At 48.6% G+C, this 71,005-nt stretch overlaps 3 protein-coding genes across 5 annotated transcripts in view; 1 reads left to right on the forward strand and 2 right to left on the reverse strand.

The window, feature by feature from the left end:
- Positions 1-635, forward strand: part of ULK3 (unc-51 like kinase 3) — a 63,026-nt gene extending 62,391 nt beyond the window's left edge. For all 3 annotated transcript variants that reach the window (XM_053272786.1, XM_053272784.1, XM_053272785.1), the window contains one exon: positions 1-635. This exon is cut by the window's left edge and continues 771 nt beyond it. The gene's annotated coding sequence lies outside the window, so the exon portion shown is untranslated.
- A 6,713-nt stretch (positions 636-7,348) lies between these two features.
- LOC128334932 (growth arrest-specific protein 1-like) lies at positions 7,349-22,172 on the reverse strand. The gene is made up of 4 exons (XM_053272508.1): positions 22,164-22,172; positions 21,089-21,170; positions 10,213-10,420; positions 7,349-9,916 (listed from the first exon to the last, which is right to left on the reverse strand). The coding sequence occupies exons 1-4, from the start codon at positions 22,170-22,172 to the stop codon at positions 9,037-9,039; spliced, it is 1,179 nt and encodes a 392-aa protein (XP_053128483.1). The 3' UTR covers positions 7,349-9,036.
- Positions 22,173-36,526: 14,354 nt separating this feature from the next.
- Positions 36,527-49,574, reverse strand: CPLX3 (complexin 3). Its single transcript, XM_053271676.1, has 3 exons — positions 48,898-49,574; positions 45,150-45,237; positions 36,527-38,179 (listed from the first exon to the last, which is right to left on the reverse strand). The coding sequence occupies exons 1-3, from the start codon at positions 49,059-49,061 to the stop codon at positions 37,955-37,957; spliced, it is 477 nt and encodes a 158-aa protein (XP_053127651.1). The 5' UTR covers positions 49,062-49,574; the 3' UTR covers positions 36,527-37,954.
- Positions 49,575-71,005: the final 21,431 nt, after the last annotated feature.

Raw genomic sequence — 71,005 nt, forward strand, 5'->3', positions numbered from 1 at the left:
TTCTATGTAATCCATGTTGGAGACTTTGTTGAAAAGCGAAATATCGATAGTATTAGTGGTACAGTAGTATACTTGGAAAGATAAATAAGATGGTTCCCTGTCCCCAAAGGACTCACAGTCTAAAAAGAAACAGCGTGGACAGCCACAGGTACTGGGAGAGGTGCTGGGCTGGGCTAGGGACAGTCGCTTTGCCCTGCTAAACAGAAAAGAGAACTCCCACTTAAAATTCAGTGAGAATTTTAAGGGAATGGGGAATTAAAACCCCATTCAGCCATGAAAACTCACTGGGTGACTCTGGGCCAGTCATGTATCTCTCAGCCTGACCTACCTCACAGGGTGGTTGTGAGGATAAAAAGAACCATAAATAGAACTCTGAGCTCCTCGGAGGACGAGCGGGATAGAAGTGTAAAAATAAATAAATAAATAAATAAAGTGCCTAGTTAGCAGGAGTTAGTCATGACTAACTTGTCCCATTCATTTCAGTGGGACTACTCATGAGTAATTTAGTCTAGCTGTCAACTCACTTCTCCAGTCACTATTTTAAAACTGCTTTCTGGCTTTACACTTGCAAGGGAAATGCTACTATTCCATGCCCCTCTGGCAAACTCTTGGGAATAAAAGGAAAGGTGACGCCACGATGCCCGCTTATTGTGATCTGGAAGCACAGAGGGAGAGAGTCCTGCAGCGTTCAGTCCCCGACACCCTTTTAAAAAGGAGGAAAGCGCTGCAGTCCCAGCATCGACTCACCGGATCATCGCTTTGTATCGACTGTGTCAGTACAAATAATTTGGGGAGACAAATGGGGGAGGAGAGCTGATCTTGTGGTAGCCCATGTGACTTGCCCCCTTTGCTAAGCAGAGCCCCCCCTGGTTTGCATTTGGATGGGAGACATGTTTGAGCACTAGGAGAAATTCCTTGGAGGGATCGGGGCCACTCTAAGGAGAGCACTTGCATTCAAAAGGTTCCAAGTTCCCTCCCTCCCTGGCGGCATCGCCTAGATAGGGCTGGGAGAGATTCCCGCCTGCAACCTTGGAGAAGCCGCTGCCAATCTGTGTAGCCAGTTCTGAGTTAGAGGGACCACTGGTCTGACTCAGTATAAGGCAGCTTCCTACGTTCCTGATGTTTATGGAGTCAAAGCAGACTCTGATAGCACAGCTGTGGTTGTGTCCTGGCTTGGCTGTGCCCCAAATGTTCATCCCCTACCCTGGACCCACAGAGCAGGGAGTCGGAAAAGACTGCCTGTGCCATCTGCCTTATCTGTTCCCTGGGCAAATGGGATGCTATTAATAGATCTCTGTATAATCCCTCCCAAGACTTGTCTTCCCACTGAAGCAGGAGTCCCCGTGGCGGCCTGTGGCCACAATTGGGGCCAGGTTTTAAATGTGCCATTTTTCTCCTCTCCCTCCCCGTGAAAGGCAAGGGCGGAGACTTTTCTCAGCATCTCGTTTGTCTCTGCAAGACGTCCATCTCTGCCGAATGCTGATCTTGCTCACATTCCATCACTCTTCCGAGGGTTCCTGGTCAGCGAAGCTTTTCTGCGATAAATTCCTCTTTGCTGCATGCTTCACTCTGGGGGGTGGGGGCGGGCAGGGGAAAAGGAGGATAGAAGAAGACTCCAGATCCTACACACTCAAAGAGGTACATACCACTCTAATGGAACCCGTTTGTCCTTTTCAGGCATGGTTGTTCAAGGGTACAGGCATCTGCACACCTGTACATGCGTTTTGTGTGAATGGCTGTACCTCTGTTCATTCTAAAAGTGAAACTGGGTGGAGGTCCTTCAAGTTCATGGTATAGTGTACTGCTGTACCTGTGTTCAACATGATGTGTGAATAACAAAACCAGTGTATACAGGCAAATCTTGTTATATGCGGATTCGGTATCCGTGTCGGGGAAAAGCACCGGACCTCAGCATACGCGAGAAGGGGGAATACACACCGACTTCATGTATCCACAGGTCGGAGGTGGCCAGAAATGACCACGGAGGACATTTCCAGCCTCCATTTTGTTTGTCGGAGTCACAAAATGGCTCTCGTCTTTTTCTTTAAAAAAACCAAAACGGTGATTTTCGAGCATTCTGAGGGCCCAGTATGACGCAGGGCAAGCAGCAGAGCATGGTAAGGAGCTTTCCCACCCCCCATTGATTGATTAAGTGCCATCAAGTCGGTGTCGACTCTTAGCGACCACTCTTTCGATTTTGTCTATCCATATGGGTTTTTTTGGTAAAATACAGGAGTGGTTTACCATTGCCTCCTCCCACGCTGTATGAAATGATGCCTTTGTTGTTGTCACTGAAGTGACCGTCTGCCTCCAGCACCTTCCTATATCACTGCTGCCCAATATAGGTGCCTGCTTGCTTAAGCTGGGATGACCTTTGCACTTTGGGTGACCCTACTGGGAGTATATCTGCCGGCGAATACTCCCCTCCCCGCCATGATGAGGCAGCATAGCAGGACTTGGGGGGCACCTCCTCAAAAATCTGGCCAAATCCCACCCCCCATTTGGCTGAAAATCAGCATTTTTTCCTCATTTCCCCAGCGACTGGGAACCTGGCCGCCAATTCCCCATTCACTCAATGCCTCAATATCTGCAGTTTCTTTATCCGCTGTACAACTGCGGAACGGAATCCCCACAAATCTCGAGGTCCTCTAGTACCATGCACTTGTATGACTGTTGAACAGAACATGTGAAGAGGGCATTCCGTCCAGCACCACTCCCTTGGGCTGTGTTTTTCCCTTGAAGCAGGGGTTCTCAAAACCTGGGTCCCCAGATGTTGTTGGACTACAACTCCCATCATCTGCAGCCACTGGGGATGATGGAAGTTGTCGTTCAACAAAATCTGGGGACCCAGGTTTTGAGAACCCCCCCCCCTCTTTAAGTATTTACCTGAATAAAAGTAAAGGTAAAGTGTGCCCTCACTCGGTGTTGACTCATGGCGACCACAGAGCACTGTGGTTGTCTTTGGTAGAATACAGGAGGGATTGACCATTGCCATCTCCTGTGCAGCATGTGATGATGCCTTTTAGCATCTTCCTATAGCGCTGCTGCCCAATATAGGTGTTTCCCATAGTCTGGGAAACATACCAGCGGGGATTCAAACCAGCAACCTCTGGCTTGCTAGTCATTAGGTGGCAGGATTTACCCGAAGAAGTCTCTGAATTTAAGATGAGACCCTTAAAAAATAGAGGTTTAAATACATGAGAACCTTGTTAATCACGGGTCCAGCAGCCATGGTTTCACATATGCACAGTTAGGTCATGGACACCTAGGTATAAACGGGGGTGTGGGGGGGCAGCACAAAAGGGTTACATCTGTGGGTCAGAGGTGGCCAGAAATTACCTCGGAGGTCATTCCCATCCATTTTGACTTTGGGAGCCATTTTATGGCTCATTTCTTCCAAAAAACAAAACGGGAAAAAGCTGGTTTGGAGCCAATTTTTTACTGTTGGAAGGCATCTTCAGACTAATGCAGGCAGTGAAGCACAGCAGGGCACTTTATTTGACCCTTTTTGTCCATGGGGGGGGGGCGATTTGGGGCGGTGCAGGAACCTAACCTGTCAATATGCATTCACTTTAATGCTCTGTTGTTCACGGATTTGCTATCTGCGGGAGGCCCTTGGAACGGAACCCCCTGCAAATAACAGGGCTCTCCTGTACATGCTATGCCTTTATTATACCCCAAAGGAGGAGGACTCTGAATTTAAGGTGGCCCCCGGATTTCTAACATGAAAGAACTTGGGGGAAACCTCATCTTGGATTAAGGTAAATACAGTAGCAATGTAAGGAGATGAGGCACAGGTTTGGATCGCCTGAGGACAGCTTGTGTGGCCCGTAGGACACCCGTTTGAGGTGCAAGATGATAAAACCTGGGTGGGGGGGGAGCATGTACAACTAGATTAGGGATTGCCCAACCTGTGATCCTCCAGATCTTGCTGAACTACAACTCCCATCATCCCCAGCAAAAGGCCACTGTGGAACCCACGCTTGAGAACCCCGTCTAAGGAATCAACAGGTGAGCAAGACAGAGCTAAGCCTGGAAATCTCTTAAGCTGTTTTCGACTCACTCGGATCTTGCAGACAGACAACCACTGCAACTGCGGCTCGAGAGGAGAGCTGGTCTTGTGGCTGCAAGCTTGTCCCCTTAGCTAAGCAGGGTCTGCCCTGGTTGCATATGAATGGGAGACTTGATGTGTGAGCACTGGAAAATATTCCCCTCAGGGGATGGAGCCGCTCTGGGAAGAGCATCAGAAGGTTCCAAGTTCCCTCCCTGGCAGCATCTCCAAGAAAGGGCCAAGAGAGATTCCTGCCTGCAACCTTGGAGAAGCCGCTGCCAGTCTGTGAAGAGCATACTGAGCTAGATGGACCATATGGTAGCTTCCTATGTTCTGAAAGTATTGCTCTGCAAGTGCTACGGGTCTCCAAAGCATCCTCTACTTGAGGAATCCTCCTTGGTTTTGCACTTGGGTGTGTGGATCCTGACTGCTGAGGTTGGGAGTCCGTTGGAAGGCTGTAGAAAGAAGACTGACATGATGACATGAATTTTCAAGCTTTGGAGTCTTGCCTTTCACGGCAAAGCTCAGAAGGCTTAATGGACATGCACTCAAGATCCATGCCAACTGTACATATTTTGTACATAGAATCTGGTGGGCTTAAACACATTGATGCATTCAAAGGTAAAGTGTGCCATCGCGTTGGTGTTGACTCCTGGCCCCCACAGAGCCCTGTGTTTTTTCTTTGGTAGAAAACAGGAGGGGTTTGCCATTACCATCTCCCATGCAGTCTGAGATGATGCCTTTCAGCATCTCCCTCTATCGCTGCTGCCTGACATAAGTGTTTCCCATAGTCTGGGAAACACACCAGCAAGGATTCAAACCGGCAGCCTCTGGCTTGATAATCAAGTCATTTCCCCGCAGTGCCAGTAGGTGGCTATCAATGCATTTATCATTCAGGGCTGTTGTGAGGAAACATAACTATGTACCCCGCTCTGGGCTCCTTAGAGAAAGAGCAGAATATCAATGTAAAAATAAAATAAATAAATAAAATAAAATATAGCTCGTGTTACCATAACATGCACTGTAATGTTATGGTGCAAACCACACATTCCCCACCTGTGGTCTTCCAGATGCTGCTCAACTACATCCAAGGGCGCACCTTGGTGATATGGACCTCCCAGCTGCATCCCCCACACACGTGAGGCCCCCCACCTAATTTGGGGGGGGCCTAACCGAAGCTCCGTTTCCCCCTCTCTTTTATTACAGCTTCCACGTGTCCGAGGGGTGACGACCAGGGGTGAGCGGAGTAGTCCTCCACTCTCCCCCCTCTGGCAGCAGTGGCTGGAGCGATGCTGGACCATCCGCTCAGGCCAGGGTCTTCTGCCCACTGCGAAGCGCACCTGCACAGTGGAGAGATCGTCACAAGCCCATGACATCACTGGCTTGACATGACATCACGGGCTTGCGACTGTCTCTCAACTGCGCAGGTGCCATGACATCACGGGCCATGACATCACGGGCCATGACATCATACCGTGCCATGACATCATGGGCTTGCGACGCCATGACATCACGGGCCATGACATCACATCATCATACTGTGCCATGACATCACGGGCTTGCGACTGTCACTCAACTGTGCAGGTGTACCTCATAGTTGGCACAAGACGCTGGCCCGAGCAGACGGGCCTGGCGTTGCTCCGGCTGCCACCACTGGAGGGGGGAGAGTGGAGAAGGGCTGCTATGCTCAGCCCCTGGCGGCCATCACTTGGCCACGCCGTGGCTGTATCTACAACAACAACAACAACAGAGGTTAGGCGGGCATGGGGTGGCTGCCGGAGGCCCCCCGGCCATTTGGAAGCCCCCTTGGACCTTGGAGGCCACGGACAAGGGCCCCGAGGTCCAGGGGTTAAAGCGCCTCTGACTACAACTCCTATCATCCCCAACCACAGGCTAGGGCTAAGATGATGTCATTCAGAAACATCTGGAGGACCACGGGTGGGGAACCCTTGGCATTGGGCAAGGGTTTTTCAACCTTGAGTCCCCAGATGTGGTTAGACCACAACTCCCCTCGCCCACCCACCCCGCCAGAACAGCCCTTGATCATTGTGTCTGGAGTGATGGGAGTTGTGATCCAACCACAGCTGGGGACCCAAGGTTGAGAACCAATAGGTAAATGTCAAAGCCTAGGCTTATAGCTACAGTTGGCATTCAGCAGTTGATGAGGGCCAGGGCAGCAGACCTAATTCAACAGGCCTGCCAAGAGGCCCCTACTCTGTGGACACGCGATCAGCCCCAGTCTTGGGGTCCTGGGTTTCTGTCTGCATTGGTTGCCCTTGTTAACACCACTTTGCATTTCTCATGCAATCCAGAGGCCCATTCACACATTATGTTCAACACTCGTACCGTGTGCAAAGGTACAATCATCCACATGTTACACTGAAAGCAGGTACGGTAGTCCCATGCACTTGAAGGGCTTGTATCCAGGTTCACTTTGAAAATGAACCCAGGTCCAGTCATTCGCAAGCCACCTAATGGCACAGCGGAGAAATGACTTGACTAGCAAGCCAGAGGTTGCCGGTTCGAATCCCCGCTGCTATGTTTCCCAGCCTATGGGAAACACCGATATCGGGCAGCAGCAATCTAGGAAGGTGCTGAAAGGCATCATCTCAGACTGTGTGGGAGGAGGCAATGGTCAACCCCTCCTGTATTCTACCAAAGACAACCACAGCACTCTGTGGTCACCAGGAGTCGACACCGACTCGACGGCACACTTTACCTTTACAGTCATTCATACAAACACATGTACAGACATCTGGGCACTTGTACAGCATAATGTCTGGATTGGGCTCCGGTCTCCCTGAGACCATGACAATGCCTAAAAGTACAAAGCACAATCAGCACCACTTAACTTCGCATGCTCCCCCTCAAGTTGCCTGAGCGCACACAACGTCCTCCCACCATGTCCCAGCATTGCTGCCTAACAGATGAATAGATCCATGCAGCAGTCACACAAAGGCACTCTGCCCATGCTCAGAGACTCAGTGGGCCTATGCTCTTCCCAACTGTCAGCCTGAGAGCTTTGAACTCACTTTATCAGGCATGAGCTCTTAACTCTAGTCGGCAAGACAGCACAGTGAACACAAAAGCATTAAAACGGTGCAGCGAAAAGGGCATGAAATGGAATACAGCTGCCTACAAGATCAGATGTGGAAGTGGGCCCTAATCCAGGAAGGTTTATGCCACAATAATCCGAGTCTAGGATGACGCAGGACTCTATCTTAAAATGTTGCCACATTGCCTTCTTTATCTCCCAGGTAGCTTTGCCCAGCCGCCAGAGACACTGCCACCAGCAAATTACCATCAAAAAAAGCTTTTATAAAAAGTTGACACACAAAGTTTGCTAGAGCTTGCCGTCACCTCCTGCCCCGTGGCATCTTCACTTTCTATATACAGCATGTGCAAGGGAGAAAGATGGCTGGGGTGAACAAAGAACAGCGAGCAACACCTAAGTAGCCGGTGGCCTAAGTAGCTCAGGGTTCCCCACCTCCGGTTCCCAGATGCTGCTAGACTACAACTCCCATCACCACCACCCTGCTGCAATGGCCATTGCGTCAGGGGATGATGGGAATGGTAGTCCAACATCCAAGGACCTGAGGTTGGGAACCCCTGCCTTAACTTGCAGAAGACCACTGTGATGGGGGATGGTGGGAATGGTAGTTCCAGCAACCAGAGGTGCACCTGGGTAATTTTGGAGCCTGGACCGAAAGGCCTTTGGAGTCACCCACCCCCGCTGCAAGTTAAGCATCATTTTTTAACATGTAGATTCTTGAGGGCACAAACCGCCTCACCCAGGACAGACTAGAGAGGATTTGTGGGACTCTAGGGGGTGTGGAGGCCCTGGACTTCAGCCCCAAAGTCCAGGGATGAGAGCACCTCTGTCAACATCTGGGGACCCAAGGTTAGGAAGAGGAGAGCTGATCTTGTAGCTAAGCAGGGTCCACTCTGGTTTGCATTCAAACGGGAGACTACATGTGTGAGCACTGTGAGATATTCCCCTTAGGGGGATGGAGCTGCTCTGGGAAGAGCATCTAGATTCCAAGTTCCCTCTCTGGCAGCTTCTCCAAGATAGGGCTGAGAGAGATTCCTGCCTGCAACCTTGGAGAAGCCGCTGCCAGTCTGGGTAGACAATACTGAGCGACATTGACCAATGGTCTGATCATCCTAAGGCAGCTTCCTATGTTCCTAACCCCTGTTAAAAGAAGATCATCCTTGGGAGGATTCTAACAAACCCCAACAGGCTTTTCCAGCTGCCTACTGCCCTGGAAATGGCCATTTCCCTGCCTTGGGCTGGAGCTGAAGGAGTCAGGAGGCTTCCCCTGGAACAAGAGCTCCCAGTAGTCCTCACAGAGAGAGTCCTCATCATTCGGGCCGACTAAGAGTCCAACTTTTTCATCAGCAACCTGAAACCCAATTTAAATCATCACCCAGGGCTCAGCTGGTTCGGTCAACGCCCACTCCAGTCGATTCATGGCACTTCTGTTTACATTGAGGAAAACCCTCCCCGTGGGGAGGCGGCGCTCTGCCCAACACACCCACCTCCCTCCCCTCCCTCTGGCCGCCTGGGAAGTCCTCAGCTCTGCCGTGGGAATGACGGAACAAGCTCAGTTAAGGTGCTGCAGGTAAGCGCACCTGCTCCCAGGGCGGCGACATCAAAAGGCGCGACGTTTGCGAGTAGGAGCCCTTAATCCGTTTCTAAACCGGATTGAAACCGTTCATACAGAAGCTGAAGGGCCGATCTCGAGCTTTCCTCCAGCCCTCAGAGACCCACCAAGGCACCCAGCCAGGGTGACCACGACGTCTTGGGGGCGACTTCTCATTCCACCCCGGAGAGCCGACGGAGAGGTCTTTTCGGGAGCGAGTTCCCGGCCTTCCCAACCAGATTCTCTTGCCCTTCTCCCAAGCGGGGAGCCATCAGCGGGTCCGGGCGTCTAGCTCGCCCTTGGGTGTGGGTCCGCCGGCGGGGACGGCTGCTCCGTCAGTCCTCATCCCCAGATCAGCCACAGAAGCGCCACAACCGGCAGGGCGCGCAGTGCCAAGGCGCGCCGCGTCTTGGGGCGCCAGGGAGGGCCGTCGGAGCGCAGCCAAGCGCCCCCGTCAGGCAGCGCCCCCTCCTCGTCGGCGTATTCGTCGGCTTCGTCGTCCTCCTCGGCCTCGACGGAAGGGCTCCCCGGCGCCGGCCCGAAGCACAGCCGGCCCATGTTGGCTTTGAGCACCTGGCAGAAGGGGCGCTCGGTGCCGTCGCAGACGCAGCGCTCCAGGGCCGGCCCGCCGGGCGCGGCCAGCAGGTGCCCGATGGCGGTCCGGCAGGCCCCCGTGCAGCGCCGCCCGTTGAAGAGCTGCCCGCAGCGGGCCAAGTAGGCGGCCAGGGGCGCTTGGCAGGCCGGCTCCTGCTGGCAGCGGAAGCGGGCGGCGGTGCAGCCCAGGCCGCTGCGGGAGGGCCGCGGCAGGCAGGGCTCGAGGGCCGCTTTCAGCCGGCGGCAGCGCGCGTCCTGCCCGCACTCGCAGCGCTCCAGAGCCGGCCCGCTCCGGCTGCGGTTCAGGCGCACCAGCGCTCCGATGCAGTGGCTGGGGCAGAGCGGCGGGGCGCCGCCGGCGGGAGACTCTTGCTGCTCCCCGCCCAGGACTGGCTGGCAGGCCGCCTGCGACTGGCTGTAGGCGGAGCCGCAGTCCGGCTCGTCCTGGCAGCGCAGCAACGCCTCCCAGCACGGCTCCCCGGCGGCCTGCTGCTGGGCCCGGGCCAGCAGCAGCGGGGAAAGCAGCAGCAGCAGCAGCCAACGCCACATGGCTCGGGCCAGGCCCCGGGTTCCATGCACTCCCAGCTCGGACTCCAGCCTCGGGGCAGCGGCTCGCTCTGGAAGCGGCCTGGGGGGGGCGGCCCTCGCGTCACCTCCAGCAGCGTCCCGAATCGATTTTTACGCACCGGCTGGGTTCAGAGCCGCCTTCGCCTCGCTCCTCCGCCCCTCCCTTCCCCTCCGTCCCGCCCGCCACCCCGCGGACGCTGCTCCCTGGTCTGCACGTGGCTGCAAGGCGGCGGCGAGCGCTTCATTGGCGAGGTCTCCTCGGGAAGAAAGTGCGGGCGCCTGGCAGCGGCAGCAGCTTCCCCAAAGCAACTTTGCGGTCCGCGTGTGCAACAATGGAGACGCGCCCCTGCTCCTCACGCGACGGCGTCCGTGTCTTCCTCATCGCCGCAGATCTCTGGATGGTTTTGCTGCCGGGCCGGGCCGCCCTCGGAGCCGTTGGGTAGCGCCAAGGCAGCGCCGCGCCCTTTGCCAACTCCTGGGTGGCCACTGGCTGTACGAGGCCGGCAGATCTCCAGCGCAAAACCGCCCGCGAGTTCGTCTGCCTCTTCACCTGCCTGGACGGACCCTGGAGAGAAGCCTTCGCTTGCAGCCAGGCTGCGCCAAAAAGGCACCCCCCCCCGCCCGCTCTCCTTCGGGCGTAAAGGAGGGAGGAACGCCGGAGGGGGTTCCCATTCATCTCCCAGGCATTTTCAGACGCATTGTTCCCTGAACTCCGCTCCGCGCGCCTCCCTCCCTTTCCCTGGCCTCTCCTCCGCCCTGAACAGCCGGTGTGGTCTGCAGGCCTTCCGCAGAGCTCTGAGTGGAGGGAGACCGCCACAAGCGTTGCTATCTATGCGCATCTATTTTACTTTAAAAATGCTTCGCTATACCGCCCTTCTGCCAAAGCGCTCGAGGCGGTATATATTTTCAAATGGCGTCTTACACTGCGCTCGAGTAAACCTCTCTAAGGAGGAAAAAAAAGCAGGTTTAAAAGCGGCCTGCTGGGCAAAAATTCAACAGGTAGAGCGACTGCCTCTCCGTGTGGAGAAAGCTGAAGTTCTTCCATTTGTCTCTGTTAACAACTTGAATGCACCCAGAAAAAGAAAGGGGGGAAATTAATGGCAATTGTATAACCATGAGCTGCAAGAGCCCTGATGGCCATGCTAGAAATCATGCAAGTTGGGGGTCTATCAACCATTTCTAAAATGAGGTACTGTACTGGGACAGAAATCCAGAAGAATAGTGTTAAACAGAGAGAAGTGGTGGACAAGATGCTGTTTCTATTTTCAGCAGAGAACCAATTTCATTAGATTCACAAACTTCTTGCCTCACTGAAGCATTGTACCTTTAACAGTATTGTGCCTTTAAGAGGAGAGCTGGTCTTGTAGCAAGCATGACTTGTCCCCTTAGCTAAGCAGGATCCACTATGGCTGCATAAGAATTGGGAGACTAGAAGTGTGAGCACTGTAAGAGATTCCCCTCAGGGGATGGAGCCGCTCTGGGAAGGGTAGGAGGTTATAGTTCCCTCCCTGGCTTCTCCAGTATAGGACAAGATTTTTTTATTGAACCAACAAACTACCAAAGCATACAGTACGTTGCCAAAGCACAATTTTCTCCAGTATAGGGCTGAGAGAGATTCCTGCCTGCAACCTTGGAGAAGCCGCTGCCAGTCTGTGAAGACAATACTGAGCTGGATAGATCAATGGTCTGACTCAGTATATGGCAGCTTCCTACAGGCTGATATAATTTAGAAAAATTCCATCATAGTTATGTCATTCTCATACCAAAGATGCACAAAACATACCCCTTTTTTCACCAGATCCATCCATTTATAAGCAATTGCGGCCTTTCACATGACATGATCAGGTGATTTAATCTTCTGGGCAATCCTGAACCACTGTTAAGGCAACTGTCCTTGGAGGAAGCGGGGAGGGCTCTGAATTTCTCCAGCTAACTCTACATTCATTCCAGCTGCTCACAACAGACGCAAGTGCAATGACTTTGGCAAGACTGCTAGAACCTAATAACTCTTTTACAAGGGAAAATGTTTCCAGGTACTTTTCTCCTATCACTATAGCACCCTGATGAGAAAACCAAGAAGAGTGAAACCCTGTCCAGAATTTCTTAAAGGAACAGGATCACTTTCAGGGTCAACAGAGTCAATATGAATCAATTCAATTCAAATCAGATCAGCCCCTTTTAGGCGGCACATTTTAAAACCAATCTGGGTGCCTGAATGGTTTTTAAAGGCACCAGAATTGTTGTCAAAATGAGTCAAATTGATTTGAATCTGAATCGAATTACCTTTTTAAGGGGTGATACGATTGGAATTCAAATTGACTGAATCGCCTAGATTTGAGTCGAATTGATTCGAATCCAAATCGATTAGCACATCCCTACAGCAGAGCATCTCCAATGGCTGTTGCTGGTGTCTCTTTGTAGGTCTGTTTGCTTTGTTTTGGTTTTTTAGATTGTGAGCCCTTTGGGGACAGGGCACCATTGGTCAAAGCTCCCATGTGAGCTTCTCGCTGAGTTAGGATCTAAATTATGTTTCCTGGATTTTCCCCATGCTAAATATCGCAGAGGCACGACTGTAAAGGTGCTTGTTTCCTGATAAGACAGATCCATAATTCAGCCTCAAAATGGTCCCCGAATCAATCCAGATTGAATTGGGGATGATTCTATTCTACCCCGAATCTGCCCCCTTTTTTCAGGGTGATACGATTCAGGGAAGAATAATCAAAGAGCCCTGATTCAACCCGGATCGATTTGTGGTTGATTCAGGTTCCACGTCCCTAACCTGGAGACACCAGAGATTGACCATGAGACCTTCTGCATAAAAAGCAGGTGCTGCTCTACCAGTAGAGCATCTGCTTTGCTTGTAGAAGGTCCCAGGTTCAATCCCCACCAGGTTGGGGATGGGATATTGCCCTGTCCACAGATATTAGAAATATAGGGAGCTGCCTTCTACCGAGGCAGACCCTTGGTCCATCTAGCTCAGTATTGTCAACACTGACTGGCAGCAGCTCTCCAAGGTTTCTGGCAGGAAACTTTCTCCGCCCTACCTGGAGATGCTGCTTAGGTGAGTGAACCTAGGAGAGGCGAGCTGGCCTTGTGGTAGCAAGCATGACTTGTCCCCTTAGTTAAGCAGGGTCCACCCTGGTTGCATATGAATGGGAGACTAGAAGTGTGAACACTCTAAGATCTGGGGATGGAGCTGCTCTGGGAAGAGCAGAAGGTTCTAAGTTCCCTCCCTGGCAGCATCTCCAAGATAGGGCTGAGAGAGATTCCTGTCTGCAACCTTGGAGAAGCCACTGCCAGTCTGTGTAGACCATCCTGAGCTAGATAGACCAATGGTCTGACTCAGTATATGGCAGCTTCCTATGTTCCTATGTAACCTGGCACCTTCTGCATGCAAAGCAGACGCTTCCATTGAGCTACAGTGCCTGGGGATAGCTGATGGCGGGATCAAGGTTTGGGGCCGGGAGTGGCTTTTAATCACCGCAACAGTGAAAGGGTGAATAGCGTTTTCTGGGCTGGTTCCTCTCCTTTGTCCCGGGAGGGCCATGTGGTAAGCTGGCGCCTTTATGGCCCAGTCGATTGTTCACGCCCTACAGCTTGCCAATGGCCTCTCTGAAATGGCCTCTGTCTGGCTGCCACCACCTCGACAAAGCGCACTTGAGAAGCTGCAAAGCAGCCCCCGTCCACTCCTTTCTTGCCCGCCCCCTCCGGCTATTGAGATGGAAACGAGTCCAATTTCCACCCCCTTTGGGGCTTTCAGAAAGCAGCCTTTCAGAAAGGGGGAGGACGCCCCGGAGAGTGGGATTCCTGGCAGCTGTACAAAGACACAAAAGCCACCAAGATACCGGGGCAGTGGGGTTGGCTGTAGCGAGCGGGGGGGGGGGGGAAGAGAAATTGAGGTAGAGCACCAGAAAATGAACTGCCCTCTCCCTTTTCAGAAAAGAGGAAAGGATGAAACAGAAAAAAATTGTCCTGCAAACAGCTGCAGGCATGCATTCATACTCTGGAACCTTGCTTGTTTGTTTTTACATTTATATCCTGCTCTTCCACCAAAGAGCCCAGAGAAGTGTACATGCTCTAACTTTATACCCACAACAACCCTGTGAGGTTGGTTAGGCTGAGAGAGAAGTGAGTTTCAGAGTGATTCGATTTGGGTTAGAATCATTAAAAGGACAGGAGAGCTGGTCTTGTGGTAGCAAGCATGACTTGTCCCCCTAGCTAAGCAGGGTCCACCCAGGTTGCATTTGAATGGGAGACCACATGTGAGCACTGTAAGATATTCCCCTTAGGGGATGGAGCCTCCGCTCTGGGAAGAGCATCCAGGTTCCCTCTCTGGCTTCTCCTAGATAGGGCTGAGAGAGATTCCTGCCTGTAACCTTGGAGAAGCCGCTGCATGTCTGGGTAGACAATACTGAGTTAGATAGACCAATAGTCTGACTCAGTATACGGTAGCTTCCCATGTTCCTATTGAATCACCCTCCATTTGACCCGAATCGATTCATGGTTGAATCAATTTGCATGCCCCTAACCTGGAGATGCCAGGGATTGAACCTGGGACCTTCTACATACAAAGCAGGTGCTCTACCAAGAGAAGCCCAGAGTCACCCAGTGAGTTTCATGGCTAGATTTGAACTCAGGTCTCCCTGGTCCAAGTCCAAATGCTCTAACCACCTTCAGAATGTCACTTGTGATCAGCAACGCATGCCTAAAGGCAACTCAAGGTATTGCCAAATGCTGGCTTGCTCTATGCCATCAGTGGGGGCCAGCCCCCTTTCCAAACCAGCCCTGCACGCTTTGATAGGGGAATGGGTGTGGGGCAGAGGAGAGGAGGTGGCCAGCAGGCCCTCGTCTCCCCTCGTGCTGCTTTTCTTGCAAGCTCTGTTAGGGGTGTGGGGAGTGGTGCTCATGGCAAACTTTCCAAGGCTCAGCTCAGTTCTAAAGAGCCAATTTGATGATGGCGGTTGGAAGGTGGTGTTTTGCCACCCCGGAGCCCCAACAATCGGCTGTCTGAGGCTACTGCCTTGCCTTGCCTCATGAAAGAGCCCTCCCTGCCTCAAGGTGTAAATGGCGTTTAGAGTTATTTCCACTGGAAGCCCTTATGCGCAGAGATGGATTTCCCAATAAGGCTCATAGACCCAGGACTACCCTGCGCAGGTGGGGAGGAAGGGCATCAGAAAGGTCAGTTTTCTCCAAAAGCAGATGTTCAGACTGAAAGGCAGGGCAGTGCTATGACTGGTGGACTCAGCAAACGTAAGAGGAGAGATGGCCTTGGGGTAGCGAGCACGAATTGTCCCCTTGGCTAAGCAGGGCCAGCCCTGCTTTGCATTTGGATGGGAGACTACACGTGAGCACTGTTAGATATCACCCTTAAGGCAAGGGTTCCCAAACCTGGGCCCCCAGATGTTGCTGGACTACAATTCCCACCATACCCTGCCACCATGGTACATGCTAGTGGATGATGGGAGTTGTAGTCCAACAACATCTGGGGACCCAGGTTTGAGAACTCCTGCCTTTAGGAGATGGGGCCGTAGTTCAGTGGTAAAGCATCTGCTTTGCATGCAGGAGGCTTAATCCAGGCTCAATCCCTGGTAGCATCTCCAAGTAGGGCTGGGGGAGACTCCTGCCTGAAACCTTGGAGAGCCACTGCCAGTCAGTGTAGACAATACTGAGCTAGATGGACCAAGGTTCTGACTCAGTATATGGCAGCGTCCAATGTTCCTATGCAATGCTATGTGTATAGTGGCTCCCAGCCAAACCGAATTGCTCATGAGCAGTGAATGGGAGAAGTTATTCCTGACTGACATTCACTGCAGTGGGACTACTCATGAGTAATTTAGATTGGCTGTCAGCCTGTGGGACTTCTTTGCGTCCCCTGCGTTAGATGGCATTTGAAGCCTATTGTCTTCCAGTTTGATTTTCTTTTTTAAATTGAGATGATTTGATTTGCTGACTGCTCTCTTCAAGGTGCGTGTTTTATAACAGTTAGTGTTACTTGTTGTGAGCCGCCTCAAGCATTTTAAACAGAGTGTTGGGATATTTTATCTATCTATCTATCTATCTATCTATCTATCTATCTATCTATCTATCACATTTATATACTGTCCAAAATGTAAATCTCTGGGTGGTTTACACCAAAAAAAACAAAAAGAACAAATAAAAAGGTTGGACCATTACAACAATTTAAAATTTAAAATGTTAAAACTATTAAAAACACAATTAAAACAGTATCTAATGAAAAGCCTGGGTGAACAAATGCGTCTTGACTGCCTTTTTAAAAGTTGTAAGAGATGGGGAGGCTCTTATTTCAGCAGGAAGTGTGTTCCAAAGCCTCGGGGCAGCAATGGAGAAGGCCCGTCCCTGAGTAGCCACCAGATGAGCCAGTGGCAACTGCAGAGGAACCTCTCCAGATGATCTCAATGGGCGGTGTGGCTCATATTGAAGAAGGTGTTCTCTTAAATACCCAGGGCCCAAGTTGTTTAGGGCTTTATAGGTTATAAACAAAACCTTGTACTTTGCCCAGAAACTTAGCAGCCGGGGTAGATCTTTCAACACAGGAGTAACATGGTCTCTCCAAGATGACCCAGAGACCAACCTGGCTGCCGCATTCTGGACTAACTGCAGTTTCTGGACTACATACAAATGCAGCCCCATATAGAGCGCATTGCAGTAATCAAGTCTGGAGGTGACCAGCAGATGTACTACTGTTCTGAGGTCATTTATCTCAAGAAATGGATGCAGCCGGCGTATCAGGCTGAGGAGAAACTTAAATATGTAGTACACCGCTCTAGGCTCCTTGGAGGAAGAGTGGGATATGAAATGCAAATAATAATAATAATAATAATAATAATCAGCTGAAGCTGATAGAAGGCACCTCTGGCCACTGCCTCACCTTGGGACAACAGGGAAAGGTCGGATCCAGAAGCAACCCCAGACTGCATTCCTGTTCTTTCTGGGGAAGTGTGACCCCATCCAGAACTGGCAGATCAAAATAGTCTCCTGAGTTTTGACCTTGCACAATAAGTACCTCCATCTTAGCTGGATTCAGCCTCAGCTTATTATCTCTCATCCAGCCCATCACCGCCTCCAGGCAGGCATTTAGGGAGGTTATACCCCTTCCCAATGATGTTGATGTGGAGAAAAAGATTTGGGTGTCATCAGATATACCGATAACACCCTGTAGCAAATCTCTTCCCAGTGGTTTCCTGTAGATGTTAAACAACATTGGAGAAAATACTGAGCCCTGAGGGACACCATACCAAAGTTCAAATTTTGAAGAGCAGTCCCTGAGGGACACCATCTGGAATCTGCCAGAGAGGTAAGAGTGGAGCCACTGCAGAGCAGGGCCTCCCACCCCCAAACCCCCCAGACACTCCAGAAGGATACTATGGTCGATAGTACTGAAATCTGCTGAGAGGTCCAAAAAGACCAACAGAATCACACTCCCTCTGTCAATTCCCAATTGGAGATGATCCATCAGGTCGACCAAGGCAGTCTCCACCCCATAGCCCACCCAAAAGCCAGTCTCAAATGGGTCTAGGTAATCAGTTTCACCCAGGACTGCCTGGAGTTGAGAGGCCACCACCCTCTCATTGACCTTGCCAAACCATGGAAGGTTGGAGACAGGCCTATAGTTGGTTAACTCTGAGGGATCCAATGCGGGCTTCTTCAAAAGAGGTCCAATAATTGCCTCCTTAAGGCAAGGAGGCATCCTGCCCTCTCTCAGAGAAGTATTAATGGGATAGAAGTATTTTCATCAATGAAACCAATCTCAAGGTAATAAGACATGTGGACAGCTTGAAATCTTGCAGTGCAAAAGGAATAAATCATCATCATGCACGAGAATATAAGAACATAACAACAGCCCTGCTGGATCACCTCCAAGGCCTTTCTAGTCCAGCATCCTGTTTCTCACAGTGGCCCACCAGATGCCTCAGAGAAGCCCACAAGCAAGAGCTGAGGGCATGCCCTCTCTCCTGCTGTAAGGAGTAGCACTGTTTAGAGTTCTAACCATTGCAACTACTTTACCATTCAAAGCTCTATAATGCATACTTGCACTCATTCTCTTGTATGGGAGAGACTGGCTGGCATACAGAGCAAAGTTGCAGAAGTGTAGCGAGAGGCACCTTTTAAAAGTGGTGATTCTCTTATATTGCTTATAAGATTCTGCTTATATTGCTCTACAGGGGCAGAGCACCTAGCTCTCTCCACCACCATCACAGCATCCCTCCAGTGGCTGTTGCTGGTATCTGCCTTATGTTTCTTTTTAGAATGTGAGCCCTTTGGGGACAGGAGACTATCTTATTTATGTATTATTTATTTTTCTATGTAAACGGCTTTGAGAACTTTGGTTGAAGAGCGGTATATCAATATTCGTAGTAGTAACAGAACTTCAACTAACTGCAGCAGGGAAGTAGCAATTTAGACACACACCCTTTCTCCCGGAAGCTCTCTGTGCAACCCAAATATATGTCTCTGAGGGCTGCACAGTCCTCGGGGACAGGGGTGTAGCAAGGTTGTAGTGGGCCCAGAGAGATTTTAAAATCCTCCCCCCCTCACTGAAGCTGAGCTCATGAAGTAAAGAAATATTAAATGAGGCTGAATAGTGGTAACAGAAAGCATAGTAAAATTTTATACACACACACACACACACACACACACACACACACACACACACACACACCCCTATGTGCCACAATAGAACATCATCCTAAATTATTTTTTAAAAGGTTTTGTAAATGGTGGATGATGCGAGTCCTTTAATGGTACTAGAGAGAGACATGCTGTTCTGGTAGCTCCAGGTCTTAACACTCACATCAATTTCGGAGGATGAATACAACGGAAGGAAGCCCGGGCGGGTGCACGGCTGGGGGAGTCAGTCATGTGACTTGCCTCTGGGGGGGGCTCCCAAGGCAGTGGGCCCCCAGACAACTGTCTCCCCTTGCCCTATTAGAGTTACGCCCCTGCTTGGTGACATATTTTTGTGTGGCACAGATAACTTCCTGGGGAAGGGGAGGATGTAAAAAATGGCCACTTCTGTACCACAGATAGTTTTCTTAGGCTGCTCTCTTGCTGCACCTCAGATCTGTCTGTCTGTCTATCGATCTAAGCATTTCTAAAGCTCCTTTCTTACATAAATTCAAGGCAGCATGTAAGACATGCATGAGCAACACGAAGGAGACCTCGTCATCTAATCCATGAAAAACTAATCTGATGAATTTGAAACCAAAGAGAACCAAACCCTGGTCTTTGCATATGAGGATTAAGCATGAAGGCCAAATGGTGCCCACTAAAGTGTCTATTTGGGGGATTGAACGGAACCTACAAAGAAGGAAAATCAAGGAAGCATTATTTATAGAGAAATTGAAACCTGACATTAATGCTCGGCCGGGAGGCACTGGCCGATGCCAGGAAGTTTATTAGACTCTGAGAAGAATTAGGCGTTCTCTCTCTCTCTTTCTCTCCTTGCTCATTATCTCTCCACTGTGTGTTATCACCTCGAAGGAATTTAACTGCCAGGGAACCCGAGGTCTTCATCTGTGCTCATTTGTTTTTACTTAACTGAGGATGGTGAGTCACACCGAAACATCTTATGGTTTTATGTTTACCAACTTTTAGTTTTTCTTTGCACAATAAAAGGTATTTTTGTTGAGAGTTGGAGTTAATATGCACATTGCATCGCCGACATATCGACTTACTCATCCGATGAATAGAACTGGGTCTTGGAAAATGTGTTACAGCCTCAAAGAAAGCAGCACCAGCTGTAGGATTATAATGAGGCTGGACAAGATGAGAAACCTCCATCAGCTCTGCTACCGAGGGACATAAGTTCCTGGTTTTGTGTGTGACATTGAGAGAGGGCTTCTTGTTGAAGGCGAAGACCTTTTTGTTCACTCAGGCGACCTTTGAAATGTTAACTTTTGATCTGATTTTAACTGGTTTCTTAAAATGTCTTTTAAATTGTTTTGTATTTTCTCCCCCCCCCCGCCCTTTTGGTCTGTTATGATTTAATCTGTTGTGTGTTTTTTTGTTTTAATGATGTGTTTTAATCCGCCCAGAGAACAATTTGTTATGGGGGTGATGAACAAAGTTTATTAATAATAATAATCTATATGTATATAATTTGCTAAGACGTACCTGTGGTTAATCCCATGTGTGGCAGCTATTGCGAGAGTTTGCGAGCAAGCTGCTGGGAAGGGGAGAGAAAGCAGTGGTGGCAGCAGCAGAGAGAGAAAGTGGCGGGAAGAGAGAAAGCGGCAACAGCCAGGGCGGGGGGAGAGAAAGCGGCAGTGGCTGGGCGGGGGGGAGGAGAGAGAAAGCGGCGGCAGCCGGGGGGGGGAAAGAAAGTGGTAGTGGCTGGGGGGGGGAGGAGAGAGAAAGCAGTGGTGGCTGGGGGGGAGGGAGGAGAGAGAAAGTGGCAGTGGCCAGGGGGAGAGCCAAGAACGGGAGTGGGGTGGAGATGAAAGGGACAACTAGAGGTGCAGCTGTTCTGTGCCCAGGCCAGCTAGTTATTATTATTTCTCTTGCTACAACCTGAGTGAGCTGGATTATCGTTATTTGAAGCTTTCTTAAAGTTTTAGATGATTGTTTGACATCTATTGCTGTTAATATTGTCTGGTCATTGACTGTAGTTTTTAAATAATCATATCTGGTGTATCTGCTCTTTGATTGTAATAAATAAGCAAATGATTATTTCTCCCCTTGTTGCCTCCAGCACTCAGCTCGGATCTGTGTAGCCAGATGGCGATGCCAGGCCTCCTGTGCAGGAGAAGAACAGCCTCTCAGACATGTGATGCTCCTTGGCTAATAGAGAAAGGACGGGTTGAAATTGACAGAGAGCTCTGATGTGCCTGCAAACCAGCATGGCCAGATGATCATTCCAATGCCTTCAAACGGCCTTCGCAGAAACTCGTTTCTCTGTGCTGAGAGGAAGGGGTTAATCTTTTTCTCTTTTTCTTCTTTCTTTTGGCCAGCTTCAGAGAAATGGGGGTGTGCCGTGCTTTGAGGGGGAGTGTGAGGAGAGGCAGCATTCAAGGATGTCTGTCTGAGCAAGCCATTGTCTTGCGTGATGCGCCATCAGCTGAGCTGTCATGGCAGCTGTTTCCCGCATTTTGATGGACTCGAGACATTTCCGATGTACAGCGCAGTGCAGTCATTCAGTCTCCCAGCGCAGCGAGGTCCCTTTTCATGGCACACATCACGGCCTGGCTGACTTCCTTGGGAGGTGTTTTCTCACAAAGCAGGGCCGAGCCGTCCAGCTGCTCAAAAGCGCCGTCTGGCTGGCTGCTTTGGGTTCCATTCGGCACAATGCTGTACTTCTGGGGGGTGGGTGGGGTGGGAGAGAGATAATAGGATTATTCTCCCTAAGCTGAATAAGACGATGCATTTTTCTTTACAATGCGTAATCCCTTGGGGTGACTTTTTGTTGTTTTTCTTGTTACGTAACTCGGGACTGAAGATAACAACATAGATGATGAGAGACGAAGTCTTTGCAAAAAGCTGCCTTCTCTTTAGGAACATAGGAAGCTGCCTTATACTGAGTCAGACCCTTGGTCCGTCTAGCTCAGTATTGACTACCCTGACTGGCAGCAGCTCAGGGTTTCAGGCAGATCTTTCCCAAGCCTACCTAGAGATGCTGCCAGAGACTGATCCTGGAATCTTAGGCATGCAAAGCAGATGCTCTACCACTCAGAGGGGCACCTAGGTCATTTTGGAGCCTGGACCTAAAGGCCTTTTGGCCACCCTGCTGCAGCTGTAGCAAGATAAGCATCATCCCCCCCCACACACACACACCATGTCACATGACATTTTTAATACACCAAAATTTTAAACACAGTATTTTCACACCACAATATGCTCAAGGAAAGGAATATGCTCAACCTCACTGACCGGCAGCAGATACCTCATTTTGCATTGACGAGCCTGCCAATCCCGGCCTGCACACATGAAGAGAGCTGGTCTGGTGGTTGCAAGCATGAATTGTCCCCTTTGCTAAGCAGGGTTCACCCTGGTTTGCATTTGAATGGGAGACCACATGTCTGAGCGCTGTAAGAGATTCCCCTTAGAGTGGGATGAGGCCGCATAGGGAAGAGCACCTGCCTGCTTGGATGCAGAGAAGCACCAGCATCTCCAAGATAAGGCTGAGAGAGAGTCCTGCCTGCAGCCTTGGAGAAGCCGCTGCCAGTCAGTGTAGACAAGACTGAGCTAGATGGACCAAGGGTCTGACTCAGTATATGGCAGCTTCCTATGTCCCTATGGGATCGGGCAGGCTGTGGGTGGCTCCAGCACTCAGACACACTCAGACACCTCACCACAACCATGCTCGGCTGCCCGGCTGCCCACCACACCATCCAGGACAGACTAAAGAGCATTTGGGGCGTGGACGCCCTAGACTTCCACCCGGACGTCCAGGGGGAAGAGCTCTTCTGCTACCACTGAGCAATAGTCTTTTCTCAGCCTTCTACTGAGCCAGACCATTCTGTGTCTCAGCCGCTAAAAGGAAGGCAAGCTGTCAAAATGCAATCTGGAGGCGGCCAGACGGAGGCTCGCCAGCTGTGGTTGGACTACAACTCCCATCACCCCCAGTCGCAAACGCAGCTGCAAACGATGGGAGTTGTAGTCCAACCGCTGGCGAGGTTGGCCATGCCTGCAAGAGGCCAGCAGCTGTACGCTCTCACTTTGCTCAGAGACGCTGCCCTTTTGGTACTGAAGGGCCCCCCCCATCTGATTCACTGCTGGGCTCTGGCAAGTAGCAAGCTTGCTCTGCTCTTTGCTAGGGGGCGATGTGGCTGGCTCCTGTCTGTGCCGATTGCAGTCAATGTGCACTGGGGCCTGAATGAAAGTGTGTGTGTGTGTGTGTGTGTGTGTGTGTGTAGCTTTCAAAATGTCACTGCACATACTGAAGCTAATGGTGCGTCAGCGGCAGCAGCAGAGTGAGCATTTAGTGTCCTGGGAGTGTGGAGTCAGCCCAGGTGGCAAGCACCCCGGCCTCCTCATCTTCATGGACTCTTGACTTCTGGCAGCCAGGATCAGAAGGTGGCTTTACCCCGGTGCCATGCCCAAAGCTCAATCCAAATGTTACTGTGCATGTGCGAACAGCGGCCTGGACATATTTTGGGGCGAACAATGGCACGTGCCTCCATTCTAAAAGTGAGCCTGCATACAAGCTCCCTGAAATGCAGGGAACAAATTAGAAGGGTACTACTGTTACATGCGTTGAGCACAATGTCTGCATACATGCAGACATTTAAGAGCTGGTCTTGTGATAGCGAGCATGACTTGTCCCCTAAGCTAAGCAGGGTCTGCCCTGGTTGCATATGAATGGGAGACTTGATGTGTGAGCACTGCAAGATATTCCCCTCAGGGGATGGAGCCGCTCTGGGAAGAGCAGAAGGTTTCAAGTTCCCTCCCTGGCAGCATCTCCAAGATAGGGCTGAGAGAGATTCCTGCCTGCAACCTTGGAGAAGCCGCTGCCAGTCTGGGTAGACAGTACTGAGCTAGATGGACCAATGGTCTGACTCAGTATATGGCAGCTTCCAATGTTTCATGGTACACACAGTTTAGAAGAATTTTATGTGTCATTTTTATTATCAGACTAGCTTTAAGTATCCGGTGTTGCTCAGGCTTATGGTCTGAGTTTTCTTTGTTATTGCACTGATACATTTTGTAGATATACCTGTTGTATGTCCGTCTGTCTGTGCAAGGTGGTTCTTGGGGTTCCCAGGTACCCTATGTTACTCATAGAGTCCTAGGAAGTCACTTTGCAAAGTCCGGTCCCGATCGCTCAAAGGGTGTGGGAACGGGCAGGGAACAGACAGACAAACAGACATTCAATTTTCTATATACAGATAAGCAACCAGCAATAACTTTTTCAGTGGCAACGTTTTGCACATGGCTAGCAGAGTGAATTAATAAAGGACTCCTCCAGTCTATAGATGGGTGAACTGAGTAATGATCATTAATTAGATTCAAATTGATATATGTGCATATTCCCTTTGAATTGACTATATTTGCCTTATCTGTTTTTGAGATGTAAGTTTTTTACAGTTATAGTACATCTGGTGCATGGTACATCTGGTACATGGTACATCTGGTACAGTTATAGTACATCTGGTACATGGTTTACTGTTTCTATATCTTTTGGTTTACTGTTTCTATATCGTTTACTGTTTATATTGCAATAGCAATAGCAATAGCAATAGCAATAGCAATAGCACTTACATTTATATACCGCTCTATAGCTGGAAGCTCTCTAAGCGGTTTACAATGATTTAGCAATTGCCCCCCAACATTCTGGGTACTCATATATATCCTTTATACATTCTTACTCTTGTATTCTATCTGGTATTACATTGCTACTATGTAAAGATGTGCATGAAACAAAATTTTCAATTTGTTTCAAATTAAAATTGAATTCCGAAAATTCATTTCAAATTCAAATCAAAATTGAATATTGTCCAAAGATCCGAATTAAAATTGAATCAATTCAACCCTGTTTTGGCACCTTTCTTAACCAACCAGGGGGCCAGAATGGTGTTTAAAAGATGCCAAACGGCTCTCGAATCGAATTTGAATTGAATTTCAAAAATTTGATTCAAATTCAACCAAATTGCCTTTTTAAGGGGTGATTCGATTTGGATTTGGACATCCCTACTACTATGTTATAATTACATCTGGTCAAAGACCATCATAAAGGATTTACCTACCGTGCACAGATCATACTTGTGTTGAACATATGCAAACAAGGTTTAAAAAGAAGCATTCCTCAGGTATTATGCTGTTTACGAACCTAGATGCAACTCCCAGAGCAGCTCCATCCCCTGAGGGGAAGATCTTACAGTGCTCACACTTCTAGTCTCCCATTCATATGCAACCAGGGTGCAAATGTACATGTCATAGTGTGAATGCATTCATTTTTACATGCATTCGTTTTAAGAGTGAACTTGGGAACAGGTTCTTTACTCACATGTTGAGTACAGACAGGAAGTGTGCTACTGTATGTGCGCTGGACATGTGTGTGAATAATTCTATGTTGCACATGTGTACACAGATTGTGCATAACATCTGAACAGGGAGGAGATCTGGTCTTGTGGTCGCAAGCACGAATTGCCCCCTTTGCTAAGCAGGATCTGCCCTGGGTTGCATTTGAATGGGAGACATGTGTGAGCACTGTAAGATCTTTCCTTTCGGGAATACGGCTGCTCTGGGAAGAGCACCTGAATGTTTTCATCTTATGTATGTATTTTCCTAAGTAAACGGCTTTAGAACTTTGGTTGAAGAGTGGTATATAAATATTAGTTGTGGTAGTAGCAGTAGTAAAAGGTTCCGGGTTCCTTCCCTGGCAGCATCTCCAAGATAGAGGTGAGAGAGACTCCTGCCTGGAACCCTGGAACAGCCGCTGCCAGCCTGTGTAGACAGTACTGAGCTAGATGGACCAATGGCCTGACTCAGAATATGGCGGCTTCCTATGTTCCTAGGGTTTGATTTGCAGAAAGGTCCTTCCACCTAATGGCGCTGTGGGGAAGTAACTTGCCTAGGGAGCAAGAGGTTGCTGGTTCGATTCCTTGCTGGTATGTTTCCCAGAAACACCTATATCAGGCAGCAGCGATATAGAAAGGTGCTGAAAGGTATCATCTCATACTGCATGGGAGATGGCAATGGGAACCCCCTCCTGGATTCTACCAAAGACAACCACAGGGCCCTGTGGTCACCAGGAGTCACCACCGACTTGACGGCACACTTTACCTTTACTTTACTACTTCCAAAGTGTGCAAGAGTAATAGGAACATAGGGAGCTGTCTTCTACCGAGTCAGGGACTGAACCTAGGATCATCAGCATGCAAGTCCTATGGTGGACTAGTGTCATGACATCCTAGAATGTGGGAACAGCTCAGAGTACGGACATAGGAAGCTGCCATATACTGAGTCAGACTATAGTTCCATCTAGATCAGGATTGTCTACCCAGACTGGCAGTGGCTTCTCCAAGGTTGCAGGCAGGAATCTCTCTCAGCCCTATCTTGGAGATGCTGCCTGGGAGAGAACTTACAACCTACATGCTCTTCCCAGAGCAGCTCCATCCACTAAGGGGACTATTTTACCGTGTTCACACATCTAGACTCCCATGCATATGCAACCAGGGTAGTCCCTGCTTAGCTAAGGGGACAATTCCTGCCTGCTTCCACAAGACCAGCTCTCCTCTCCATATATTCCTTCCATTGACCATTTGGAAATTCCATGCATTCCTATGGCCGTTCAGAAGGAACTAGTGCATTTCAGTGGGCATTCCATCATTCATGTCAGTTTGTTCCATAGAGTAGGTTCTATGGCAGGCCTGCTCAACTTAGGCCCTCCAGCTGTTTTTGGCCTACAACTCCCATAATCCCCAGCCACAGTGTCCAATAGCCAGGGGTTGTGGGAGTTGTAGGCCAACATCTGCATGAGGGCCGAAGTTAAGCAGCCCTGTTCTATGGTCAGATGCATGCTGTCAGCCTAGTGGACAAGGAACGTCTGCAGAAAGGCCGAAGTTGAGCAGCCCATTTCTAGAGGGTGTCCATCGCTTTGAACCAGGCACTCAGTGACATCCACAGATGCTACTACACTTAGTTCCCAAACGTCCCTCTTCGAAGCAGCCTTTTTGAACCTGCTGCCGTGAGAGCTCAGGGAGTCGACATGCGATCTGAGGCTTTTAACGTCTGGCTGGCTTGCTTCAGTGGCGGCGTGAGCAATGGAGGAGTTTCACCGACATCACTAATCCCAACTAATCCGAAAGATTTTTGTGGACTGTAGGGACAGAGCAGCTGCAGAGAGAGTGACTATTCTGGGCCAACATCCAGGAGTCATCCTTTCCTTCCCCGGTCTGAAAAACCCGGGGGTTGCAATCAGTGTCCCCTGTAACAGGGATTCCCAGTGGGTGTTGACTACAACTTCCATCATCCCCAGCTACAGTGGCCTTTGGCTGGGAATTCTGGGAGTTGTAGTCAACAGCTTTTGGGAATCCCTATTACAGGGGTTGGAACATATATCGCCTTACATACATCGCTCTGCTGATCAGGGCATACCTGCTGTCTCTTTCCAGTTCCAAACCTGTCCACGCTGCTAGTGATTGTGGAGGTTTCAGGGCTCCTAAGAATTATGTCAGCACGGTCACAATCATTTTCCTGTTAGAGAGCTAGGAAGCTGCCATAGCGAGTCAGACCATTGGCCCATCTAGCTCAGTATTGTCTACACTGACTGGCAGCGGCTTCTCCAAGGTTGCCGGTAGGAGGCTTTCACAACCCTGCCTGGAGATAATGCCAGGGAGTGAACCTGGGATCGTCAGCATGCAAGTCCTCTGGTGGGCTAGTGTCAGGATATCCTAAAATGTCTACCTTCCGTTGGCCATTCAAAAATTCACCTCATTCCATAACCACTTGGAAGGAACCCGTGGGCGTTCCCTGTCATAAACTGCTGAGAGACTTTGGTAGTGGGCAGCATATAAGTGTGTTAAATAAACTAAATTCATGTTCGTACATTCCATAGAGTCTACATGGTCGGAAGGATGGTGTCAGCCTAGTGGCCTAGGAAGCTGCCATATACTGAGTCAGACCCTTTGTCCATCTCATTCAGTACTGTTGACACTTGACACTGACCGGCAGCACCGCTCTCCAAGGTTTCAGGCAAGAGTCTCTCCCTGCCATACCTGCAGATGTTGCCAGTAGTATTGGCCAACATCTCCAACAGCATGGAATACTTCAACAGCAGTATGGGCAACATCAACAACAGAAAATTCGGGATTCTCTGCATGCAAGTAGATGCTTTGCTACTGAGTGACGTCCCCATATCTCACAGAGCTCACACGTTCTCTCCCATCCAAATGCAAACCAGACCAGACCCTGCTTAGCTAAGGAGACAATTCATACCCGATACATCAAGACCAGGATGGGCATCCTCTCAGCATGTCCTCCTTCTTGATCCTGTGGGCCGGTTCTCGGGGGAGAAAGGGAAAGTATCAGCCAAACTGGCTTCTTAAGAATGCCTTTTATTATTATTTATAATGATTTATTTATTAACATATGTGTATATTGCCCACTACTGAAGTGTCTAGGCGCTTTACAGCAATAAAACAAACCCAGAAATTTTAACAATTAAAACATATTAAAAATTCAAATTAAAATACCCATAAAAACTGTAAAGTGTGCCGTCAAGTCAGTGTTGCCTCTTGGCGCCCAGAGAGCCCTGTGGTTGTCTTTGGTAGAATACAGGAGGGGTTTCCCATTGCCTCCTCCCACACAGTGTGAGATGATGCCTTTCAGCATCTTCCTATATCAGTGCTGCCCGATACAGGAGTTTCCCATAGTCTGGGAAACAGAGCAATGGGGATTCGAACCGGCAACCTCTGGCTTGCTAGTCAAGTCGTTTCCCGCTGCAGAATTTGGCTGGAGATATGTGTCTTTAGTTGTGTCTTTAGGGATGTGTTCCAGTCTACAGGGTTAGATTAAACGACATGACTCCGACAACTTCTGGCATGTCCATTGGACCCGAAACGATATACAGTCTTCCCTCCCCAACCGTGGTTTGACCAACCGCAGTTTTGAGTCTACGTGAATGGGAAATGGTGACAGGTCTTGCCAACTGTGACCAAGTATCCACAGTTGGCAAGGGTTTTTTTCAGTGATGGGGTCCCCCCCCCAATGATGGGTGTTTTTTTCCAGAAGTTCGATCTGCTCATTCCTCTTGGTGACCCTCGCTGACCTTGCTTTCCCTTGTCAATTTAAAATGACTTTGAGTGATTTGGGGGGGGGGGGGCGGTTTCCAAAAAATCCCCAGAGGTCTGATCTGCTAATTCTTGGTGACTCTTGGCAATATTACAGGATTTGGGGTGATTTTTAGCAATTTTTTTCCTATTCCCCCCTTTATATTTAGGTCTTTTTGCGGCCACTGTCCCTCTAACCTGCTGTTTCCCATAGACTTTAGTGCCTCGCCAAGTGCAAATTTGCCAACAGCAAGGTTTTTCCGGAATGGAACCCTAGTGGTTGGCGAGGAATGATATATAACCGAGGCTAGACCTGGTGCCCCAAACAGGTTCTGGGGCTAAGCACTGGCCACAGTAGCAGCTTGTCCTAACAACCCAGGATGGTGCCATATGAAGCACAGCTGGTTCCTGGCAGCTCTCACTACTACTACTACTACTACTATTTATATATTGCTTTTCAACAAAAGGTCTCAATGTGGTTTAAATAGAAAAATAAATAAAGTTGGCTCCCTGTCCCCACAGGGCTCACAATCTAAAAAGAAACATAAAGTAGAGACCAGCAACAGCCACTGGGGAGGTTGCAGTGCTGGGGATGGATAGGGCCAGTTGCTCTCCCCCTACTAAACGTAAGAGAAGAGCTCTTCCTCCTCTGCTAACTGGGCAAAGTGGCGTCTTCTTTTAAAGTGGCGATTCTCTGATGTTTAGTCGGGGGCGAGCAACTGGTTTGGTCTAACCCCAGCACTGCATCCTTCCCAGTGGCTGTCGCTGGTTCCTCCTCTCTCCCCCATCCTGCAGCATTAATGAGCTAGCTGTGCTGCCTGCAGGCAGGCTATTCATCAGGTAGAGTTATGCGGACATTAGAGATGTGAAGGCCTGGGGGGGGGAATGGAAAGGGGAGGCTTGACATCTCTAGCGCACACAGCTCTGCTTGGTGAATGGCCAGCTTGCAGGCAGCACGGCACCGAGGATTGGGGCCCACGCAGCTCTACCTGATGGATGGCCAGTCTGCAAGCAGCACAGTGCTCGTTAATGCTGGGGGGAGGCAAGATGGGAAAGGGAGAGGAACCAGAGATGCTGGAAACCAGAGGAAGCTGCACCCCACCCCAACCCCACCCCACCCCAATTCATTAGGACTAGCTGCTATTTCCTGGCCATTCCAGGCTGGAATCCAGCCCTGATTGAGCTGAAGTGCCTTCTGAATTCCCCGTGATGACTCTGTCTCCAAGCCGCAATAACGCTGTGCAGCTTCTCTAGAATCAGCTTCTCTGGAATCAGCCTTTCTGGAATCAGAGCACGTTCAGCATATACCTGTCCTTGGGACATGGACATGGAGGAGAGCTGGTCCTGTGGTAGCAAGCATGACTTGTTCCCTTTGCTAAGCAGGGTCTGCCTTGGTTTGCATTAGAATGGGAGACTACATGTGAGCACTGTATGATGTTCCCCTCAGGGCAGGCCTGCTCAACTTTGCCCCCCACCAGCTGTCTTTGGACTACAACTCCCATAATTACCAGACACAATAGCCGATAGGCAGGGATTATGGGAGTTGTAGGCCAACATCTGTAGGAGGGCCAAAGTTGAGCAGCCCTGCCTTAGGGGATGAAGCTGCCTATGGGAAGAGCAGAAGGTATCAAGTTTCCTCCCTGGCTTCTCCAAGATAGGGCTGAGAGAGATTCCTGCCTGCAACCTTGGAGAAGCCTCTGCCAGTCTGTGAAGACAATACTGAGCTAGATAGACCAAGGGTCTGACTCAGTATATGGCAGCTTCCCATGTTCCTATGTTGTTAGAGGAGGAGAGCTGGTCTTGTGGTAGCAAGCATGACTTGTCCCCTTAGCTAAGCAGGGTCCACCCTGGTTTGCATGTGAATGGGAGACTAGAAGTGTGAGCAGTGTGAGATATTCCCCTCAGGGGATGGAGCCGCTCTGGGAAGAGCATCTGCTTGCTTGCATGCAGAAGGTTCCAAGTTCCCTCCCTGCTAGCATCTCCAAGATAGGGCTGAGAGAGATTCCTGCCTGCAACCTTGGAGAAGATGCTGCCAGTCTGTGTAGACAATACTGAGCTAGATGGACCAAGGGTCTGACTCAGTATATGGCAGCTTCCAATGTCCTAGGAAAAGTGCCTCACGTGAGTGAAGGGATTGCTCTCTGTAAGCTGTGCATTAAGATGGGGGGGCTTAGCAGCAAGAGAGGGTCATGCAGGCAGCAGCTGACGGTGCGGCTCTGCCCGAGAGTGAGCGCCTATTAGATTATATACGTCCCTGTGTGTGGCACATTCCCGTTCCAGACAGCATAACATGTGCTGCTTTCCCTTCTCACGACTGGAGGTCATATTGGCTCCTAAAATAAACCAGGGGAACATCACATGGTCTCCTCCGCGGAGCGAGTTGTGAAGAGGGAAAAGAAAACGAAAGACCCGAATGAAAAAGGAAAGGGGAAGCGTGGAAAACGGCAGCCCCCCCGCCCCCCCCGCCCCGCAACAGGCAGAATAATAGATGCACAGGCGAGAATGAGAAAGCAGTGGCATTTGAGAAAGAGTATTGGGGAGTGAGGGGGAAAGCAGGTCTGGGATGTGCCTGCGTTGAAAGAACAGGCCTGCCTGCATCCACACAGAGGCCAGCCTGCACTTAGGTGATTTGGGGGCCTTTGGAACCCCCCCCTCCCTTGTTGCCAACATTTCACTGCCAGAATGAGGGACACAAGTTGGGGGGGGGCTGGCTGGGGGGGCTGCCTTTGGGGGCTGGGAGGTGTATGCAGTGGTCATCAAGACCCTCTACGTCATGGACGTATATGTAATTGAATGAAATGCTATTGAATAAATGAGGGACAAATGCTGTCCCTAGAGGGACCAACATTTCATCCCTGAATTGAGGGACATCCGGTGTCATGAGGGACAGTTGGCAACCCTAATGCTCGGCCAGGCGACCACAGCACCCAGGACAGGCTAAAGAGGATTTGTGGGGCCCCCAACGGGCTGTGGAGGAGAGCTGGTCTGGTGGTAGCAAGCATGACTTGTCCCCTGAGCTAAGCAGGGTCTGCCCTGGTTGCATATGAATGGGAGACTTGAGGTGTGAGCACTGGAAGATGTTCTCCTCTGGGGATGGAGCCGCTCTGGGAAGAGCAGCAGGTCCCAAGTTCCCTCTCTGGCAGCATCTCCGAGATAGGGCTGAGAGAGACTCCTGCCTACAACCTTGGAGAAGATGCTGCCAGTCTATGTAGACAATACTGAGCTAGATGGACCAGTGGTCTGACTCAGTATAAGGCGGCTTCCTATGTTGCTATGATGTTGTCCCCGAAGTCCAGGGGTAAGAGCACTTCTGCCCAGGGGCCTAACTGTAATAGGGCAAGGGGAGACAGTTGTCTGGGGGCCCACTGCCTTGGGGGGGGGGCAGAGGCATGTCACATGACTGACTCCCCCAGCTGCACACCCGCCCGAGCTTCCTTCAGTTATATTCATCCTCCAAAATTGATGTGGGTTGTAAGACCTGGAGCTACCAGAACAGCAGGTCTTTCTCTAGTACCATTAAAGGACTTGCATCGTCCACAATTTACAAAACCTTTTAAAAAATAATTGAGGATGATGTTCTATTGTGGCATATATATATGAAAAATTTCACACTGCTTTTTGTTACCACTATTCAGCCTCATTTAAGATTTCTTTCCTTCATGAGCTGAGCTTCAGTGGGGGGGGGGCATTTTAAAACCTTCTCTCTGGGCCCACTCCAACCTTGCTACGCCCCTGTGCTCTGCCTGCTGCTGCATTGGCTCTCAAGGAGTTCTGTTCAGCAGCCTGATTCTTGCCCAAATGGCTGCTTTACCAGCTTCTCAAGAATGGCCACTAACGAACCGGGCATGGGCATTGTCTGAACTATTAGCAGCACTGTTTCCTGGTGAATACAGCATCTGGTGTTTGAATGAGCCCTTGGAATGAAAGCAAGGGAAATGAACAAGAGGGACGAGAAGAAAGGCTTCATTTCAAACGATGCCCAATCCTTTGGGGCCAGGATCGGTTCGACTGCTTGGGCCTCCTTCCCGGTCCTTCCCGATGCTGGCCCACGTCCAGACTGGTGTGGTGCTCACTTAATGGTGCGCCCTAGGATGCTTAGCAAATACAGGAATGGCTGCTCCAAATGAGTCTTGGCGCTAGTAGAAGATGTTGCCACATTGCACAACCGGTTGCACAACACACTGGAGAAGAGCTGGTCTTCTAGTAGCAAGCACGAGTTGTCTCCTTTGCTAAGCAGGCTCTGCTCTGGTTTGCATTTGAATGGGAGACTATATAAAGGATATTGAAGAGGTGCAGAAAAAGCCGACTGCGATGATCTGGAGTCCTTTATCCCAGAGGAAAGACACCAATGTTTGGGCCTTTTTAGTGGAGAAAGAAGGCAGGTCAGTCAGCAGGCCATGAATAAAGTAAGGAGGTGTATTAAATCATGCCCAGTGTGGATCTAGTGCACAGAGAGAAATCCACTCCCCTCCCTCATAATATTAGAACCCAGGGTCACCCACTGAAGCTGAGAGATTCAGGAAGGATAGACAAAAGGAAGTAATTCTATATGCAAGGTGTAGTCCAACTATGGAATGGGCTGCCACTAGATGTGCTGATGGCCAACAATCTAGAAGGTTTTAAAAAGGTATTTGACAAAATCATGGAGGAGAGGGCTACCAACAGCCACTAGTCTTGATAGTTGTATGTTTCCATCAGGATCAAAGGGGTGTGCCTTGAATGCCAGAAGCTGGTACCTAGGGACATAGGAAGCTGCCATATACCGAGTCAGATCATTGGTCCATCTAGCTCAGCATTGTCTGCACAGACTGGCAGCAGCTTCTCCAAGTTTGCAGGCAGGAATCTCGCTCAGCCCTATCTTGGAGATGCTGCCAGGGAGGGAACTTGGGACCTTCTGCTCTTCCCAGAGCAGCTCCATCCCCTAAGGGGAATATCTTCCAGTGCTCACACATCAAGTCTCCCATTCATTGCAACCAGGGTAGACCCTGCTTAGCAAAGGGGACAAGTCATGCTTGGTACCACGAGACCAGCTCTCCTCTCCATGGGGACTGTGGTTGCCTCTTTTCCTCACTTGAGGGTTCCCCCGATGCTTCTGGTTGGCCACTGGATGAAGCAGGATGCAGGACTAAATGGGCCTTTGGCCTGATCCAGCAGGGCTGTTCTTATGTTCTTCTTAAGTTCTTATGGGGTACTCCCAGAATTGCCATGTAGCCACCTAATGGTACAGCAAGGAAGTAACTTGCCTAGGAAGCAAGAGGTTGCTGGTTCGAATCCCTGCTGGGATCTTTCCAGACAATGGGAAACACCTATATTGGGCAGCAGCGATATAGGAAGATGCTGAAAGGCATCATCTCATACTGCACAGGAGATGGCAATGGTCAATCCCTCCTGTATTCTGCCAAAGAAAACCACAGGGCTCTGTGGTCGCCAGGAGTCGACATCAGTTCAACGGCACACTTTACCTTTTTACTCCCAGAATTAGTTGGTGTGTATAAAAGTAAGTAGCATAAAAAGTAGTAGTTCTTATGTGCCAAATTAATCTATGATCTATTAATCTATTGATAATCTAATCTATTAATTATTATTAATTATTATTAATTATTATTAATTATTAATCTATTAATAATCTAATCTATTAATCTTCTCTGCCATGGGATGTGGTGATGGCCACTAAAAGGAGCATTAAAGGAGGCTTGGGCAGCTTCATGGAGGACAGTTCTATCGATGATTACTAGTCGGGTGGATATAGGCCAGCCTCAGAGGCAGGATGCCTCTCAATCCCAGTTGCAGGGGAGCAACAGCAGGAGAGAGGGCATGCAAATACCTCTTCCCTATGGGCTTCCCAGAGGCATCTGGTGGGCCACTGTGGGAAACAGGATGCTGGACTAGGTGGACCTACAGCCTGATGCAGCCGGCTGTTCTTATGGGACTCTCTGAGCATGTAGATTTTTCTACATGCCCAAATGTGTCTGGTGGTTTCTTGGCATTCATTGAGTCCTTAGTCTGCAAGCCTTTTTTATTGTTATTATCAACAAGGGCCAGTTGAAGGTAATATTTTCCTCTAAAAGAGGCCTTTTGGAGAGATTCACTGGCAAGCAGATCAATGGGAGGCATACGTGACACCACAAATCCCCATGGATTCTGCATGGAAGATCTCTGCATAGAATGCAACAATCCTGCTCTTCCCTGTGTAGCTCAAGTGGATGGAAGGGGGGTTTAACCAAAATATTGTCCAAGCATCTGCCTCTTTGAGAATCCTTTCCAAAACGCATTTCCATGGAAGGAAATGCTGATGACAGAAGATGCCTGGAGTTGGAGACTGGTCTGCTCAACGATAGATTTTGCTCTGATGCTCGGCTGTGGAATGATTCATATTAGGAAGTGATGCCACGGCTATTTTTAGAGCAGAAAATTCTCCAGTTCCCCAAAGGCTGCTCTTAACCAGAAAGAGATTCTCAGTGGAACATTGGAACTAAAAAGTGGCTTAGACGCACTTCTGAAGCCATAGCGAGGGTGGGGGGAGGCATGGGGTGTGGCCCTATTGGACAGAGCTTGGCCTTGTATCCTATTTCAGGTCAAACCAGGGTCCCAGTGAAGAAGGGCTCTGGTGGGACACAGACCTCAGACTGCTCCCAGGGAAAAGGGGTCAGCACCAATATTCCCTGTAGCAGGGATCTCCAGATGTCATCAATTAACATAAGAACAGCTCTGCTGGATCAGGCTCAAGACCCATCTAGTCCAGAGTCCTGTTTCACACAGTGGCCCACCAGCTGCCTTCAAGAAGCTCAGAGGCCAGGGGGTGAAGGCTTTCCTCCTCTCCTGCCGTTGCTCCCCTGCAACTGGCATTTAGCAGCATCTTGCCTCCGAGGCTGGAGGCGGCCTATAGCCACCAGACTACTAGCCATTGATAGCCCTGTGCTCCATGACTTTGTCTAAGCCTCTTTCAAAGCCACCGAAGCTGATGGACATCACCACGTCCTGTGGCAGAGAGTTCCATAAGTTAATTATGCTCTGTGTGAAAAAGTACTTCCTTTCGTCCGTCCTAAATTTCCCGACCTTCCGTTTCATGGGATGATCCCTGATTCTAGTGTTGTGAGAGAGGGAGACTGCGACTTCCAGGCTACAACTCCCATCATCCCTAGCCCAAGGCTATTGCAGCAGGGGATGATGAGAGTCGTAGTCAACAACACCTGGAAATCCCTGTTACAGGGAGCACTGGTCAGGACATTGGAGAGTGCCAAGCAGAACCACCAGAGAGAGAGGTGTGTAGTAGCATATAGCAACGTATAGCCAGTGTTGTATAGTGGTTAGAACAGAAGTGGGCAACCTTGATCATCCAGCTGTTGTTCAATTATAACTCCTACCATCCTCAGCCACAATTTATTGTAGTTCATCAACAGTAGGACTGCTAAGCTTGCCTACACCTGTGTTAAGAGTGTTGGACTAGGACCAGGGAGATCCGAGTTCAAATCCCCATTCAGCCATGAGGAGAACCGCAAGAGGAGAGCTGGTCTTGTGGTAGCAAGCATGACTTGTCCCCTTAGCTAAGCAGGGTCTGCCTTGGTTGCATATGAATGGGAGAATACATGCATGACCACTGTAAGATATTCCCCATAGGGTGTGGAGCCACTCTGAGAAGAGCAGGAGGTTCCAAGTTCCCTCCCTGGCAGCATCTCCAAGATAGGGCTGAGAGAGATTCCTGCCTGCAGCCTTGGAGAAGCCACTGCCAGTCTGTGAAAACAATACTGAGCTAGATAGACCAATGGTCTGACTCAGCTTCCCATGTAACTCACTGGGTGACACTGGGCCAGTCATAGAACTCTCCACCTAACTTACCTCAGAGGGTTGTTGTGACGATAAAGATAACCATGTACTACTTGGAGGAAGAGTAGGATAGAAATGTAAATAAATAACTAAAAGAAATAAATGACAGTACAGTGGGATGCATAGAGAACTCTTGGTATTTATTCCACCAGCTTGACCATGGAAGAAGTAGGGTGTCATAGCAGGTAGAGGCTCATACAGGGGGCACTGCATAGTCACGGCACAATATACAGACTGACTGCCACATTCATCACACAGAGGCCGAGGGACCCTTTCTCCTACTGCTGGGAGCACAGGTGATGAGAGGTCCCACAACGTGGCATTACACATGGGATCAGAATGGAACAAAAACACTCACAGGGCAACTGTTGCCTTCGGCTGGTTGAGCCCCAGGCAGATTTGGTGTCTGTTTTCTTGTCCTGCTGTATATTTATTCATGTATTCGTTACATTCCTGTACCACCACATACCAACCTCCTGTGGCGGTTTAGAAAGCCAACAGGACTCTGTTGTGCCTCAGTTTCCCCCATCGGCAAAATGGGCAGAACCCAACTATGCTTTCCTTTGCAAAATGTCTAGTATGCAAGAAGTGCAAGTTGTTGTTTCTCTGTATTGCTGTGGGCATGTGTGTATGTGTATGGTGTGTGTGTGTGTGTGTGTGTGTGTGTACGTTGTGAGTGTACTGCGGAGGATCCACCCCCCATGACCTGATTCTGGAAGACACAAAGAAGGTAATGTAATCATGTTGATAGCTGATGGCTTTCGTTCCTTGAGGTCACATCGCCTTCTTTCTAAGGAACAAAGCCTTCGAGCAAACCCTTGCTTCAAATTAGGGATGTGAAGAAAAAAAATTGACCGAATTGATTCTACTTGAAACTGCTTGCACAGAATGCGATTCATCTGGATCAATTCGAATATGGGCAAATTCAAATCAAATTCACATCAAATTCGAGGAAATTCGATTCGAGGTCAGGCGAATTCAAAGCTTTTTGAATGAATCCCGTTTCGTGCAAACAGTTTCAAGTCTGAATTGATTCGGTCGGATTTTTTGCACATCCCTGCTTCAAACACCCTTTAGCTGACTCTCAGTAAAGATCGGATATATGGTTTTGCTCCATGGCATAGTTTTGCCCATATTCATCGAACAGTTCTATAACACTCAGTGGAGACTGGCTTTCTTCCTCCTTCACGGAGAGGGTCATGTGGGAAGTAGGAGAAGGCGGGTCACATAAGAAAGGCAGCATTTTTTTTTTTTTGAATGATTGGGAGGACAATACTCTTGTTCTAACCTGAGACTGGCAAACACAGCTCATGTTCACGCACAGGGATGAGACAAGAAAGACACCCTGAACAGGGAGGGAATCACGGTTTAGAAACGGTATCCAGCTCACATAGGCAAGGAGGACAAACTTAGTGGGAATTGGCTGGACCGTTTCCATAGACCAACACCGCTGTCTCACTCCCATAGAACCCTCACGGCGCACACCCCACCTCAAACGGGACACGTTTACAATTGGGGGCATATCCTGCGGGGGAGTTCCGGAGCTGTCACATGACCGTGCACTTCTCGGCAGACTGCTTCAGATCATCTAGTGTGGCTTGGGCTTTATCCTTCAGCGAATCCAGGTCCAGGTTCTGGATGTTGGTCAGCTGTCCAATAACAGAGTCCTTTTCCTCCTCCTCTTCGTTGTCTTGCTCAATCATCTTGGCTAGCTCTTTAGGAAGCTCCACATCACCTCCTGCTAACTGAATCTGGTTGTCGTCTGTTTCATTCTAAAGAGAAGAGCATTAATTAGAGAAGAGAAAGGGAGAGATTAGAGCAGCCGCTGAAGGGGTCCTGGACATTAGGAAGATAGGGAGCTGCCTCATACCAAGGTCCACCTAATTCAATATTTTCCACCCTGACTGGCATAGGAACATAGGAAGCTGCCATATACTGACCACTGGTCCCTCTAGCTCAGTATTGTCTACACAGACTGGCAGTGGCTTCTCCAAGGTTGCAGGCAGGAATCTCTCTCAGCCCTATCTTGGAGAAGCCAGGGTAGATATAAAGTGTGCTGTTCAGTCAGTGTCAACTCCTGGTGACCACAGAGTCCTGTGGTTCTCTTTGGTAGAATACAGGAGGGGTTTACCATTGTCATATCTCATGCAGTATGAGATGATGCCTCTCAGCATTTTCCTTTATCACTGCTGCCCAATATAGGTGTTTCCCATAGTCTGGGAAAGGGAACTTGAAATCTGCTCTTCCCAGAGCGTCTCCATCCCCTAAGGGGAATATCTCACGGTGCTCACAGATCAAGTCTCCAATTCAAATGCAACCAGGGTGGACCTTGCTTAGCTAAGGGGACAAGTCATGCTTGTGTCCACCAGACCAGCTCTCCTCTAAGGTTTCAGGCAGGAGACTTTCCTAGCCATATCTGGAGATGTGGCCAGGGATTGAATTTGGGACCTTCTGCATGGTCTACTACTGAGCTACAGGGCCATCCCCTCAGGAGGAGATCTTACAAAGGAGAGCTGGTCTTGTGGTAGCAAGCATGATTTAACCCCCTAGCTAAGCAGGATCTGCCCTGGTTGCATCTTAGGTTAGGAAAAGAAAATGTGTCAATGGCACATCTGAACATCTGATTCTAACTGGGAAACCAAAATGGCTATGAATTTTAGACTTTTTTAAAAGCCAGCAGGCGCTCCATTCTGTGATGTTCATGTTCATCCCTTCAGCATTGCCAAATGCTGCATGCCTGAAGGCAAACATTTTGTTGTGCTCTGATTCAACGTGCTTTGGGGATAGGGAACCATCTTATTTATATATTATTTATTTTCCTGTGTAAATCACTTTGAGAACCTTGATTGGAAAGCGGTGTGTAAGTAGTAAGTAGAAAGGTCTTTGTTTCCTTTGACATTAAAATTAATAAAAACAAAAAGGGTGTGTATGAGAATATAACATAAGAACAGTCCTGCTGGATCAGGCCCAAGGCCTATCTAGTCCAGCATCCTGTTTCACACAGTGGACCACCAGATGCCTCTGAGGAGCTCACAGGCAGGAGTGTAGGGAGGCTGGCGGTGGCCCGTGTCTGGCCGTCGTGGCCCCTTGGCCCCACCCCCGCGCCTGACATCAGATGCAGGGGCCAGGTTAGCCACGCCCACACGTCTGACATCAGACGCGGGGGACGTGGTCTTCCTCCCAAATGGGGATGCATGGAGATCGGCCAATGCAGCGTGGGCTGATCTCTCTCCTAAATGGGACCGCACGTCCCCCTTTGGGAGAGAGATCGATTGGCCCTGCTGCATTGGCAGCGAGACCAGGAGCGGCTCTCTGTGCCTTTAAGGCAGGGAGCGTCACTCCGGCTGTGCTGCCAATGCAGTGTGGGCCGATTCCAGCTTCAAGAAGGGCTTAGATAAATTCATGGAGGGCAAGTCTGTCAATGGCTACTAAGAGGTAAGATGCCTCTAAATACCAGTTGCAGGGGAGAAACAGCAGGAGAGAGGGCATGCACATACCACTTGCCTGTGGGCACGGGCGGAGCCAACATTGGGCGAACGGGTTCAAAGAACCCGGGCCACCACAAATCAGGGGCTGCGAGTGCATCCCCAGACACACACACACACACCCGCATCTGTCATCAGATGCGAGGGGCGTTATTTCGGTCCCAAACAGGTCCCAAACTTGCATGGCCCCATTCGGAGCTGAAATCGGCCCACACTGCATTGGCAGCACAGCCGGAGTGACACTCCCTGCCTTAAAGGTCCAGCCTGCACAAGGGTCATTGAAGTCACCCATTATCACACCTTTGTCTCTCTTTGACACCTCCCTCATTTCCTGCTGCAACTCCCAGTTTTGATCAGGAGGGTGATAGTAGCATGTTCCTGGTAGCACATTTTCTTCCAGGTCTTGTATTCTGTGGAGGATTCTTCCTAGGTTTTCCTAGGGTTTCCAAGGTCTTCCTCGGTTTTCTGGCTTGTTAGATTCCATCCCTTCTTCAACACAGAGTGCTACTCCACCTCCAATTTGCACCTCAAAGCTTGCAAGAAGAATGAGGAGAGGAGAGGTGGTTTGCAAGGGTTGGTTTTGGAAGGTGATTGGCCCACCAAAGGCATGGGGTGGGGCAGCGTCTGGCATCTTGTCTCAGGCACCAGAATACTGTGGGCTGCTCCGGAGTGATTGGAATCCGAATCTCAGCAGGGGTAGAGTGCTAGTCTTCCTACTTCCCTCTCCTGGCCCCAGTTCTAACTGTGTTCCCAGACAGACTACGTGCACACAAAGAGCAAGTGCACCAGGGCTAGTAATACAAGCCCATGGCGCCTTCTCTTGTAGACGGCAAAAATTATTGAACTAAGCCCAACAGACCTCAGAGCAGCAGATCTTGTCCGCTATTCCTTACAAGAGAGCAGAGGGAACTGACTCATACTGAGTCAGACCCTTGGTCCATCAAGCTCAGTATTGTCTACACCAGAGTGGACGTAGCTGGTAGACAGAAGGTGGTCTGGACTTAGATACTATAGGCTTGGGGTGATCATAGCAAGACATATGAAAAATACGCCTTTGGGTGGAGTGGTATAGAAATATAATAAATAAACAAACAAAAATATTCCCCAAAGGACACCATCTGGTTAGAATGCTGGACTAGGACTGGGAAGACCCGAGTCCGAATCCTCATTCAACCATGAAATTCACCTGGTGACTCTGGACCAGTCATGTATCTCTCAGCCTAACCTACCTCACAGGGTTGTTGTGAGGATAAAAAGAACCACAAAAAGAACTCTGAGCTCCTCGGAGGAAGAGCGGGATAGAAATGTAAAAAATAAATAATAAATAATAAGTTCCTTGGTCCATCTAGCTCAGTATTGTCTACACAGACTGGCAGCAGCTTCTCCAAGGTTGCAGGCAGGAGATTCTCTCAGTCCTGTCTTGGAGATGCCAGGGAGGGACCTTGGAACCTTCCTCATACAAGCAGGCAGGTGCTCTTCCAAGATATTCCCTAAGGGGAATATCTCATAGTGTTCACACATGTAGTCTCCCATTCAATTGCAAGCTAGGGTGGACCCTGCTTAGCAAAGGGGACAATTCATGCTTACTGCCACAAGACCATCTCTCTTCTATTATTTTATTTATAGCAGTTATGAGCCATCTTCTCTTTCTGTTTCTTTGAAACAGAAAACCATGCAAAAACCACAGTTTTTGTCTGATGGAAGTCACTGGGACAAAACCAATTTAAAACCGCAAATATCCAAGTATGGTGGTGTGTTCACACAGGTCGGTTTGTATGCTTTCTCAGTGGTGGACACTGTGAATGTCAGACTGTACTTATTTACACAATGCGTCGTACGCAATTTGCTGCCACCAGATGTAGTGATGGACCCCACTCCAGATGGTCTTAAAAAGGGGTTCGACAAATTCATGGAGGATAGGGCTAACAATGGCTTCTAGCCTGGATACCTGAATAGTTCCATTAGGATTAGAGGGAGCATGCCTCTGAACACCAGCTGCCAGGGAGCACCAAGGAAAGCGGGCATTGCCTCTTTGAGGGGCTTCCCAGAGGCACCTGGGCATTTTCCACACAGGGCTTTTAGCTCGTTTCTCCTCCGGAACTCGTATCTCCTCCAGAACTCATATCTCCTCCGGTATTGGCCAGATTCACGTATTGGCTCGTATCTCCTCCGGTATTGGCCAGAGATATGGTATTGGCTCGTATCTCCTTCGGTATTGGCCAGATTCACATATTGGCCAGATTTACCCTGAAGTCTCTGTGAGATATTGGGGAGAACTTCACACACGATTCAGGTTTTTCATTGCATGTTAGAGTGTAGCTCAGTTTATATTTGGGGTTAAAAAAAAACCCACTGTTTGCATTGGGCAACTTTGAATGCACAGTAAAGCCTCGCAGTAAACTAATGGTAAAGCTTGCTGTGTAAGAAACGCCCTGGTTGGCCACTGTGTGAGGCAGGATGCTGGACTGGATGTGCCTTTGGCCGGATCCAACAGGGCTTTCCTTATGTTGTCATGAAAATGCAAGAGAGCTGCTTTAAAGACTCCTCCTCATTCCTGCAACCAACCACTTAATGGCACAGTGGGGGAATGACTTGCCTAGCAAGCCAGAGGTTGCTGGTTCGAATCCCCACGGGTACCTATATCCGATAGCAGCAATATAGGAAGATGTTGAAAGGCATCATCTCATACTGTGTGGGAGGAGGCCATGGTAAACACCTCATGTACTTTACCAAAGAAAACCTCAGGGCTCTGTGGGCACCAGGAGTCGACACCGACTCAACGGCACACCTTTACCTTCTCATTCCTGCCAGTATAAGATGCGCAGGCACATTTCGGAATGAGGAATGGCTTTAAACAGTTGAAGTGCCACTTGTGAAAATCAAGGCTGATGCCTAGTGCCCAGATCATTAGAAGTAATCGACCCCTCTCTTCTGTGCTGATCAGACTTCACTTGGAAAGCTGCATCCAGTTCTGGTCCCTGCACTGCAAGGAGAATGCTGATAAAACTGGAGTGGGTTCTGAGGAGGGCAGCAAAGATGGTGAGGGTCTGGAAAACTATGAAGAATGGTAAGAGAAGCCAAAGGGGAGACATGAGACAGAGCCATCTTCAGATATCTGGGCTGCCACACCAGTTTAGCACTGTTTTAAAATATTGATTTAAAATTTAAAATTATTCTAACTTTTTGCTGTCATTTATTTTAACCAATGTTTTAATTTTTGTTGTCATTTATTTGTTTTAATTAATCTTTTAACTTTTCTGTTTTTTGTTGTAAACCGCCCAGAGACGTAAGTTTTGGGTGCTATAAAAATATGTTCAATATGTTAAATAAACAAAATAAGATAAATCAGAATCTGCTGCTAGGGATGTCCTAGAAACATAGGAAGCTGTCATGTACCAAGTCAGACCATTGGTCCATCTAGCTCAGTATTGTCTACCCAGACTGGCAGCAGCTTCTCCGAGATTGCAGGCAGGAATCTCTCTCAGCCCTCTCTTGGAGATGCTGCCAGGGAGGTTACTTGGAACCTTCTTCCCAGAGCAGCTCCATCCCCTGAGGGGAATATCTTACAGTGGTCATGCATGTAGTCTCCTACTCATATGCAACCAGGGCAGACCCTGCTTAGCTATGGGGACAAGTCATGCTTGCTACCACAAGACCAGCTCTCCTCTCCCTGTCCTAACAGTTTCCTGCATTTAATGTAGCATGATAAGGCCTCCAAGGTCCCTTCCAGCTTTAACAAAACCAGCTTTGGACCACCACAAATCAGAAATCACACACCCTGTTCCTTGTTCCCAGGTGTTTTCTGGGGAATGCCATGTTGCCAGGTTAAAGCATGTCAGCCTGAAACCTAATCTTTGTGTCAGAACCCATGCATCTTGAATGGGAGAGTCTTCTACTTATGGGAGTACATGTCTTCTTGGGGTGGCCCAATGCTTACTTTGTGGTTCAGAGGTGAGCCATAGTCAGGCTGCTCTGGGGAATAAGAACTGGGAACCCAAGTGCTGCTTCAGCCTTGTTTGGAGTGGGCAGGCATCAGAACAGGACACACTTCCTCCATCAACCATATCCACCCATAGGATATATACTGCCTCTTAATCAGCAGTAGCCACCATGCGTGTGCCTACTTATAGGTTCCAAGTTTCAACCTTCACCCTCCGCACAATTCTTGGACTCTGTTTCCCTCTGTAGCAGAGGTCTGAAACCTTGCCTGCAGCTGTTGGCCTTCTTCTCCCACCATTCCTGGCTACTGGCCATTGTGACTGGGGATGGTGGGCACAGCAGTTCAACCACAACTGGAGAGCCACAGTTTGAAACCCCTGCTCTGTATTTCAAAAGGTCACTTCTGCCTCCTATGCTTTAACTGTAGCTCAATCCTAGGAACATAGGAAGCTGCCTTCGACTGAGTCAGACCCTTGGTCCACCCAGCTCAGTGTTGTCTACACAGACTGGCAGCAGCTTCTACAAGGTTGCAGGCAGGGGTATCTCTCAGACCTATCTTGGAGATGACAGGGAGGGAACTTGGAACCTTCTCCATGCAGACATTCAGATGTTCTTCCCAGAGGGGAATCTCTCTCCCATGTAGCAAAGGGGACAATTCATGCTTCCTACCACAAGACCACCAGCTGCCTATTGGCGCAGCAGGGAAATAATAATAATAATAATAATAATAATAATAATAATAATAATAATAATAATTCAATTTCTATGACTGCTGATATGTTTCCCAGACTATGGGAAACACCTATAGCGGGCAGCAGTGATATAGGAAGATGCTGAAAGGCATCATCTCATACTGTGCTGGAGATGGCAATGGCAAACCCCTCCTGTATTCTACCAAAGACAACCACAGGGCGCTGTGGTCACCACGAGTCGACACCGACTCGAGGGCACAACTTTACCTTTACACAGAGGCGCTCTTACTCCTGGACTTTGGGGCTGAAGTTCAGGGCCTCCACACCCCCTGGGGGCCCCCAAATCATCTTTAGTCTGTCCTAGGTGGTGTGGTTTATGCCCTCAAGAACCTATGTGTTTAAAAAATAATGCTTAACTTGCAGCAGAGGGGGGCCTCCAAAGGCCTTTAGGTCCAGGCTCCAAAATTACCTAGGTACACCTCTGCCTTTACCAGCTGTCCTCCCATAATACTCCGAAGACAGTATCACACAGTACTCTGCCCATGGATAGCCAAGTTCTGTGGATAGCCAACGTCTGACTAAGTTCCCTCAATGCCGCTGCTGCTGCGAGGGCCCCGAGCACATACCTTGGGCAGCCTGTATTTGTCTCGGAAGTGAGTCCGCAGCGTGGCCCGTTCTGCTTTGCGCTGGGCAAACTCGGCATCTCGCTCCATTCTGCAAGGAACGTGGGGAGAAGGAATGCTTTATTAACCTGTACATGCCCTTCTTGGCAAGCCAAGAGAATGCCACTCGGGAGTTGGTCACTAGGGCAGAGAGAGCCTTGATGGCTTCCAATACAAGTCATTAATCTCCACTCCAAACCCTTGTAGATCACAGAGCTGGATGTGACACTAATCGGAATATATCCACAAGACTGCACTCTTGTAAACTTGATGCATCAGATCTGGAGGAACTGGATGGCAAGAACGTAGTGGGTAGACTCTACAACCTCTTCTGTTGTATTTGTTCTGTTTTTCATCTCCTATACATAAAACTATCTACTGTCATGCACAAGATGATTCTATGTTACGTAATCTGGACCAACGACCACCTCTTGGATCTGTGTTCACAATTGTTAGTATACATGCCCACGTCACCCCTAAGCATACACTGGATGTCTGAGAAAATCCATACATTTAAACAATGAGACATAACTGTGGGTTATGGCTACTATGGCTATTCCACATGCAAATAATCCTGGACATGGACCCATGAAAGGCCAAAGGCTATTGGGACAGGGGATGATGGGTGCTGTAGTCCAACAACATTTGTGGGGACCCAAGTTTGAGAACCCCTGAGTAAAATATGTTGATAATTCTGGAAATGCTTAGCAACTGATGCTGATTTTAGTACAGCTGTCTCTAAGTCCTAGTGGGGACCATGATGGTGAGTAGATCAAGTAGTGTCAAACCAAGCTGGAAGCTGGAAGTGATGCTTCTGCATTCAGAAAAATGCAGCCTATAGATCAAATCTGAAGAACATTAGAAGTGTTCTTTGAACACTTCTAATACAGGTCTAATACTTCTAATACTTTTAATAATACTAATACTTCTAATACTTGTAATAATAATAATGAGAGACAGAGTGGTGTAGTGGTTAAAGTGCTGGACTAGGACCAGGGAGACCCGAGTTCAAATCCCCATTCAGCCATGAGACTTGCTGGGTGACTCTGGGCCAGTCACTTCTCTCTCAGCCTAACCTACTTCACAGGGTTGTTGTGAGGAGAAACTTAAGTATGTAGTACACCGCTCTGAGCTTCTTGGAGGAAGAGCGGGATATAAAATGTAGTGGTAGTAGTAGTAGTAACAACAACAACAACAATACAGGTCTAATACTTTGGAGGTGGTTAATCAACAAACAAATAATACTTCTAACAGTAAGGCTATCTTGCAAGTAACTTCATTTTTCAGCTAAAATGGTAGGATTAGATAGAAAGATAGATAGATACAGACGCACGTGCGCACGCGCACACACACACACACACACACTCAACAAGGACAATTTCCAATCAGTTCCATAACATTTTGTCTTCATGAAGTCACTTCTGACTTTAGCAAAGCCTTGCATTTCTGTGGAAATGCCACATCAGAACTGCGTATGAATGCACAAAACTTTTCTGCAGCCAGACCTGTCAGCCAGTCAGGACCGCAATGAAGAAGACAGTTGCTCGTGAAACCTTGCTTGTGAAACATTTCCTGAAATCTTTACCTGGACAGCTAATTAGGTAATGCTCACAGGAGTGTGCACATAATGGGATTGCATGGAGAAAGAACTGTATACACAACATTACACTAAAATCTAAATACCATCTTGTCCACTTGGAGGTTGAGTGGTATTTCAAAATTAAAAATTGCAAATAAACATGTGTTTCAGAAAGGATTCAGTGCATGCATACTAGTACTTTATTGCTGGTTTCTACTGAGTTGACTATTATTTTATTTATTTATTTATTTATTTATTTATTTATTTATTTACATTTTATATCCCGCTCTTCCTCCAAGGAGCCCAGAGCGGTGTACTACATACTTAAGTTTCTCCTTACAACAATCCTGTGAAGTAGGTTAGGCTGAGAAAGAAGTGACTGGCCCAGAGTCACCCAGCAAGCATTATTGCTGAATGGGGATTTTGAACTCGGGTCTCCCTGGTCCTAGTTAGTAGTAGGTAGTAGTTCAGTCTTTCTTATTTTTTAGATGATCACAAGGAAATCTAGGAGTAGAATTCCCCCAGACAAATCTGTGTTGTTCAATACATTGTGACTGTTCTGAGCTCTGGAATAACTATTTTTCTGTTTCCTAAAGCAGAAATAACTGCACAGAGGTAACCAAGAGACGTTTGCTCAACATAAATCTTAGAAGCAAACCACTGGGAAAAGAAACAGCTAAACCACAACAGAACTGTCTGTGCAGATCACTACAGAAAGTGAGTAGTCACTGAGGTTAAAAGTTACACGAGAGTACAAGCCTTTAATCTTGAGAAATCCCCCCCTTCACAAAATTAAATATATATACACGAAGAACATAAATCTAAACTTCCTGGGTGAAAGCTGTACCGAGATGTAGTTAGGTTTTCCTGAGAAAACAATCCCATCTCTTGAAGGCAAAAGCGGATTAAAAGATTAAGGGTTCATTAAAATGCATTACGGACATTCCCCGCCTTCCACAACAAATGTAAAGTCCTAGGTTCACTTCCTTTTCTCTCTCACGACTTATCTGGAAACAGCTACCCAGGATCTTTTTAACCTAGTTGGTGCTCTAAATGGAAAGTTCAGCTTCCACAGTTTGTAATATGTAGCCCAGATTCTGATGACTACATGCAGAAAAGCAAGAATCAGGATCTGATGCATGAAAACTGCTTAGAGAGATTTTTTTTTTTTTGCACAGATTTTGTTTAGAGCTATTTTTAAAATTGTCCCATTCTTATTATAGGCATACACAGTTAATGTCCTGGTAGAATCAATCCAGCGATTCCAATCTGAGTTTTCCAGATTTTTCTGTATATCACTCTTTACTCCCCATCACCACCAGTTAAGACCCAAATAATCTATTTTCTATATGGTGGGAAAGATATTTTATTCTGTGTGGACTATTTCTGTGGAGGAGATTGTGTGTGTGTGTGTGTGTAATATTCATTCTTCCTACATGGAAGTTTTTCTCTCTTTCTAAAAAGTAAAGCAGTGGCTGGCATCCAGCCTAAACTACTCAGTAGTACTTCTCAAGAGTTACCCTAAAGAATTATTTAATTCCAATAGATCTATGCAGGAGTAATTTAGTCCGGATATCAGCCATTGTGTCCAGCTGTCAGTGTTGGACTTCGAGATCTTTTCAGATGTCGATTCACCAAGCTGGATTTGACTAACTCCTTTTCCTGATGACATTCTCAATTTATTAAAACAACAACGAGGGGGAAAGGCTATTTACCTCAACAGGACTGCTGGTGGTGGTATGAGTCTGAGATGAGGAGATATTGTAAAGCCTGCCTCACCTCTCATGGGCAGGCAGTATGTGGAACTATGCTTCCTATTAAATAGTGAGTTGAAATTGCTCCCATTATCGCCTGAGCTTCTCAGAAAAGAGGGGAAGGGGGAGAGCTAACAAATGCATCCTTTCTCTATCTCCCTTCTGAAGAACAAGCTCCTAGGGGCAAAGACCATACAAGACAAATGGGGTTAGGTTTGCAAAGGATGCATGGAAAGTGTCAGAATATCTCTTTCGGAGAGCAGCGCATCTGATGAAGTGGCTTCTAGTCCACAGAAGCTTGTGCCACAGCACAATTGTTAGCCTGTATGATGCCACAAGACTCTCTGTGATCCTTCCTGAAAGGTAAAACGCCACTTACTTTTCCTCCACGAGTTGCTTCTGGTATTCTTCATACTCTTCCCTCGTCATGCCTTGGGCTTCGGCGGGCGATTTCTCCCCTTCTCCTTTTTCCTCGCCTCCTCCCAGCCCACCAGTTAGATTCTTCAGCTGCCCACCCACCATCGACTTCACCATGAAAGCCATGCCTGGGCTGTGCCGAGAGCAGAGTTGGTGTCGCAGAAGGAGGAAGAGAGCGGCAGCGCTTGAGGACTCGAGCTTTGGCTGGCTTGCAGGAGCTCAGCTGCCGGACGGGTTTCCTAGACCAGCATCGTCTCCTGTTGCGGATGGACCTCCCGGCCCGTTCCCATGGACGAGCCGGCTCCGCTCTGTAGAGGGCTGCTCAGGAGCGCGTCGGACTTCAGCACCACGAGCCGAGGACAGCTCCGGTGGACTGCGCCGCGCCCGCCCCGCGCCGACGCACCAGAATGGCAGCCCAGGAACTCCGTTCAGCACCACGACGCGCGGACAGCGACTGCTGCGAGAGAGCCTCTGTGTGCCTCTGCCGGGGATGGAGCGAACAGGAGGGCAGGCGCCTCCTCGGAGACCCCCCCTCAACTAGCCTGACCTCCCTCCCTCCCGAGCCTGGCCGTTTAGCTCTGCCCACTGAGCACGCCCACCTCGCTCTCCAGCACCACCTTCTTCTGCTTTAGCGGCGGCTGCTTTTTTCAAGGATGGATTTGTTTTCTGGTGTGACGTACTGCGCACTCCTCCGTGCTGTGTGGTCTCTTATTTTAGCATCCTTACCCTGGCTGCTAAGAAAAGAAGAACAAAGAAAAGCAGATGTGTGTGTGTGTGTGTGTGTGTGTGTGTGTGTGTGTGGACGTGATGGGTGAGGCTCCAGCATCCAGTGTGGCGTTGTTGTTGTTATTATTTAATCCCGGGGCTCAGGTTTGCCCTGTATCAGGGGTTTTCAAACGTGGCCCCCTAGATGTTGTTGGACTACAATTCCTATCACCCACTGGAGAGGAGAGCTGGTCTTGTGGTAGCAAGCATGACTTGTCCCCTTAACTAAGCAGGGTCCACCCTGGTTGCATATGAATGGGAGACTAGAAGTGTGAGCACTGTAAGATATTCCCCTCAGGGGATGGAGACGCTCTGGGAAGAGTATCTAGGTTCCAAGTTCCCTCCCTGGCAGCATCTCCAAGATAGGGCTGAGAGAGATTCCTGCCTGCAACCTTGGAGAAGCCGCTGCCAGTCTGTGAAGACAATACTGAGCTAGATAGACCAATGGTGTGACTCAGTATATGGCAGCTTTGTATGTTTCACTGCACCCATAAACTTCCATCACCCACTCCCTTCAACTCCCATCATGCCAATGCATCATGTCACTGCAGCTGGGGATAATAGGAGTTGTAGTCTAATCACGTCTGGGGGCCCAAGTTGAAGACCCCCGGTTCTAGATTTTTCCCATTTCACTTTTATTCTCACAACAACCCCATGAGGTAGTTTAATGAGAGAGAGAGAGAGAGAGTCCAAGTGCTACCTATTTCTTGACAAGCTTTTGTGGGTGACAAACCACTTCCTCAGATGCTGAGTTGTTACTGAGGAGCCCAGGAAAATGGGCAGTTGAAAGTGGATGATGGGAGCACTCTAAGACTCTTAAAGGGGCAGGGGTTAAAAATACATAAAATACCTAATGGCACAGCGGGGAAATGACTTGATGATCAAGCCAGAGGTTGCCGGTTCGAATCCCTGCTGGTAAGTTTCCCAGATGATGGAAAACACCTATATCAGGCTGCAGTGATCTAGGAAGATGCTGAAAGGCATCATCATCTCAGACTGTGCAGGAGATGGCAATGGTAGACCCCTCCTGTATTCTTCGAAAGACAACCACAGGGCTCTGTGGTCTCCAGGAGTCGACACCAGCTCGATGGCACAACTTTACCTTTACAATCCTTAGAGCATCACAGGAAACCATAATTGGTACATGGACCCAGTGGCACTATCTCCCAGGCTCATACTCATGGGTAGTGACGGATGTGGTATATGTAATATACTGCATCAAATGTCCATCAGCCAATTATATCAGGCAAAGGGGTTTATCACCTAGGCAAAGACTGAACAGACATAAATCTCACATCAGGAATAAGATTTCCAAGAAACCTGCCACTTAATGACAGATCACATTATTTTTGACATACATGGTCAGCGAGCATGTCATGGACTTGACAAGAGAGATGGTCTTGTGGTAGCAAGCATGCATTGCCCCTCTGCTAAGCAGGGTCCACCCTGGTGGCATTTGAATGGGAGATGACATGTAAGCACTGTAAGATTTTCTCCTTAGGGGACCAGGCTGCTCTGAGAATAGATAGGGCTGAGAGAGATTCCTGCCTGCAACCTTGGAGAAGCTGCTGCCAGTCTATGAAGACAAATCCTGAGCTAGAGGGAGCAATGGTCTGGCTCAGTATATGGCAGCTTCCTATGTTCCTAGAGTGTTTTTACTGAAAAAGATCCACAATGGTAGTCATGTGGACTGGTCAATAGAAGCACAGTCATAGATCTGAAAGTCTGATTGTGCTGGACAAGGATTAAACAGAGACTTGTTTGTACTGATGAAAGGGCAGAGGTCACATCTGGGTTTGAGGCATAGTCTGGAGCCAAGTAGTATATTTGATGGAATTGTTGGCTGGTTGGTTTAAATACATAAATAAATGTGCAGCCTCTGTGTCATTTGCTAATGATCGTACATGGTAATGATTGTACCTATGGGCTTTCTCCCCTTACTGTTTATGGAAATTTGGGAGACATGGGGAACAAACTTGGGAACATAGGAATCTGCCTTATACTGAGTCAGACCCTTGGCCCATCTAGGTCAGTATTGTCTGCACCGACTGGCAGCAACTCTCCAAGGTTGCAGGCACGAGTCTTTCTCAGCCCTACCAGGAGATGCTGCCAGGGATTGAACCTGGACCTTCAGTGTGCAAAGCACCACCACTGAGTGATGGTCCATCCCCTAAGGGGAATATCTTACAGCAGACAGTGCTCACACATGTAGGCCCCCATCAAAATGCAAACCAGGGCAGAACCTGCTTAGCAAAGGGTTCATGCTCACTACCACAGGACCCACTCTCCTCCCTGATGAAGGACCAGGCGTTCCCATCATGCATTCACCAAGGATGCATGCCATAAAAACCATAGGTGAGATTCTCAGCTGTGATCATCTACATGTACGTTTCAAAAGAATCCTTTAAAGACAGGCATTCTCTCTCCGCCTGCAACCTAAAATCAGCAGAGTGGATGAGTTATTCACACACTGCTCCTTTTGAAACTCCAAATTGCCCTGTGCATGCCTGCAATGATTTGTTTCTGTTTTGATCTGCGTTTCGGCGGAGATTGCTTCGCAAAGCAGCCTGGAACAATTAAAACCCAACACAAGGCTGTAAGACGCAACATGGGTCTATGTATAGCACAGTGTAAGCCTGTTACATTTTGCACTTTTAAACAGAGCAACAGACAGCTTCCCCCCCCCATCTTTCACCACCCCCACCCCCAATTAAAATCACAATTCATTCCTTCTTTTAAAAAGGAACATAGGAAGCAGCCCTTGTAGCAAGTCAGACCCATCCAGGGTTTCAGGCAGAGGTCTTTCCCAGCCCTACCTGGAGATTATTATTATTATTATTTTACACAGTCAGACAGGTGTTATTGACTGGTTTGTTTAATCCAGACAACGAGTCCTTCCCAAGGACCTGGGATGCCAGAATTTTATTGTCAATTGTTATAGATATCGTCGCAGAATATAGGCTGTTTCCAGTAAAGCTACTTTTTGTAATTGGCTGATGGTGATTTCTGTGGCCCCTATGGTGTTGAGGTGCTCTTCGAGGGCTTTTGGAACTGCACCCAGGGCGTCAATGACCACTGGGATTATTTGGGTCTTTTTCTGCCACAGCCTTTCAATTTCAATTTGTAGATCTTTGTATTTGGTGATTTTTTTCTATTTCTTTTTCTTCTATTCTGCTATCCCCTGGTATTGCTATGTCGATTATTTTGACTTGTTTTTCTTTCTTCTCAACTACAGTTCTATCTGGTGTATTGTGTGGCAGATGTTTGTCTGTTTGTAGTCAGAAGTCCCATAATATTTTTACGTCTTCATTTTCTTCAACTTTTTCAATTTTATGGTCCCACCAATGTTTGGCTACAGGTAGCTTGTATTTTTTGCAGATGTTCCAGTGTATCATCCCTGCTACTTTGTCATGCCTTTGTTTGTAGTCAGTCTGTGCGATCTTTTTACAACAGCTGATGTGGTGGTCCACGGTTTCATCTGCTTCTTTACAAAGGCGGCACTTGCTGTTTGTTGTTGACTTTTCTACTTTTGCTCTTATTGCATTTGTTCTTAGTGCCTGTTCTTGTGCAGCCAGTATTAAACCCTCTGTTTCTTTCTTCAAGTTGCCATTCTTAAGTCATTGCCAGGTCTTGGTGATGTCTGATTTTCCACTTATATTGTGCAAATATTGACCATGCAGGGGATTATTTCTCCATTGTTCTGCTCGGTTCTTGACTTGTTCTTTCTTGTAGGCCTGCTTTGTTTCATTGGTGTTGAATAGTTTCTCATTATTGACCATTTGAAGTGCGTCTTCTTCACTGTCCTTGATATATTCTTCAAGGCCTCTTTTCTCCTCCTCTACTGTTTGATGGCAGGAGTCTTTCCCAGCCTTACCTGGAGATGCTGCCAGGGACTGAACCTGGGACCTTCTGCATGGGAAGCAGATGCTCCAGCACTGAGCTATAGCCCCATCTCCATCTTGGCCCCTTCTTTTTTACACAGGAAAAGCAGTGTAGGGTTATTTCACAGGGACACAAGGAGCTGCCTTATATCAAGTCAGACCATTGGTCCATCCAGCTCAGTATTGACTAAGTTCCCAACCTGTAGAACTCCAGAGGCTGGGGAACTACAACTCCCATCATCCCCAGCCCCAGTGGCCTTTAGTTGGGGATTATGGGAGTTGAAGTCCAATAACATCTGGGGACCCAACGTTGAGAATCCCTTGTCCAACTGACTGTCAGTGGTTCTCCAAGGTTTCAGACAGGAGTCTCTTCCAGTCCTATCTTGGAGATGCTGCCATGGCGTGAAGTGCGTACCATCCACATGCAAGCAGGCAGATTCTCCTCCACTGAGCTATGGGGCTATGATCCCCACAGCACGTTAAGGTCATCTGAGGAGGTCCGTCTTCAGTTTCCACCAGCATGTCTGGTGGTGACTCAGAGGCTCTGGCCTTCTCTGTAGCGGCTCCTGGGCTGTGGAATGCACTCCTGGCAGAAATCCGTGATTTGAATTCATTATTGGTTTTCAGGAGAGCCCTTAAAACCTATCTGTTTATTTATTTATTATTTATGTATTTTTCACACTTAGATTCCGCTCTTCCTCCGAGGAGCTCAGATAAGAATAACATGGTTATTCTTATCCTCACAACAACCCTGAGAGGTAGGTTAGGCTGAGAGATACATGACTGGCCCAGAGTCACCCAGTGAGTTTCATGGTTGAATGGGGATTTGAACTCGGGTCTTCCCGGTCCTAGTCCAACACTCTAACCACTACACTATGCTGGCCTTCCAGGCTTTTTAAACTGTTGTAAATGTTTGGCTTGGTCCTCCAGGGTTTTTAAAACTGTTTTAAATGTTTTAATTGTTAATTGGTTTTATGTTGTTTTTATAGTTTTTGTTTTTAACTGTTGATTTTAATTGTTTTTATTTTAATGTAAACCGCCCTGAGCCATTTTTAGAAGGGCAATATATAAATTGAATAAGCAAGCAAACAAACAAAGAATATTTTACAGGGTTCATATGGTGTCTCTGATTCAAAGGCAAACCCTGCTTAACAAAGGGGACAATCCATCCTTTTTACCATGAGACCAGCTCTCCTCTCCGTGGTGTCATTTTCCTTGGCTTCCATCCATGGGAAGGTTGCTGTGCCACCCCGAAGAATGGTCCAAAAACCTGCTGCCTGAAGCGACTTGCGCTGCCCTGCTTCAAAGTTGGTCCAGCCCTGGCATGGCAGTCATTTCTGGTCCCTGGGAATTGATGACATCGTCCAGAGGAGGACAGTGTCCTTGTACATGGATCCCTCCAATTATTCGGTGTGATTCCTTGTTCACTTCATGCAACCCTCATCTTTTCAGCAGGGCCAGGCTGCTTCCTGTCATTAGTGGGGATTAGCACCGCATGGGCAAGCAAGGTGTCGTCTTGACTTGCTGCTGGGCCATCTACTGGGAGACTTGCTGGAAAGTGAGAGGGAGATGGCTGCACACGGAAATCCCATGTGATGGGCACAAGGCAGGCTGATGGTTCAGCTCTCTTTCCTCTATTTTCGTCTTCGGCGAGAAGCAAAACCTCCTTTTGGGCGGAAGAAAAAACACCAAGCAAGTTCCAGACGACTCTTTCAAACAGGGAAGCGTCTCAAGGAGACAGCTGGATCCCCTTTCCCCCAGAGAGGCAGGGCAGCCTTCAGATTGAATCAGTAGCTCCCTGGAGAACGTGTTCTCTCGGATGAGACTTCAGCAACGTCCTGAATTTAATCATATAGTAGGGATGGCATTGTTGCCCCTCTCTCCCTCTCTCCCTCTCTCTCTCTCTCACACACACACACACACACACACACACACACACACACACACACACACACACACACGTTTGCAAGGGCTCTTTAAGTCATAGGAACATAGGAAGCTGCCATACACTGAGTCAGACCATCGGTCCATCTAGCTCAGTATTGTCTACACAGACTGGCAACGGCTTCTCCAAGGTTGCAGGCAGGAGTCTCTCTCCGCCCTATCTTGGAGATGCTGCCAGGGAGGGAACTTCGAACCTAGATGATCTTCCCAGGGCGGCTCCATCCCTTACAGTGCTCACACATCATGTCTCCCATTCATATGAAACCAGGTTGGACCTTGCTTAGCTAAGGGGACAAGTCATGCTTGCTACCACCAGACCAGCTCTCCTCTCCCACAGCAGGGCTTCTCCAACATGTTCCCCAGATGTTGTTAGGCTTCAACTCCAATCATCCCCAGTCACAGTGGCTAAAGGCCATTGTGGCTGGGGATTATGGGAGCTGTAGTCCCTCAACAGCTGGGGACCCAAGCAGTCTCGCTTCTAACAGGGATTCCCAGATGTTGCTGATGACAATTCCCCGAATCCCCAAGCAAAAGTTATTGCAGCTGAGGATTCTGGGAGTTGTAGTCGACAACATCTGGGAATCCCTGTTAGAGGGGACACTGGACCCAAGTCTGAGAACCCCTTGGAAGAGACATCCCCATTTTGTCCTGGCATTGATACTTGGCAGGGAGGGTAAGATTTCCTTTTAAGGTCTCATCTAAGGAAGCCATGAAAAGCTTATAACGGATATAAGAAGAGCATTGCTAGAGATGCTGACAGGGAGGGAACTTGGAAACTTCTACTCTTCCCAAAACGGCTCCATCCCCAGAGGGGAATATCTTCCAGTGCTCACACTTCTACTCTCCCATTCATATGCAACCAAGGCAGACCCTGCTTAGCTAAGAGGACAAGTCATGCTTGCTACCACAAGACCAGCTCTCCTCTCCTTAACATATTGGCCAGATTTACCACAAAGTCCCTGTGAGTTATTGGGGAGCACTTCACACACAATTCAGGTTTTTCACACTAAGTTAGAGTATAGCCCAGTTTATATCATGGGTTAAAAAAATCCACTATATGTTTCAGTTTTTTGGAACAACTTCGATTTCACAGGAAAGCCTCCCAGTAAACTTCCGGTAAAGCCTATACACCCCCAGCAAAGTATCTCCGGTGGCTGTTGCTGGTGTCTAACTTACATTTCTTTTTGTGAGCACTTTGGGGACAGGGATCAATCTTTTTAATTTATTATTTCTCTTTGGAAACCATGGATGAAAAGCGGTATATACATAGTTGTTGTTGTTGTTGCTGCTGTTGCTGCTGTTGCTGTTGTTTGTATGTATGTAAAAGTCCCAGGAAGCCTTGGGGGTGATTCACACAATCGCAGGGAATGGGTGGGGAAGGCGTGGGGGAAGGCTGCTTTTAGCTCACCTTCCCCCCAGATGACCAAGCTGTCCGTCTTTGGTGCTCCTCCCACACATCCACACCACTGTTCCCTCTAACAGAGATTTCCAGAGGTTGTTGACTACAGCTCCCAGAATCCCCAGCTGCAGTGGCTTTTGCTTGGGGATTCTGGGAGTTGTAGTCAACAAGATCTGGGAACCCCTGTTAGAGGGAACAGTGGTCCACTCCGGATGCAGTGCAGAGGGATCTCTGACCGGAACTAGTTGTTCCGGCCACAATGCATCCCACAATGCACTGCATGATGTCTGCCATGAATTTGGGGATTCCCCAACCAGAGAGGCACTCTAGGCACCCGTCTCTGCGTCTCATCAAGCTGCACGCAGCCCAATACTATACCAAATACGTTACCAAATACAATATCAATACGACACACGATACCCAGCAGCTGGGTTAAGGGTGCGCTCATGCCCAGGGTTGTTGTGAGGATAAACATAACCATGTACACCCCTCTGGGCTTCATTGAGGAAGAGCGGGTTAGAAATGTAAAAATAAATAAACAAATTCTTGCTCTGCATATCTGCCACTGTTTTGGAGGTTTATTTGTCAGCTTTTGTAATTGTATCTTTGATTGATTGATTGGTTGATTAATTGATTGATTAATTTTTACATTTATTTATTTTTACATTTGTTTCCCACTTTTCCTCCAAGGAGCTCAGAGGTTATGGTTATGTTTTTATTCATAAAATGTTTTTCCTCTGAGGAGCTCAGAGGTATATGGTTATGTTTATCCTCACAACAACCCTGTGAAGTAGATCAGGCTAAGAGATAGATGACTGGCCCAGAGTCACCCAGTGAGTTTCATAGTTGAATGGGGATTCGAACCCGGGTCTTCCTGGTCCTAGTCCAAAACTTTAACCACTATATTATGTTGTGTTTCTGATTCTTTTAATTGTTTAATGTTCATGGTGCTTTGCAAGCTGCTTGGATATCAATGCTGATAAAAACGTGGGCTACAAAGGGAAGGAATGAATAAATGCTCTTTGCACATTTCAAACCGGCGTGTCAATGGAAAGCAGGAATGACAAAATAACCCACTTCCAAATGGCAGCAATGTCTGTAGTCTCCGCTATTTCAGGTCCTAAGACAGTAGCGATGAGGAAGAATCCATTTATATCTGCTTTGATTTTCCAGATTATGATGCACTATGTCTGGGGATTAAAATGTCCAAAGAGATATAAATCTATACAGCAGAAGAGGCACAATATAGAGAGAACTCTGAACTGTTGCTGTTTGTACTTGCAGTACTGTACTGCCATCGGCAAAAAGTCCTCGGTTCAAAATCAATAATCTTTTTGCCTGAGCAACTATCTGGGGTTAGAAGGTCATTCTGTAGAAACGGCAGAAGAATGGGATTTTCTTGAAGAATCTTTGTTGGCTAAAAGAAGTCAACATGGAGAGCTGATCTTATGGTAGCAAGCATGAATTGTCCGCTTTGCTAAGTAGGGTCCACCCTGGTTTGCATTTGAATGGGAGACATGTGAGTACTGTTAGAGAGAGTCCCCTTAGAGGATGGGGCCACTCTGGGAAGAGCACTTTCATGCAGAAGGTTCCAAGTCCCCTCCCTGGCATCTCTAAGATAGGGCTGAGAGAGACTCCTGCCTGCAACCTTGGAGAAGCTGCTGCCAGTCTGGGTAGACAATACTGAGCTAGATGGACCAATGGTCTGACTCTGTAGAAGGCAGCTTTCTACGTTCCTGTGTAAGTCTGGGTCTTAATTTTCTAGAAGTGGTTTGTTTTAAGCATGATAAAGTCCATAGGAGAGTTGTTGGACAGTGGAACAGACTGACTCATGCAGTGGTAGGCTCTCTGTTTTCAAAGACTGGACTATCAGGACTGCTGAAGCAAAGTCCTTCACTGATCAAGGGGTTGGGCTAGATGACCTCAAAGGTCCCTTGCAATTATAAAATTCTATGATTCTATGATCCAGTCTATGATTCCAGCATCTATGTTCTCTAGCTCAGGACATTCATTAACATAAGAGGTCATGTAAGGATTCCCATTGCCTTCCTCATAGGTTAGGGTCCTCAGCTTAAGCATGACTCATACTTCTCCAAGAATATGTCATGGATGGAGAACAGCTTAGCTCTCCAGAATAAGGGAAAAATTTCTTTGCATTCTAAGCGTACCTGCTTAGAATGCAAAGAAATTCTAGGGGGGAGGGTGATTCCAAATCCGAATCCTGCAAAATAAACCTTTGCAAAATGGGAAGGAGATGTTGAATTTCACACCCCCAAACTGCGCTTTACAAATATAAAAACTATCCAATTTCTTCTTTTCCCTAAATCTTGGGCAATTATTTTCGTTGCAGAAGAAATCCTGGAACATGAATCTCACACCGCATACCCAAATGCCAACGTGAAAGATTCCAATTCCGTAGGTGAGGATGGCTTTAAAAAATGATTGTGTTTTCTCTGTGATGACTCCAGTGTTTCCTGCAGGAAAAAAAACACCAGGAAACCATGTCGAAAAATCCAGGGTCATGTATGAAGAGCCCTGTTGGGTGTGTGTGTGTGTGTGTGTGCGCGCGCGTGCACCTCCAAGTGAACTTATTTATATCATATTTTCATGCCGCCTGAAATGTGCATCTCTAGGTAGTGTACAAAATTTAAAACATAATGGAAAACAGAGTAAAAACAGTTAACATTTCACAAAATAAAGTAAAAACAATCCCATAAGACAAAAACAAATGAGTTTAAATGAATTTCAGGGGAAAGCCTGAGAAAGCGTGGTGTAGTGGTTAGAGTGCTGGACTAGGACCAGGGAGACCCGAGTTCAAATCCCGGTTCATCCATGATACTTGCTGGGTGACTCTGGGCCAGTCACTTCTCTCTCAGCCTAACCTACTTCACAGGGTTGTTGTGAGGAGAAACCTAAGTATGTAGTACACTGCTCTGGGCTCCTTGGAGGAAGAGCGGGATATAAAAAATGTTTTTTTAAAATAAACAAAAACAACAACAACACAGGTGCATCTTGAGGGTCTTCCTAAAAGCAAACAGAGAAGGAGAAGCAGTCATATGAAATGGCTCTGAGGAGCTGCCATGCCTTTGTGAAAAGCTCATTTCATAGGAACAGAGAAAGCTGCCATATACTGAGTCAGACCATTGGTTCATCTCACTCAGTATAGTCTACACAGACTGGCAGTAGCTTCTCCAAGGCTGCAGGCAGGAATCTCTCTCAGCTCTATCTTGGAGAAGCCAGGGAGGGATCGGGGAACCTAGAAGCTCTTCCCAGAGCGGCTCCATCCCCTGAGGGGAATATCTTGCAGTGCTCACACATGTAGTCTCCCATATATATGCAAACCAGGGCAGACCCTGCTTAGCAAAGGGGACAAGTCAAGCGCTCTTGTTTGTCTGAGGCCTGGTGTTGCACTGGGGGAGGAGAACCGGTCTTGTGGTCGCAAGCACAAAGTGTCCCCTTTGCTAAGCAGAGTCCACCTCGGTGTGCATTTGGATGGGGGTCTACATGTGAGCTCCGTAAAATAGTCCCCTTAGGGGAGGGGGGGCCGTAGCTCAGTGGAAGAGCCCAGATGCCAGACTGAATCCCTGCAGCATCTCCAAGATAGGGCTGAGAAAGTGACTATGGGCCCACTGTGGTTTGGAATTATGGGCGTTGTAGTCTAAGCACAGCCGGAGGGCTATGTGCAGCTCTCTGACTCAAAGGCATGAGAGAAGTAGCAGCTCATACTGTGGCCATTAATGACCCTGGCGACTCTGAACATCTCCGTTACTCTTCAGAGTTTCACGAGGGTTTTCATTTGCAACATCCCCCAATGTGGAATGGGAGACTACATGTGTGGTCTGGTGGTAGCAAGCATGACCTGTCCCCTTAGCTAAGCAGGGTCTGCCCTGGTTGCATATGAATGGGAGACTTGATGTGTGAGCACTGCAAGATATTCCCCTCAGGGGATGGAGCCGTTTTGGGAACAGCAGAAGGTCCCAAGTTCCCTCCCTGGTAGCATCTCCAAGATAGGGCTTAGAGAGACTCCTGCCTGCAACGTTTGAGAAGCCGCTGCCAGTCTGGGTAGACAATACTGAGCTAGATGGACCAAGGGTCTGACTCAGTATAAGCAGAGACGCTTTTACCCCCAGAGCTCCGGGCAGAAGTCCAGGGCCTCCACCCCCCCCCCGGGGGGCCCCAATCCTCTTTAGTCTGTCCCGGGTGGTGTGGTTGCCATGTTGCCATCCCTCACTGGGCCAGGAGGCCAAGCGTGACTGTGGGAGGGACATCTGCTCTGGAGACAGAGGGGTGGAGGTGGGGGTGGGGTGGGGAAAGTAATCTGTGGGGTGGGGATATGTGAAGTTGCGTGCGGAAATGTTTCTGCGAATGCACCTTTGCATCAATAGACCTCTTTTCTCTCCGTACATTCTTGTGAGTTCAATTGCTGTTTGTGCCCTCAAGAACCCACGTGTTGAAAAATACTGTGAGTCCTTTCTCGGTGAGAAAGGGCAAGAGGGCTAGTCGAGAGGAAGCCTTCCAAAGCTTTCCTCCCCACAGACTTCTCTCCCCACAGATGCCTTCTTTGGTGGGCGGATCACCCGGCCAGATGACTACCGGCTGCTGTCGGTAGCTTGTAGGGTTGGTATTGCCGGGATGCTTCGCCCCACATTGGTCTGCCCCTGGAGCTCCCATAATGCACCGTGCTAGTGCGCAGTGCATTATGGGGTTCCCCCTCCCCTCCCCAAAGCTGGCTGGGATCCCCAGACTCTGCCAACCATGGGGGCAAGCAGCCATCAGGTGATCAGCAGAATGTGGTCCGGGAAGCACTTACTCGCTTCACCTCATTTTAGAGGGTGGCTACAGAGGCGGGGTTACCGCCATGGCACCACTGGGATTGGGCCCAATCCCGGCAGTATACCTGTGCGGGCAAGACCGGGCTGGGCTTCTTTAGCCCAGTTTTGCCTGTCTGTGTGAATAGATTCTCTCCCTCCCTCCCTCTCTCTCTGAGTGATGATGCTCTTATGATGCTTAGCTTGCCGTTTGTGTGTGGTGGCGGGGGGTTCCAAAGGCCTTTTGGTCGAGGCTCCAGAATGACCTGGGTGCCCCTCTGAGCATGGGGCAGCTTCCTAGGTCCTGGTGTTCTTTTCTGAGCATGACGCTCAGTCGTCCCCCAGAATCCTCTCTGGTTGTGTACAAGAGACTCCATGTCAAGCAGATGCCGCCAAGCTGATGCCGCCTACAGCCCCAGGCTCCCATGCTGGCCATGTTTGACCCCCCTTCATCCAGAAGGAATTCATCTAATCCCAGCAGCTGCCTGAACAGGCCCCACTGTGCTGCGCAGCTCCTTCTCCTTGCTGGCTTGCCACTTGCCATGTGCCTGGCCGATTCCCTCCGAACAAGCCGCCCTGGGGGCTCTTCCCGAGTGCGCTGGGCAGGCTGTCAAAGGGAGGAGCAGGAGCCTCGGAGCAGGCAGGGATGAAATCACACAGCCCATGTCACGGGCCGGGAATAAGCATGCACCAGCAAGCACATTTGGCGGGGGCGGGGGGGTAGAGGGGGAAGCATGCACCCCAGTTGACACAAACATGCATGGACAGACACATACCAGAGCAGATCCAGCCATGTAAACAAGCACAGGGGGGGACATGTGCTTCTCGCATGGCCTGTGGCTCCGAGCGACCCCTGAGCGGAGGGACATGTGCGGGAATGCGTGCGCCGACGCACAGACAGACATGCTCCCAAGGTGCCCCCACGGGGGTTATTTCCATAGTTATCTGGCCTTCCTTGAGACCCAGGAAGGGAGGTCAATGTGACCGATCGGAGGCGATGGGCGTCTTTGTAGATCACTCTAGATGCAGCCACAGACACTGGAGGATGGGACACAGTGACTCGCTCGGGGAGGCCCCTGAGGTCTGGCCTTTGGGGATGCGACAGAAGGCTCTCGACTCTCCGACTGGCCCTAATTAACAGCCGTGCCGTTTTCCGAGCGGCGGATGCAAATAATTAGGGGAGCCAGATTGCAGAAGGAGCCGCGTGGAATCGGAGAAATGCTCAGCCATCTCCTCGCGCACGTAACTAGGGCAAAGCCCGCCACGGCGATGCGAAACGGGGCGGGCGGATTACGGCTCTTCCTGGCTTCGCCGATGGTGGGGAAAGGTGTCCTTTTCTAAAACGGGGAGGAAGTGGCGAGGCATGCCTCCCACCCTAAATGAGAGCCTGGGCACTCCTAGGGCAGCACACACCCCTTCTGGTTTCATTGTCACTTTGGGGGTAGGTATACTTTGAGCATGGATATAATCATGATAAAGCTCTCTGCAGATATCTGGCCAACTGCACAGGGGAGCAGTGGTTTGGGTGTGGGGAATCCAGGTCCGAAACCATTCATGCCCAAAGCCAGATGTTTGAGGGAAATTGCAGGCTATCTGGACAAGCCCACCCACATCCAGACTATTACTGCACTCACACAATGGACAAAGATGCTCCCACTGATGCAAGCCAGCCACAGGGTTGAGCAGAAGTCCAATGCTGCTCGGTCTCTTGCACTCTCGGTGCATTGTGGCTGTTCATCAAGCACAGCAAAGAGCTTTGCTTCGTTCTCTGCCGCTTATGTTGACCGAGGAAGACGTTTCGTAGCAGGAGGCATGCCATAGGTTGCACAACCACACCCAGTTGCACCAGCACAACACTAGTCTGGAACGCAAGCGCCCAGTTTAGTGGAGCTAGCTAACACAACGTATTTGCACTAGTGTGGCATATTTGCACAAGTGCAGCACTAGTCGGGATGCCAGCCTCTATCCCGGAAGCATTTGATCCTAATCTGAGATATGTGAGGAATGGTTGTGGTAACTCAGTAGAGATGTGCAAGAAATGAATTTTTTGATTGGTTTAAAAATTGAATCAAATTCTGAAAATTCATTTCAAATTTGGATCAAATTCAAAGCTGGTCCAAAAATTTGATTTGAATTCAAATCAAATTTGAATCGATTCAACTCTGTTTTGGTACCTTTTTTAACCAATCAGAGGGCTTGAATGGTTTTTAAAGGGTGCCAAACAGCTCTGGAATCAAATTTGAATTAAATTTCAAAAATTTGATTCGAATTTGGATTGAATTGACCCTTTAAGGGTGATTCAATTCGAATTCAAATCACTCAAATCACCCACATTCAAACTGATTCAAATTTGAATTGATTTGCACTTCCCTATAAATCAGTACTGAAGGAAAATCACTCTGTATGTACTCAAGGGATTTTGTTTAATACTTCATATGTTTGAGGGCTGGACCTTGGTCCGAAAACAGGCTAAGCCCTGCTAAATCAGAGTACTGATGTGTTGTGACTTCCAGCTCTTGATCAAAACAATGACATTTTAATCATGTTTGGATCTTTTCCTTGCAAGTGAAACGAGGAGACATGAGAGCCAAACCATTGTTGACTCTCACAATATTTTTGTTGTAGGGAAAGGATTTTAGTGACCCCAATTATAGCAGAGCAAGCATCTGTAAGAAGAACCAAGCCTGTTAAGAGTATCTAGAGACAGACATTTAAGGTCCAAAAATGTATAAAGGTTTCTTAAGGAAGTTACATACTTAGATAGAAAGCCTGTGTCCCTGAGCTTTCTATGTCTTCATAGTGCAGGAACAGAACAAGGAAGAAGGAAAAGTAAAAATGCAGCAAGCAGGTAAGAAGAGAAGGGGGAGACCCAAGACCATCGGTCTATCAGTCAGAGAAAGCCAGAGCAGAGAGAGAGACAACAAAAGTAGGAAGACAAAGAGGCAGAGCCTTCCTTACTATCTCTATTCCCAATGGTCATAGTAGTCTATAGCATGAATTCTCAACATTGGGTCCCCAGATGTTATTGGACTTCAACTCCCATCATCCCCAGCCCCAGTGGCCTTTCGTTGAGGATTATGGGAGTTGAAGTCCAATAACATCTGGGGACCCAACGTTGAGAATCCCTGGTCTATAGGACAGAAGGTATAAAGAGTCAATGCTACTGGAGCGGTATCAACAACAGTTTTAGCACCTTTGCCCTAAGCCATTGTCATGCTCACAGAAGCAAGAAGCAAAGGTGAGAAAATCTGTTTGTGGAGCCTAAAAACTACAAAATCCATGATGCAATGTGACTGCATGCAAAACAGGTGTGCACCAAAACATCTGTGGGTGTCAGCTGATATTGACAGTAGTACAGGCACTGCAATACAAACAGAAACAGCCAGACTCTGAACAATGGATTTTCTATGGAACCCGCCCCACACACTTTGCTTGAAGACTGGCAAATTAAACCTTCCAGTTGTACATTTATGGTAGGGAGGTACGTTAGTTTTATGACAAATGGACAACTGAACCAAATCAGGACCACTCGGTCCAATTTCAATTCATTACGAAATGAATGTCTATGGAGCCTGAATGATCTTAATGTCAAATGGGTCATTTGTTCTGTTTGGGCCCTGCTCACTGTCCAACCCCCTGTCCACCACTGATTGATTGATTGATTGATTGTATTTTTACATCACCACAAACATATGTCTCTGGGCAGTCTCTTAAACTGTCATGTTGAGCCAAGGCAGGGATCTGGGAAGGCCACCGACCTCAGAGAGCAACAAGGGAAAAGAATTCAGAACCTTGGATAGCTCCAAGCAGATCAAGAGATCTGAACACAGTAGCATGAAATGGATGTTGTTCCAGCAGATGCTTGGAGTGGACTCCTGGTTTCTATAGCTGCTGCCCAGGTAGAGTGGATTGGTCCCACCCTTTTTCTGGCAGAGACCCTGTTGTTTAAAAGGCTCTTGCCTGGTGATGATGGCTCTGGCAGTACCTTTGGTTGGGCTCATAAGTCTTCAAGGGGCTCCTCTGAGCCAAAGGATGACAGCAAGGTCATCCTCAGGTTATGGTGGAGATGGTAGCTATCAGTAGTGGTTGTGATGACACCCCAACACCCCACATTGTTCTATTTGAAGCTATTTTGAAAGGAAAAGGAAAAAGCCCACAGCTCTGTCCCACTGTGAGTTAAACCACCATTCCTTATGGAGATGAGGGGATAAAAGGAGAGGAGAGCTGGTCTTGTGGTAGCAAGCATTTGAATGGGAGATCACATTTGAGCACTGAAAGATATTCCCCTCAGGGGATGGAGCCACTCTGGGAAGAGCAAAAGGCTCCAAGTTCCCTTCCTGGCAGCATCTCTAAGATAGGGCTGAGAGAGACTCCTGCCTGCAACCTTGGGCTAGATAGACCAATGGTCTAATTCAGTATATGGAAGCTTCCTATGTTCCTGTGTTCCTATCACTTGTAAAAACATGAATCTAATGAATGAAGCAAGGCTGAAATGGATGGAGCATTGAACAGCAAAGACAAATGGCTTTTCCAACATGGGTCCCCAGATGTTGGGCAATCTCCATCATTCTCCAGCTAGGAAAGATGGGAGTTATCATTCAGCAACATCTGAGGACCCAAGTTTATCAAACCCTTGTTTACAGAAGCAAAAAATGTTTTCCCCCTCTTGTACACCCTTGAACTAGACATGAACATGTCTCATTTTAGAAATTAAAGGAATCACTGCCCTTTGTCCATGGGGCTTGTTCTGAGCCCCTCAGCAAGTCACTGGCTGACATATAGAGCAAGCATGCACTGTTGCAGCAAGAAAGCAGCCTAATAAAACTTCCCAACTAACTGCACCAGTGCAGCGGGAAGCAGCAATTTTTGACACCCTCCTCTTCCCCAGGAAGCTCTCTGTGCCACCCGAAAATATGTCCCTGAAGTTGCACAGGCCCCGGGGACATATTTCCAGGTGGCACAGAGGGCTTCCTACCAAAGGGGTGAGCCTCAAAAATTGCCCCTTCTCACTGCACCAGTGCAGTTATTTGGAAAGTTCTGTGAGGCTGTTCTCTCGCTGCAAGGCAAATCTAAAATAAGATAAGGACATGTGGTAATCTACCCTTCGGAAAGGAAGGGAAAGAACATATAAAAATAACCAGACTGGGAGGCTTGCTGTCTTCCTTCCTTGCCTCTTAATTCAGGGGTATCACTTTACCGCCATTGGAGTCTTGTGTCAAGCCTCATGGGAGGGCAGGGAGACCATCAAGGAAGCCAAACCAACCGAGGTCATTCGGCAACGGTCGCAGCTGGGATTTCTCGGGGAACTCAAGGGGCCTTTTTTTTTTGCTCTTTCGAGGGGGTAGCAGACTTTGGCATGCATCTCTTGGCAGGCAGACCTGGATGTATGTGGCCATGTGGAAGAGAGAGGGCAATCGGGACAGAAAGAAGGGAAAGGCTGCCGTTATGAAAACTGCAGAAGGAGATATTTTGTAATCGGTAGGATAGATTGATACGGCAGGAAGCATTTGAGGGTTGTTGGTTTTTTTTAAAGGAAGGATTGGAAGTAGGGGGGTTGATATTGAGGCTGAGATGTAGTCAGCGATCCCTGTAACAAGGCTGCCCAGATGTTGTTGACCACAACTCCCATAATCCCCAGCACTGTTCTCTCGAACAGGGTTTCCGAGGCGTTGGTCAGGACAACGCCCAGCATCCTCAGCGGCAGAGGCCTTTGGCTGGGGATGCTGGGAGTTGTAGTCAACAACATTTGGGAATCCCTGTTAGAGGGAACAGTGGTCCCCACCTGCAGTGACCAAAGCCCATTGTTATGAAAAGAATGAAAGACAAGAGCACCTGGGAATGGGGAGGGGGACGGAGATTGGGGATGCCACCAAGGGAATGGGGAGGGGGAGAGCAGGAAACAATTGTCACTTTTGTCAGTACTGATCAGGGGTAGCTATAATCGAGCAGATGGGTTCAAAGAACCCAGCCCCCCCCCCAGTTCCACCCCTTCCTATCTTCTTCAATATCTCCCTCACTCTGAGGGTCTGCCGGAGAGAGGGGTGAACACGGGCCCCCTCTCCCCTAGCTACACCCCTGGTAGTGATATTGCCAGCAGAGAGGGGAAACACCTCAAACGTAATGTCTGAATGATCATGCCTATCTGGAAAAACCCTTCATGAAAGGAATGTCCCAAATAAAAATGATCTGCCTCGTCGGCTGGGAAGACAACGGAAGAAAGAGAGAGATGGGGGCAGGGAAGTCTAGGTGTTTATTTCTATAACATGGACTTAGGCTTCGTTGCAGCAGAGTATTTGGACTAAGTGGCTGCACAAGTGATGACGATGGAAGTAATTATATATTTTTTTCCCAATCCACTGTCTGTTTTGTCAGCTTCATGTAGCTTCTAAAGAACAGAAATAAAATTTCGGGGGGAGGCAGAGCCAGAGGGAGAGAGGGAGAGAGAGGGGGGAGAGAGAGAGAGAGAGAGAGAGAGAGAGAGAGAGAGAGAGAGAGAGCACTCTGGTCTGGTCTTGTGGTAGCAAGCAGGACTTGTCCCCTTAGCTAAGCAGGGGCCTCCCTGGTTGTATTTGAATGGGAGACTAGAAGTGTGAGCACTGTGAGATATTCCCCTTGGGGATGGAGTCGCTCTGGGAAGAGCATCTAGGTTCCAAGTTCCTCCCCTGGCTTCTCCAAGATAGGGCTGAGAGAGATTCCTGCCTGCAACCTTGGAGAAGCTGCTTCCAGTCTGTGAAGACAATCCTGAGCTAGATAGACGAATGGTCTGACTCAGTATACGGCAGCTTAGTGTGTGTGTGTGTGTGAGAGAGAGAGAGAGAGCGTGAAGGGGTGGGGCTGTCGCTCAGTGGTAGAACTGCTAAGAATGCCTTAGAGGTCAGTCCCAATCAAAGCAGACAATATTCTGTGGCTCAGTGATTTGACTCAACCGTTAGATGGCAACTTCCTATGTTTGCATCACAATGAGGTCATTCACGCAATCAAAAAGTGCGTCCTACCTGAGTTTGGGAACTGTGTGTGCTCCCAATTATGGGTTGTGTGGGAGCAACGTAGGAGGAAAACCTGGGTAGCTTTCCCCTCAGACCTTGCTTCCGCACAACTGAAAATTGGGGGAGCACCCACAGCTCCCAAACCCAGCTAGAACACAGTTTTTGATTGTGTGAATGATCTCTAGGTTTTCCGAGATTAGACGGTTGCGTGTGATTATGTTGCACTCTATTAGATGGTGAGGCTCTCCGCAGGAGCAGTGTGGAGAGGCTCATCAGGCTCGGGGGGAGAGTGGGCTTAGCCCGCTCTCCCCGCAGATGAGTAGGGAGCTGTCCCTGGGCTTGGCCAGCCCGTCACGGAGCTGTTAGGGGCGGTGGGGATCGGGTGCCGCCCGGCTCCTGGAAGTCACAGAATGCCCCATGTGATTGCGAGGGGTATTCTGGGGAGACCCCCGAGGCCTGGAGGCCATGCGCTCCGCTAACCTCATTTAAGGGGGGGGGGCTTAAACAGGCTAACTGCCAGGAACTGCACGGCTCTCTGGTGCTCCCCATGACCGCAGGAAAGTGGCCGGGCTTCCTTCGCTGACTTTCCTGCGGTCGTGAGAATACCCTCGGCTGCGTCCTATGTTTGCATGACTATGTTTTACTGAGCTTTGCATTTGGGTGTGTGTGGAAAGGAGAAGGCTGGCTAGAGAGCAGGGAAGCCGGTACAATGGAGAGGATGAGGAAGAAACGGACTCCGAAGCAAGACATGTGCCATGACATGAGCCAGCGCGGTGTAGTGGTTAGAGTGCTGGACCAGGACCGGGGAGACCCGAGTTCAAATCCCCATTCAGCCGTGAGACTTGCTGGGTGACTCTGGGCCAGTCGCTTCTCTCTCATCCTAACCTACTTCACAGGGTTGTTGTGAGGAGAAACCTAAGTCTGTAGTACTCCGCTCTGGGCTCCATGGAGGAAGAGCGGGATATAAAATGTAAATAATAATAATATTGGGAGTGTTTTGTGGGAGAAGGCATGCAGCTTTTTGGAGCAGAGGGATGGGAAGCCGGCACGACGGTTGCCTTGTGCGTTCTCCTTTCCTCTGAGCAGCGGCAATTTCAGAGCAGCCTTTGCAGGCTGACTTCCCTGCGGGGGAGAGAGCAGGCCTGGAGGCTTGTGGTTGTTTTTGTCATTCTGGGTTTATTTATAAACAATACAGGTGGAGCAGGTGTTATGGGGGCGCAGGGACACAAACAGGCGGTGCTCGTCTCCAAGAGCTGACTCTCCCCCTCTCCCCAAACTTCTGTTCTTTCCACACTGCCAGATAAGGCAAAAATGGCTGTCGTCCTCACCTGTTGAGGGTGCCTTGCCTTCCAGGTCTTTGGAGCTGTCTGCTAGCTATTGCCTCCCCTTGACAACCAGCCAATGCTGAGCCCAAAAGGCCTAGGAAGCTGCCTTATCAATGCCTAGTCAGACCATTGGTCTGTCTAGCTCTAGGCACTGACTGGCAGCAGCTCTCCAAGGTTCCAGGCAGGCGTCCTTCCCAGGCCTCCTTGGAGATGCTGCCAGGGACTGAGCTTGGGACCGCCACCTTCTGCTCTACCACTGAACTACAGCCCCATTGCCTAACGTAGGCATTCTCAGACTTGGGTCTGATGATGATGATGATGATGATGATGATGATGATGATGATAACAACAACTTTGTTAGCCACTCCATAACAAACTGTTACCTGGGAGACTGAGAACACAACAATAAAACCGTAGATAAAAACACACAACACATTGAGCCCATTCTCACGATTAGAGGATGGGCTTGGATGGGGCAAGGGGAGGGAGCCATGAACATCTTACCTGCGCCACAGACAATCCCATCCATGTTGCTGGGTGGCCGGATCGGCCGCCCAGATGATTGCCGGCTTCTGCTGGGAGCAGGGAGTTAATTTAACAAGTTAACCCCTGCTAACTTGGCAAAGAGGCACCTTTTAACGGGTGATTCTCTTTATTTAGCAGGGGGAGAGTAAATGGCCCTCTCCACCCCCAGCACAGATCTTCAAATGCTCTGTGATCTCCCCACAAGGCCGACAGAAGCTCTTCTCATGGATTGTGAGAAGAGCTTCATTGTGTGGAAGCAAGGTAGGAGGAGAACCTGGCTAGAAGTGATTGTGTGGAAGCAAGGTAGGAGGAATGGCTATCCAGGTTCTCCTCCTACCCTGCTTCCACACAATCATTTCTACCCAGGTTCTCCTCTTACCCTGATTGCACACAATCATTTCTACCCTGGTCTCCTCCTACCTTGCTTCCACACAATG

Source organism: Hemicordylus capensis, chromosome 10 (assembly GCF_027244095.1).
Source record: "Hemicordylus capensis ecotype Gifberg chromosome 10, rHemCap1.1.pri, whole genome shotgun sequence".
Classification (NCBI taxonomy): Eukaryota; Metazoa; Chordata; class Lepidosauria; order Squamata; family Cordylidae; genus Hemicordylus; species Hemicordylus capensis.

Coding starts and splice junctions, on each gene's coding strand:
- LOC128334932 (XM_053272508.1), bottom strand. Junction 10,421..21,088: donor GGACGGCTCGGCCCTGCTTT/GTGAGAAAACAC, acceptor GCTTCTCTCCAG/GGTCCGTCCAGGCAGGTGAA. Junction 9,917..10,212: donor GAAGACACGGACGCCGTCGC/GTGAGGAGCAGG, acceptor CGCCCCCCCCAG/GCCGCTTCCAGAGCGAGCCG.
- CPLX3 (XM_053271676.1), bottom strand. CDS start 49,061: ATGGCTTTCATGGTGAAGTCGATGGTGGGTGGGCAGCTGAAGAATCTA. Junction 45,238..48,897: donor AAGCAACTCGTGGAGGAAAA/GTAAGTGGCGTT, acceptor CGTTCCTTGCAG/AATGGAGCGAGATGCCGAGT. Junction 38,180..45,149: donor ACAAATACAGGCTGCCCAAG/GTATGTGCTCGG, acceptor TCTTCTCTTTAG/AATGAAACAGACGACAACCA.